Below are 72,089 nucleotides of genomic sequence, written 5' to 3' on the forward strand. Positions count from 1 at the left end.
ACAAATCCAGGTGTCCAATTCCAAGGTCTTGGCCCTGGTAGACCAAGGTCTGCTCTTTTAGGATTGGTGGCTCGCTACCCCAACCTATTAGGGAACGCGCATAAAATGGTACTATGCCTGGGCCCAAGAGAAGTTGATTACTATTTTGAAGTATTATAAATATAAGTTTTTGAACAAGTAAAATAAGTTTCACATAAGTATTAAAGAATAAGTCTTTAAGCAAGTGAAATAAGATACAGAAGGTGTTTAGAATTCAGTAAGTTAAGTTCTTTATGCAAGCATGATAGTATAGACTTGCCTTACATGTTTAGCCTTTCAGTATGTTTCTTTACTGATAGAAGAGCATGAGTTAGCTTACTGTTATTTGTTATTTATGAGCATGATTAGCTATACATGTTTAGTATTTAGTTAGTATGATTCCTTTATTGGTTTATGAGCATGATTAGCTATACATGTTTAGTATTTCAGTTAGTATGATTCCTTTGCTATGTATGAGCATGAGTAGCTTTACATGTTAGCATTCAGTTTTAGCATGTTTTTATTTATATACATGCATATCGAGTTTTTGTGAGTTAGATAACGCTCACTAAGCTTTATGCTTATAGTTTGCATTTCCTCCTACTGCAGATAAAGGAAAAGCCAAAACGATATGAAGGAGGCGACAAGGGGAGGCTTGATGGGTGTGTGATGTTTGGACTATGGAGTGATCTAAGAAGTTGTCAAGAATTTATTAAGAGTGTTTTGGTTTAATTGTTTAAAGTAATTAGAACTTGTACATGTTACTTTTTGGATTGTTTTGTCGTGTTTTTGTTAGAGTTGGTTTCCTTTGGTATTTTGCTTCTTTTTGTTATATATAAACTGCGTGGTTGTTTGAAATATGTTCCAGCCGCCTGTGGCTGTGTATATAGTGTTTGTATATCAGTATAAGGTCACCGATACAAAGGAGACTCTGTCAAAAATTTTCGGTAGAGTTTTCATGTGGTTTTTAATCATATCGGTTAAGTAGAGATAGTAGTTAAGTAGCATCCACCTTTAGAGTAGTAGTAGTGGTGTAGAAGGTGGGTCGCTACACATGAGTGGCCGAGCGTGTGGCCTTGGCCAACGACCCTCTCAATCACAAGGGAGAAATGGTCACTGCCATGCATGCAATGGCATGATGCGTAAAATGTAGCATTCGTCATATATATATAAACAGAAATCGAGTATGCTATATGAAGCCAGCATGCTTAGTAATGTGTGTAAATAAACAACATTCAAGCAAGTAAGCACGGTATCTAGTATCTGCTAAATATCATAGATGACAAGAGAGACTGTATAGATATAAAAATGAGTAGCTCAATGATCGGGTGGATAAGCACCATGCAAAAGAAAAATACGAGTGGAGTCAGGATAAACACTGTAACTATCTGAATATTTAGCTCATGCACTAAAATTAATGTACTAAAGAGATAAAGCGAGAAGTACCTGCCTTTATATGTCGATCATGGTAAAAAATCTCACGTCGATACACTTATCTCGAATCAACGTCCTGCGAATAATATGATATATGGTTTAGCTAATCACATATACAACAATTAGCTAAACACCAAAACTCAATCCTAATTCGATTAGGTAACTATGTTTCCATTCCATTTGGTAATCCAATACTTTTTCGTAGATAAAATCTTGGTGAATTAATTCAACTAGAGAAATCAACTTATAAATGAAGCTCTAATTTCATAACTAAATAGATTAAGCAACTCTAACCATTTAACCTCCAATTAGAGTATACTAGAAGCATAATCAATCTAAAACTCAGTTGCTTCATTATCAATCGATCAACCCATCCACAAAGAATCACAACTACACTGGATTAAGCTAACTTGAGTCAACTATTAAGCATCATAAACCCAACCTACATAGTCCATCCACATGATTAGTTTAGGTTTAATCATATCATCCAACAAATCCAATAATACTCAATCAACACAATCATTTTCTCCTCCATTTCACATTCATATTTAGTAATCCATATACAACCAAACTTAACAACATCATCAATTAACAAATCAAATCAAAGCAGAATTGAAATTCAACTCTAAAACTCACGCAAATTGGATTTCTCCACTGTCAACTCATGGCTGGAGGAGTTTCGTGTTAGTAATTAGCCCTAAGAGTCAATCATGAGATTATTAGGCCTTTTGGTTACTAATTGAGTTAGACTCAAATGAACCCACTCATTGGATTGAGTCCAATCCGAATTCGACACATTGGATTAATGGATTAGACTCAATGGGTTAGACTTATTGGGTTATTGGATTAATGGTTAATCCAATATAATAAATCCAACCCATCAAGAGGAATACAATGAGACAAAAAACTCTTGGTATTCATTAGATGAATATAAATAGGTTTTTGGATTTTATTTTTCATTAGATGAAAAAAATGTGACTCTTGAGATTCCATCTTCTTCCTCCTCCTTCCATGGCCGATTCTTGATGTTTGGCCGAACCATGCTTCTTGTTATCACAAGAAGATGGTTCTTCTCCGAAGGCTTCGTTCGTGCGACGAACGTGGGATATGTTTGTGTGGATACCATAGAGGCGTGGACGTTTGAACGCGCTGAGATCTGGATCCAAAGAAAAGGTTGTTGTCGGGATTGCGAAGGGCACGCAACAAATGTATAATCCTATCATGTAGCTTAGCATAGATTATTGCCATGAAAATTGTTTCTTCCCTTTGCATGGTTCCGCTGAATAAGAGGATCTAGTATTTTTCCGTTCATGATAGAAATGGATCACTAATATGGTTATGATAATTTTTAAAAAAATTAAATGATAATGTTAAATTTTCTTACATGTTTTTTTGTTGGTATAATAATTTTCAAGACCATTTAGGTAACTTAAAAATATTATAATTATCAATTTATCTTTTTCAAAAATAAACATTTCTTTACATACTTTAAATAACTTCCTACGTTGAAAGTATAAAATCTTAAGTTATCCTTATCACAAAAAAGTAACATATGTTTCTAACCATATAAATAGTAGATCTAAATGGACATATTATTCAATTAAATTTAAAAGCTAATCAAGTTTGTGTTTCACATTCATCCTAATATTAGAGACATGATAATGGACACAAAGAAAATTAGCTTAGCTATCCTCTTTATGTTATCCATTTTTATTATTCCGACAACATCTAGAGAGCTTGCTCCTACACCATCTTCGACGAAATATTTTTGAATTACTATGTAAGTTATTAATATTATTTTCATACATTGTTTGAAAGCATAAATCTCAAGGCATCGGAGTGAAATATGCTATGAAACTAAGTGACATTACATATTTAGATAATCACCTTATCTTTATTGTTCCTAAATTTAAATCTCAAAGTTTTTATACAAAATATTTATTTTTGTGTGTATGATTATCAAATTACAAATACTAAGAGTACTCATTTCTATTTACTAATATGCAGTTAACCAACTTGTCGAAATTGCGGAAAAAGGACAAAGCATATTTTTCCCAAGGAATCAATTAATTGGAAATCGTAACATGCAATGTTGGCTATGCTTGGATCCCCCTAGACAGTATGATTAGTCATATCTATAAGAAATAAATATATTTTAAATAAACTACTTTTAAAAATATCTAATTGAGGTATGTGCATGAATCATATTTAAGTGATCTAAGATAATATACTTCAAATTTTTTTTTAAAAAAATTAATAGAAATATTGAGCCTATTAAAAATGAATATACATTCTATAAAAGAATTTAAATTAAAAATAAATTTATCATTTGAAAAAATTATTGAAATTTTTATTAATAATCTTAAGAATATACTAAACTATATTATAGTTTATATTAATATTAACTAAAATAAAGCTATAATATAAGATGCAATGAACAAGTAAATATGAAACTATTCAATTAACAAATTATAGAAATGCTTATAAGTGTCAAGATTTGGTAACTATAGTCCCCACGAGGTTCCCATTTGGCTAAAGGGGGGCAGATTATGTACGGGGCAAAGGACCAATTCTCCGAGGGTGCATATCCTTTTAAAAAAAAAAACCCCTTCAACCCCCTAACTACTTGGCAGTAGGCTATAAATTAACCCCGTGATTTACCTCCCAGTATATAACTTAGGGGTCGGTTGTAAGGGCCTCATAGGGTGAGCGTAATCACCTTTTATAATAAAAATATTTGTTACATATAATTTAGTGTAAAAATAGCATCTCTTTTTTTTTACTAAAATTATTAATTTCAATATAAAATATGATTTAAATTGTCATTATTCAACTTTTTAACTAAAAAATTAATCTAAAATTTAGTTGATAATTTAAATAATTAGATATAATGAAAAAAAATATATTGATGATAATATATAAAAAAAAAATATCAATACTATGAAATATTTAACTGAAAACATAAGTTTTTTTACAAAATTACAATTGATCAAAAAAATGTTTTTATTATTATCCATATATATTTAAATGAAAACATAAGTTTAACCCTATGTTGCTTGAAAAAAAATATGCAAATCACTAAAAATTTTAAAGTTTCAAAGAAAGTTTTTCTTGAAAAATCACAAAGTTATATGAACATAATCAAAATTTTCAAAAATGATACAAAGTTGAAAGATGACTATAAGTTTCATTAAATTCAACATTAAATGCCTTAGTTTTGAATCTATACAAGAAAAAACTTTACATTTAAATACAAACTAAAAGAAAATTTTAATTTTTGATATTTGATATAAATATAACATATCAATACATTAAACTTCTCCTGAGCTAATCAATGATTACTATTTTGATACTTTTGATTCAATAAAAAAATTATAAATTCTAGTTTATTAGATTTCCATCTCACTTGAAACTTAAGAGTCTCAATATAAATATTAAGTTTAGCCCTGTATTTTGAGTGAGACATAAATAATGTATCAAAACTTTGTTATGTGACGATGCAAATCTAACCTTGCAAAGCAAAGCAACAACCATAATATAAAGATATTGGTTGAAATTCAACATAGTCTGCTTTTCCAAAATACTATATGGAAGAGTTAATTATTTGGGGAAAAAAATTTAAATTTGACCTGAATAGATTCACCATTTACTCCATACGAACTCATATCCAAAAAATAAACTTTTATTTCATAGCTTCTATTTAATACTCCGAGATAGGTATTTTGTTTCTTAGATTCCTTGTAAACAATCCATTTTTTATTGAAATTAACCCTTTATCTCTCAAGATCATGTCCCACATGGATTTCTAGTCCTTGATCCCGATTTTTGATTGCTTGATACTAGTTTCAGAGCCACAGATTTACGAGGTCTATTACACATGTTTCTGATTTTATGGTTTATGTTTTTCAATGTGACTTTTGAGATCTAGGACTAGGAAACTGTAGGACATCTCCAAGATATAGGAAATGAAGTTATATTTCTAGTGATTATCTTATCTTTTGTGTTGACTACCTTTTATACGTGATGGATAGACACTCTCCAATTTAGTTGGATTGTATATCTATTTCTATACCTGTCTAGTAGGTATTCATTAACTTGGTGTAGCATGATGATACTCAGTCAATCAGCTCTATTTTCAATTGTGGTCATTGTTGACTATGGAAGTGACTAGTTGACACGTGGAAGACTCTACCTTGATGAAGAGAATGTTGATTCTCTAGTAGCACCGACTGATATCGAGTTGGAAAGTTAGGGTCGAATCTATCAACAACCTATTGGAAATTAGAGATTATAGTCTCAGAGAATTAATCCTACCCTACCATCGATGGTACCAACTCTTGCTACTACCATCTAGGTGAAAGATAGAGTTGTATACAATTATTGGCTTGGTTAGGAAAGGATCAATTGATTCATGTTGTCTCGATCAATAGAGGACCAATGTAGCCTATTTCATGGAGTTTCTGACCTTTGAGTAGCTTGTGACTAGTTAGATAACCTAGAAGGAACACTTGAGTAGATAACTTGTACAGACGTAGAAAGGATTGAATTATATATATACCATTGTTAACTTGACTAGTCAATAGAGGATCGAGGTATCTTATTCCATGAGGACTTTTACGATGGACAGTATATACATGGTTTGGATAACTGTAACGACCCGCCTCCTACTGACTAGGCTGCAAGGCCGGACCGTCACATTATGCTGTTGCTATACTATCCTTTGAGGTGCGGAAACTGATCTAATTTAAATCTTTGCTAACTAATACAATTTCTTCTGCTAATTGCTATTAAATCTGAAATTCATGTTTAAACTACATCTTGAATGCTGTTTCTATACTAAAGGAGGTAATCTAGTCTTCCCTTATGATCAAAAACTGAGGTGAGGGGTTCCTGCTGTTATCAGGCCTCCCAATCGATCGGTGGATCGATTGGTATGGCCTGATCGGTCCTTGGATCAATTCAGCGCGCTACTGTGCACGAGGTAATATTTTGGATCAATCAGCTAATCGATCCAGACATGCCAATCGATTCAGTGATCGATTCCGAAGCTCTCTGTTCGCGAGAGTTAATTCCTCGATCAATCGGTTGATCGATCCCTTAACCTTCTGTTCGCGACAGAATGCAACTGGATCGATCGGCTGATCGATCCAGAAGCTTACTGTTCGCGGAATCAAGCTCACCAATCGATCGGCTGATCGATTGAGGACCCCCAATCGATCGGCCGATCGATCGGGGTTTCTGATTTCGTATCAGGAGTCTGATTTCAGCACTGTTTCGTGCCCAATTCACATATACAAGTTCTAAAATGGCTGAAAACATACTAACGACAATTAACCAGCATCCTAAGTATGATCACTAACGTTAAAATAACTAGAAGTGCGAAAAATTAATGACATAAGAAAATGTTAAAAGTTTCTAATTTCTCCAAAGATCTTCATTCCAGATTCCATCCACACACATCTTCATCGCATTGACCTCCAGCCTCCTCTAATCCATCTTTCCTTTACCTTTATCTACAGTATAAGGAAAAAAAGTATCTGTAAGCTTACGCTTAGTAAGAAACCATCTACCTCATAAAACATGCATACGATGCAATTTATGCTTTTAAAACATGCTATTTGAAATATATGCTGAACATTGCTACACATAGATTCCAAAACATGGCATAATCACATACGATACATGGCAATCATAGCTAAGCATAAAACTATCATGTGGATCCATAAGAAATAAATTGAAATAAAAGCTAAGCTACACTACCGCCAATTGATGCTAAGCTGCTCTGTAATCACATAAACTATGTTGTGAAGTTTTGGAAGCTATTTATCATAATAGATGAAAATACATAATCATGCTGCTGAGGGGCCCGACAACTGTACTTGCTATGCGCGCATCCCTAACTAAACCCGGGGTTGCAAATTCCGAATCTAGTAGGGTTTACTAGGTTGTCTAAACCTAGGGACAACTATGGGAGCCCAGCCCAAGGACAACTGAAGTCCAGTACAGCGCCACTGAAAAGTAAAATACTGATTTGTAGCTAATATACCTTATCTTGCTCTTGTTAGGTTATCTGAACTTAGAACTAGGTTGTCTGAACCTAGAGGTGACTGTGGGAGCCCACCCATTGGACCGTAGTCCCATAAAAGCTGTAGCAAGACTAAATGTGCTATAAAATGCTTCTACTGCATTTATCTAAACTATTAAAATGCCTAGGGTGACATTTTACTGAGTAAGCATTAAAGCAAACACTTAGTGTGCGCTAATTCACACCCTATATACTGAAAATTTTGCATATGACTAAACTAATGCATAAGAACATACGATGAGCTACTTATACTGCAGGTGACAGGTTTCTTACATCCTGCGCTAGTTTTCCTTACGATCTGATCGTTAGGTTTTCTGGAAAGACGATCTTCTCGACGATCCTCTTGCTTCCACGGGCTCTTCTCGCGGAGAGGAGTGCCCTCGTGCCGGTGTCGTCGCCGGAAGGTGTTCTTGGAGCCTTTGGGACGGAACCCTAGCCCTTGGGGCTTGGTGCGCCGAGAGAAGAAGAGAAGGAAGAGAGGGGGCGGCGTGTAAGGGTTTGAGGGAGAGGAATTGTCGTTAAAACAATTCTCCACTTAATAATTTTCCTATTTATATTAAGTGGTTAATTCGGCCAACTTAAACTTAAATATAAATGTTTCCCTTTCCTTTCAGCACGGCCCTGCTGGATTTACTTGGTTACTAAGGCTATCTAAAGGTCGTAGAGTCTATTAGGTCTCGGGTTCGATTCCCGCCAAGGCTATTTTACGTTTCTATTTATTTTTGCTACTTCTGCTACTCTAAAAATTCCATAAAAATATCCTAAAATTCTAGAAAAATAATAGAATATTTCTAAAAGTCTTTTTGAGAATTTCCTGGTGTTACAATCTCCCATACCTTATAAAAAGTTCATCCTCGAACTTAGAATAACTCTGGGTACTTCTGTCTCATACTGGCTTCTGTCTCCCAAGTTGCCTCTTTTGATGTGTGACTTTGCCATATTACTTTTACTAATGGTACTTCCTTGTTCTGCAGTTTCTTAACTGCCCGGTCTATTATCTGAATAGGCCGACTGTCATAGCTGAGGTCTTCGCGGACTTGTACCGACTGTGGCTCAATCACCTGGGTGGCATCTGGGATATGCTTTCTCAGCATAGAGACATGAAATACATTATGGATGGCTGACATCTCTTGGGGTAGCTCTAGCTCATATGCTACTTTGCCAACTCTTCTAGTGATAAGGTATGGTCCCACATATCTGGGACTTAATTTTCCCTTCTTCCCAAAACGCATTACTCCCTTCATGGGAGCCACTCTGAGAAATACCGTATCCCCAACTGAAAACTCTAAGGGTCTGCGCCGTGTATCCGCATATCTTTTCTGTCGGCTCTGAGCTATCTCTATCCTCTGGCGGATCTGCTGTATAGCTGCTGTGGTATCTGCTACTAGATCGGTCTGAAGCTCTAGTTCTTTCTGTTCACCACTCTCATACCAACAAATTGGAGATCTACACCTCCGCCCATAGAGAGCCTCGTAGGGTGTCATACCGATAGTGGCCTGATAGCTGTTGTTGTATGCAAATTCTGCTAAACTCAGATATTTGCACCAACTTCCCTTGAAGTCTAGGGCACATGCTTGGAGCATATCTTCGAGTACCTGATTTACTCGCTCCGTCTGACCATCTGTCTGAGGATGGAAAGCTGTGCTAAATTTTAACTTAGTGCCCAATGCTGACTGTACACATTCCCAGAAGTGTGACGTGAATCTACTATCTCTGTCTGAAATGATGGTCCGTGGGACTCCATGTAGTCTGACAATCTCCTTGAGATACAATTGAGCTAGGTGCTCCATGGAGTAGGATATCCTGATAGCCAAGAAGTGGGTTGATTTAGTCAACCTGTCGACTATTACCCAGATGGCATCAAATCCATTCGTGGTTCTGGGTAGTCCCACTATGAAATCCATGAAAATATCCTCCCACTTCCACTCTGGAATCTGGATAGGCTGCATAACTCCTCCTGGTCTCTGGTGTTCTGCCTTGACCCTCTGACAGGTTAGACAGGTGTTGACATATCTAGCAATGTCTCTTTTCATTCCCGACCACTAAAAACGTTTCTTTAAGTCTTGGTACATCTTGGTGGAACCAGGATACATCGCATAAGGAGTTCCGTGAGCCTCGTCTAAGATCTTCCTCCGTAGTTCCTCCTGATCTGGAACACAAAGTCTGTCACCAAAATATAATGCCCCACTATCCGATACTCTGAACTCTCGACTTTCTGATCCTGCTAACCCTTGCTTGATTTTCTGAACTTCAGGATCCTGTCCCTGAGCTGTCTAGATGTCACCAAGCAAGGTGGATTCTAACGTCATAGTAGAGAGCTGTCCCACTACAAGTTCGAGAGTGAAACCTGTGATCTCCTTCTGTAGGGGCGGTGACATGGCTGCTAGGGATAGTAAGGTGGCGCTGGACTTCATGCTAAGTGCGTCTGCCACCTTATTGGCTTTTCCTGGGTGGTAGAGGATGTCTATGTCGTAGTCTTTGACCAGCTCGAGCCATCTGCGCTTTCGCATATTCAGATCCTTCTGAGTGAAGAAGTACTTCAGACTCTGATGATCTGTATACACTCTACACTGAGCTCCATACAGGCAATGTCTCCAAATTTTGAGGGCGAACACAACTGCTGCAAGCTCAAGATCATGAGTAGGATAGTTCCTCTCATAGTCTTTAAGTTGTCTGGAGGCGTAGGTGATCACCTTGCCATTTTACATCAGTACTGCTCCTAGTCCCAACTTAGAGACATCACTATAAATATCAAAGCTGTCTGTGTCTTCTGGTAGAGCTAGAATGGGAGCATTGGTCAATCTCCTTTTTAGCTCGCTGAAGCTGTTCTCACAGTCCTCTGTCCACTGAAATTTTCTGTTCTTTCTGGTAAGAGCTGTCAGTGGGGAGGCTATCCTGGAGAAATCCTCTACAAATTTCCTGTAATAGTCTGCTAGTCCAAGAAAGCTTCAGATTTCGCTGACGTTCTTAGGTCTTTTCCAGTTACTCACAGCTTCTATTTTACTGGGGTCTACCATGATACCATCCCTTGAGATGATGTGACCCAGGAAGGCTACTTGATCTAGCCAGAATTCACATTTCCTGAACTTGGCATATAGCTGGTTCTGCTGAAGGGTCTGCAATACTATTTTCAGGTGCGCTGCATGTTCTTCCTGAGTTCTGGAGTAGATAAGAATGTCATCGATGAATACTACAACGAACTTATCTAAATATTCTCTGAATACCCTGTTCATGAGATCCATGAAAGTAGCTGGAGCATTTGTCACACCAAAGGACATGACTACGAACTCATAATGTCCTTATCTAGTCCTGAAAGCGGTCTTGGGTATATCACCTTCTTTGACTTTAACCTGGTGGTATCCCGATCTGAGGTCTATCTTAGAGAACACTGCTGCTCCCTTTAGCTGATCAAACAGGTCATCTATTCTGGGAAGAGGATACCTGTTCTTAATCGTGACTTGGTTCAGTGCTCTGTAATCTATGCACAGGCGCATGCTCCTGTCCTTCTTCTTCACGAACAATACAGGCGCTCCTCATGGTGAGTGACTAGGACGTATGAAGCCCTTGTCAAGCAGCTCCTATAGTTGCTCATGAAGTTCCTTCAGTTCTGCTGGAGCCATTCGGTAGGGTGCTTTAGAGATGGGATTTGTACCGGGAATGAGCTCTATCTCAAATTCTATCTCCCTGTCTGGTGCTAGGCCTGGTAACTCCTCAGGGAAGACTGCGGGGTAGTCACATACAACTCGGACCTCTTCTAGCTTTTGGTCCTTGTCCTGACTGGTATTGACTACACGCGCTAAAAATCCCGTACATCCTGAATCTAGTAATTTCTGTACCTTCAGAGTCGAGAGAAATTTCTTGGCTTTTCTCTTTGGTTCTCCGCTGTACTCAAATTGTACTCTTGCTTCGGGTCGGAATATGACTTTCTGTTTACGGCACTCGATAGAGGCACCGTATCTGATCAGGAAGTCCATTCCAAAAATAGCGTCGTAGTCGGTCATCTCTAATACTATTAGGTCACCAAAAAGTTCTCTGTCTGGTATAATGATTGGCACTGCTCGGAGCCAGTGCGTGGACGTCATAATCTCTCCCGAAGGTAGCATCGTCAAAAACTGGCTACTGAGTACCTCTGGGGGTATTGCCAACTTTTCGGCGAATGCCCTGGATATATAAGAATGGGTTGCCCCAGTATCGAATAAGACAGTTGCACTTTGCTGTAAAATACTAATCTGACCTGTTACAACTGTCGAGGCATTCGCTACGTCCTCTCTGGTGAGTGAGTAGATCCTCGCGTTCGTCATGGCTGAGGGGGCTTCTAGTCTGCCTTGGCTGATGTGTGGACCATCTAAAGCAGCCTGCATCTGGTGCAACTGCGTTGGCTTGACTTCGTACTGGATCGGCTGTGGTGGAGGCAAACTGGTCTTGTTCGGGCATTGTTTAGCCATATGCCCTTCCTGGCCACATTTAAAACATCCTCGAGTGCCCTTGCGACAAACTCCTGGGTGAAACTTTCCACAAGTGGAACACTTAGGATAGCTGGCCTGTTTACTAGCTGGTCCTCCTTTTGGGTAACTCCCTGGTTTGCGTTTGTTGCTGGAGTTCCCTTTCCAGTTAGAGCCGTGGGAGCTGTGGCCCTGGTGTTTCTGAGTACCTGAGCCTCCTTGGCCCTTCGACTCTGAGAGGACTTGCTTCTGCTGCTTGATACTGTTCTGATAATGCTCAGTGGTCAGAGCACTGCTCACTAGTTCTTCTGTAGTTTGCGGCCTACGGACGCCGCTGGCCACATTCATTGCTATTTCCGGACTTAACATCTTGAGCATCAACCAAACTCGTTCTCTTTCAGTGCTGACTAGTTCTGGGCATAGTCGAGCCAGTCTGTTGAATTTCCTCACGGCCTCCTTAACTGAAAGGTTGCCCTGACGAAATTTAGTGAACTCGTCGTAGTGGCGGTTTGTGACTCGTATGTGGAAGAACTCCTCGAAGAACTCCCTTTCGAAGTCGGCCCATGTCATCTGATTCACTCGGCGCTTCGCTTTAATTTTCTCCCACCACATACGTGCGTCTCCTGTTAGGCAGAAAGAGGCGCATTTCACCTTCTCATGTTCTGGCCAGTCCAGAAGCTCCATCGTACTCTCCAGTGCTTTGAACCAGGCTTGAGCATCCCATGGTTCACTGGTGCCTGAGAAATTCTCTGGCTTGATCTTCTGCCACTGGATCAGATAGACTTCCCTCATTGCCCCTGCTGCTGGGGCTACTGACGCTGCAGGTGGGGCTGGTGGAACCTCTATCACTACTAGAGTTGCTAAATTAGGTTCTGGAGTGACAGTGGGAGTGTTCTGCTGGTTAGCCCTTAAAGTGGCTATCTCCTGTTGCTGTTCAGCTAGTTGCTTCTGTAACTGAGCCACCACCTCTGCAAGGTCTGGAGGAGGCACTGAGCTGCCTACCTCATGCTGGGGCTCAGTAGCTGGTGTCTTTCTAGCTGGGCGTCCTTGTACCATTTTCTAAAGAAATAGAGGACATACATAACTAATTGGATCATGTGACATAACTATTGTTATCATGTGAAGTACTAGCATACATGAACATGCTTTAGTTCTATAACATGAAAGAAAAACATAAATGAAGTGAGAGATGTTCTTACTTGGAAGCTACAGGTTCAATGCTGATGCGTGTGTAGGAAGTATAGAACTTTGCTCTGATACCACTCTGTCCTCCTACTGACTAGGCTGCAAGGCCGGACCGTCACATTATGTTGTTGCTATACTATCCTTTGAGATGCAAAAACTGATCTAATTTAAATCTTTGCTAACTAATACAATTTCTTCTGCTAATTGCTATTAAATCTGAAATTCATGTTTAAACTACATCTTGAATGTTGTTTCTATACTAAAGGAGGTAATCTAGACTTCCCTTATGATAAAAAACTGAGGTGAGGGGTTCCTGCTGTTATCAGGCCTCCCAATCGATCGGTGGATCGATTAGTATGGCCTGATTGATCCTTGGATTGATTCAGCGCGCTACTGTGCACGGGGTAATTGTTACGCTCCGCAAGTGTACGGAAATGTCGCAAGTAATATAAAAGATTATCGTATCCACAGGGACTAGAATAAGCACTAGAAATGTCTCAATGCGAATTAGCTAAACAACTATCCAATTGTTTCAAATGCAAAGTGAAGGTAAACAAATCTAATATTAAAGATCAACAAACAAGAGTTTAGTGTTTTGGGTTATGATAAGGGGAGATTCTAAGAGTTTCGGTTTCTTTGTAAGATTTCTTGAATGTAAATGGTTCACCAATTCTTATCCCTCAATTGCCAAACACTTGTAGAAAGTTGTCGGTTCTCTCTTGCAATAGATAACCGGCTAAGGACTGAGAAATGTATCTAAATATGATCAATTAGACGTGAACCTACGTTGTCCTTACACAGAAGCGCACCTATTACTATGCCTTCCTCGGATATCAACATAGAAGCCCACAACTTATTAATCTATCAAGATACAAGAAACTAATCTCAAGATCCATCCTACTCTCTTGAATATTCCTATTTCCTCTTCAAGATTATCTCTCAAACGTCCTTACACGGGCTTGCACCTGTCACGTGGATCCCTCAGATGATCGAGTGAGAGTTTATCTTTACAAAGTCCACAAGAAATCCAAACAATCAATCAAGAATGAGAATTAAGCACAAATCACCATTAATCATTCAAGATCTAATTGATACAAGCAAGACAATGTCATTGAAACAAGAAAATGGCAAATCCATAAGAGATTACATCAATCCATCCTACAAATACTCCCTTAATCCTAGAATACAAGATCTACTCCATGAATCGAGGAAGAATACCCGAAGAAATAAAGATTACAAGCATTTCTTAAATCCCCAATCTAAGAAACCAAGAAAAGGGGGAAAGAGAAAACTTATCTACGAAGAAGCCTCGTCTTCGGATCCAATCCTCGCTCCGGAGTCGAAATCGTCAAGAACTCCCCTCGAATCGCCCAGAAATCCTCCCAAGAATGGGAGGATACCACCAAATCTTGCCTTCTCCCAAAGGGGGGAGAGATCCCTCTTCAATTCATGAAGGAGAGTTTAAATAGAGCAGGAAATCGGGCGCCACACGGCCCATGACACGGCCGTGTGAGACAGTTCCTTCTCTTCCAAAGCTGCACGGCCGTGTGACTCACACGGCCAGGACCCTTCTGTTCTCTGGAAATGCTACATGGCCGTGTGGTGCACACGGCCACCACCTGCTTGGCCTCTGGAAATCTCACACGGTCGTGTAGATCTACACGGCCATGTAAGGCATCTGCTCTAATTTCTTCAAATCAAGACACGGCCGTGTGAGGTTCACACGGCCATGTCCTCTTCCCTTCCTGTTAAAACTACACGGCCGTGTGTGGTACACGGCCTGATGCTCTCTCCCTTCAATTCCCTCCAAGCTTGTCCGAGGACGCATAATCTTCACGAATTTCGACTCTTGTGTACAGAAAATACACAAAAAGCAGATCTCCAAACCAAAAGAGTAAATATGCTAAAAGGAAAGCTGGAAATATAAAAATGCATAGATCAAGCATGCTCAAAGTATGTAAATGTGTGTAAAAACATGCATAAAAGTGTATATGATCTACGCACATCAGTAATATTCTGGATCGATCGGCTAATCGATCCAGACTTGCCAATCGATCCAGTGATTGATTCCGAAGCTCTCTGTTCGCGAGAGCTAATTCCTCGATCGATCGGTTGATCGATCCCTTAACCTTCTGTTCGTAACAGAATGCAACTGGATCAATCGGCTGATCGATCTAGAAGCTTACTGTTCGCCGAATCAAGCTCACCAATCGATCGGCTGATCGATTGAGGACCCCCAATCGATCGGCCGATCGATCGGGGTTTCTGATTTCGTATCAGGAGTCTGATTTCAGCACTGTTTCATGCCCAATTCACATATACAAGTTCTAAAATGGCTGAAAACATACTAACGACAATTAACCAGCATCCTAAGTATGATCACTAACGTTAAAATAACTAGAAGTGCGAAAAATTAATGACATAAGAAAATGTTAAAAGTTTCTAATTTCTCCAAAGATCTTCATTCCAGATTCCATCCACACACATCTTCATCACATTGACCTCCAGCCTCCTCTAATCCATCTTTCCTTTACCTTTATCTGCAGTATAAGGAAAAGAAGTATCTGTAAGCTTACGCTTAGTAAGAAACCATCTACCTCACAAAACATGCATACGATACAATTTATGCTTTTAAAACATGCTATTTGAAATATATGCTGAACATTGCTACACATGGATTCCAAAACATGGCATAATCACATACGATACATGGCAATCATAGCTAAGCATAAAACTATCATGTGGATCCATAAGAACTAAATTGAAATAAAAGCTAAGCTACACTACCGCCAATTGATGCTAAGCTGCTCTGTAATCACATAAACTATGTTGTGAAGTTTTGGAAGCTATTTATCATAATAGATGAACATACATAATCATGCTACTGAGGGGCCCGGCAACTGTACTTGCTATGCGCGCATCCCTAACTAAACTCGGGGTTGCAAATTCCGAATCTAGTAGGGTTTACTAGGTTGTCTAAATCTAGGGACGACTATGGGAGCCCAGCCCAAGGACAACTGAAGTCCAGTACAGCGCCACTAAAAAGTAAAATACTGATTTGTAGCTAATATACCTTATCTTGCTCTTGCTAGGTTATCTGAACCTAGAACTAGGTTGTCTGAACCTAGAGGCTGTAGGATCGAAAAGAATTTAGATATCTTCACAGTGACATGATATTGTCCACTTTGGGCCTAAGCCCTCATGGTTTTGCTCTTGGGCTCTACCCAAAAGGCCTCATGCCAATGGAGATATCTTTTCTCTTATAAACCCATGATCTTTCCCATGTGTTTCCAATATGGGACTATGTTTGCAACCTTGCAACCCCAACAATCCCCCCCTCAAACAAAGGACCATAGGCTTCCCACGTCCGATCCTCGACCCACCAGGTCTTCCTGCCCCTCGGTCTACCCGACCTACTAGGACTTCCTTGCCTAGCCGCAACTAGGACTTCCTGCCCCTCGGTCCACCCGACCTACTAGGACTTTCCTTGCCCCTCGGTCCACCCGACCTACTAGGACTTTCCTTGCCTAGCCGCAACTAGGACTTCCTGCCTGGTGTCTGGTCCTCTTGATCCGAACATAGGAGCCCCCACTTTCTTTGTTCGAGGTCAATATTGTACTCACATGGTTCAATCAGACCATAGCTCTTGTGCACAGTCGGTGGTTAAACCTTCTGGCAGTCCGGGCTCTGATACCACTTGTAGGATCGAAAAGAATTTAGATATCTCCACAATGACATGATATTGTCCACTTTGGGCCTAAGCCCTCATGGTTTTGCTCTTGGGCTCTACCCAAAAGGCCTCATGCCAATGGAGATATCTTTTCTCTTATAAACCCATGATCTTTCCCATGTGTTTCCAATATGGGACTATGTTTGCAACCTTGCAACCCCAACAGAGGCGACTGTGGGAGCCCACCCATTGGACCGTAGTCCCATAAAAGCTGTAGCAAGACTAAATGTGCTATAAAATGCTTCTACTGCATTTATCTAAACTATTGTAATGCCTAGGGTGGCATTTTACTGAGTAAGCATTAAAGCAAACACTTAGTGTGCGCTAATTCACACCCTATATACTGAAAATTATGCATATGACTAAACTAATGCATAAGAACATACGAAGAGCTACTTATACTGCAGGCGAGGGGTTTCTTACATCCTGCGCTTGTTTTCCTTACGATCTGATCGTTAGGTTTTCCGGAAAGACGATCTTCTCGACGATCCTCTTGCTTCCACGGGCTCTTCTCGCGGAGAGGAGTGCCCTCGTACCGGTGTCGTCGCCGGAAGGTGTTCTTGGAGCCTTTGGGACGGAACCTTAGCCCTTGGGGCTTGGTGCGCCGAGAGAAGAAGAGAAGGAAGAGAGGGGGCGACGTGTAAGGGTTTGAGGGAGAGGAATTGTCGTTAAAACAATTCTCCACTTAATAATTTTCCTATTTATATTAAGTGGTTAATTCGGCCAACTTAAACTTAAATATAAATGTTTCCCTTTCCTTTCAGCACGGCCCTGCTGGGTTCACTTGGTTACTAAGGCTATCAAAAGGTCGTAGAGTCTATTAGGTCTCGGATTTGATTCCCGCCCAGGCTATTTTACGCTTCTATTTATTTTTGCTACTTCTGCTACTCTAAAAATTCCATAAAAATATCCTAAAATTCTAGAAAAATAATATAATATTTCTAAAAGACTTTTTGAGAATTTCTAGGCGTTACAATAACTTAGTAGATATATTCAGGTAGATGACCCCCATTGATATGGAAAAGTGTAGAGGTAGTTGCTTAATACTTATGTGATACAACTGTCATGCCTCGAGAGTAAGGTAGTCTGATGAAAATCGGGCAGCACATCCCCTGTAACAATGACAACCTGAAGTATATATGCATACATCCACAAGCATACTCATTAGCTAAAACTTTAGCCCACACGGCTGGATATAAACACACCAGCAGTTTATAAGTAGCCCACACAGCTTGAAATAATCACAACCAATGCAGTTAATAGTCAGCCAACATGGGTGAAACATAGCACAGCAAAAATCACAAAATAAAGAACATGAAACGAACAAAACAACTAACTGCGAGCCGGCTCGGCTGGACACATCATCACCAAACCAAATACAAGATTCCACAAAACAAAACTCCATATAAAAGAATACACAAATACAAGAACAAGTGCAAAACCAATAATGTGAATGGAAGCACTAACGGTAGGGGAAGCTCGATGTGACATAGGACTGGCGATCAGGATATCCAAGCGACTGCATAAATCCTTTATCTGCTACCTGGCGAAATAAACCAGTTTATGGGGTAGTGAGTGCTGGGACTCAGCAGGTAATAAACAGATAGTGCATGAACATAATAAAGAACTAGAGATACAAGGTATACAGTCTCGTAGGGAAAATAGCAGATACTACAGTGATATCATAATATGCGTCCATAATTGGAACCATATCCTAGGCTAGTAATAGAAAGTCAGGAGTAGCAAAGACCTGCTACAGTACTGCTCATGACTACATGGGTAACATGTGAGATATATACATATTAACAATAAGTAAGCCAGTGCATAAACACATACCATAGGTGTATGAACCCACGTGTGAAATTTAAGAAATTTATTTACGAAAATGTCTAAGGTCACTCAAGTGCTAATTAAAGAATTAATTTATAAAATATTCTATGAATTATAGGAATTTTTCAGAATTTTAATTGAAGTTATACGATATATTTTAAGGGGATTGAACTAGTAAATTTGGGGAAAACATAGGATACTTAGGTTAAGAGTTGATTAACTTAATAAAAACCTAGGTATTTATTTCTACCTCTCGGCCCGATCCCTGATATTTGTAACCGAAATCACTGACTTCCCTTTCCCCTCTCCTCTCGGTCTTTGCCGCTCTTCCCACTAGCTCTTCACGCAGTCGTCGACCCAACCTCGACGGACCACAAATCTTGGCCGGGCGTCACTCCACACAGACCAATCCCCTGAGAGCACCGCGATCGGACAAGGAATCGAGCGATTACTCGCGTCGGCAGCACGGATCTAGTGAGCTAGGACATCCGGCAGTGGAACAAGAAGAAAGAAGGCAAGTGTATCTACCTGTAATAATTTGAGATCTGTAAGGTATAGAGGCGTGGAAACCTAGAGGAAGGTGAGGTGTATTGGTATGGATCTCCGACTGGTTTCTTCTTGTAGGTGATTCTATTTGGTTTCTTTTCTGGAAGATGCTTCGATTGGTTTTTTGCTTGTAGAGATTTCCGAATGGTTTTCTTCTTGTTGAGGTTTTCGATTGGCTTCCTTTGTAGCTGTTGCCGATTTACTCCTCTTATTGTGAGTTGTGTTTCGGTGTGAGGTCACGGTTGAAGATATGGCTTGGTTAGCGAATGTTTTCGGAAACTTATGAGCAGTGGTTTCGATTTGTTTTATGGAAATCTGAATTTCCTCAGTATGCTCTCCTGGTGGAATTGTTTGATTGCGGATTCTCGCGGTGTTTGTTTGCCTGCGATCGGATTTAGGATGTTGAGATCCACCATGTCCTAGATGTTGTGAGTTTATGAACACTACCTGTTTGTTAATATGCCTAGCCGAGAGGAATTTGGTGGATCGAGCTGTGTTTTGAGAGGTCTGTGGAGTCTTGGTTTTGGTTTATGGTTCTTGTGAAATATTGTTTTCTATGAAGTCTTTCAATGGGTTTTATGCTATAGTTCATGATAGATTCGGATAGACTATGGATGATTCACACTTTGATGGTTTACACTTTTGGTTTAATTTTCCTGCAGTTCTGGTGGTGTTGACCTACCCACTAGTTGAGGTTTTGGATTGTTTTTTTCGTGGCTTAGTCATGCTTCGCCGGAATGTGCTCTTATTCTTGAATTAGTTTTGAAATTGATACGAGATTAAATTGATGTGTGTTGTTTGAATTGTCATGATCAATTAATTGACTATAGCTAATGGCCAAAAACGGTTTATTGCTTTGGGAAGAATGGTTCTATTTATTTAATTGTGCAGAATGTTATGTGCAGCTTATGTTCTCATATGTGGATAGTATTGCAAGACTTGGTTCACACGTTAGAATGGACTTAAATGCTTTCATAAAATTGTCCTTTCTGTTTCATCTTTTGTGATTTTTCCCCTTGTTCTCACTATGCATGATATTGGATACAGAATAAGGTAAAATGATATGTTGACAGTAATTGGATAAATTGAGATATTGTTATATTTATATTATGGGTAGAATAAGTTTTATGTGGCTAATTGGTTGAATATGTGCATATGTGGTAGCAGTACGGGATGGGTGACCCGGGATGAGCTCCGGGGAGGGTCCATCCAAACTTGACTGATACTGGAATTTATGTTAGCTTCGGCTATATGACTGCATGTTCTCTAGGAGGTACCTCTAGGATCATGGGACTGGATTGACTGGCTCTAATTGTGGTTACCGGATATGCGATATATTCACCTTTATTAGCTGTGTAGGAACTTTATTTACCGCATTTTCTTTCTCTGTTATACAGCATTTTGTATATGTGTTTACTATCTAGCTCCTATCTCTATTACTTTATGGATGTCATGTTTCATCACATGAGATTATATACTTGCTGGGTTGTAGGCTCATGATGACAACATTACAGGTGAGGATGTGTCTCTGGACACGACGGAGGGCTTATGGACGGAGTAGGCGAGGAGGCGGGATGGACGCATGGCATTGTCCGAGAATTAGGAGTGCTGAGCTTATGTTCTCCATGGGAAGGGTTTTTGCTTTGGTTTTGTCGAGAGTTCTTGGTGGGGTTTTCTCTTTGTTAAACTCTGGTGTGGGTTGATGGCTTTTACTTCCGATAAAGTAAATGTTTGATTTAGTATCATGTTATAAGGATATGCTTAGTTTGTGTTTGGTGGGTTGATGCAATGAAAAAAAAAACTGAGGGTTGGTTACGGGATGTTTCAATAGGTATATATCTAAACCTATGTAAGCATATCAGCATAAGTAAGCAACAGCATTAGAAGGTATAATAATAACAGCGTATGCACACATGGACACTTCCGCCCACGCCTCTGCACCGTGACCCCTGTATGGTCGAGGGGTCAGGTCAGTGACAGACTATACACCACTCCAGCTACCACTACTCTCGATTGGCCGAGGGGATAGTTACATAGTAACTAACTAGCTACGTCTGCGACATGGGTCCCTGCTGCTTGCAACTCCAGCTATCACTACCCTAGACTAAGCGAGTGGGAGCACGACAGGACAAGCGGCACGCTCCAGCTACCACTACCCATGAGTAGCCGAGTGTGTGGCCTTGGCCAACGACCCTCTCAACCACAAGGGAGAAATGGTCACTGCCATGCACGTAATGGCATGATGCGTTAAATGTAGCATTCGTCATATACATATAAACAGAAATCAGGTATGCTATATGAAGCCAGCATGCTTAGTAATGTGTGTAAATAAACAACATTCAAGCAAGTAAGCACGGTATCTAGTATCTGCTAAATATCATAGATGACAAGAGAGACTGTATAGATATAGAAATGAGTAGCTCAAAGATCGGGTGGATAAGCATCAAGCACAAGAAAAATACGAGTGGAGTCAGGATAAACACTGTAACTATCTGAATATTTAGCTCATGCACTAAGATTAATGTACTAAAGAGATAAAGCGAGAAGTACCTTCCTTTATATGTCGATCATGGTAAAAAATCTCACGTCGATACACTTATCTCGAATCAACGTCCTGCGAATAATATGATATATGGTTTAGCTAATCACATATACAACAACTAGCTAAACACCAAAACTCAATCCTAATTCGATTAGGTAACTATGTTTCCATTCCATTTGGTAATCCAATACTTCTTCGTAGATAAAATCTTGGTGAATTAATTCAACTAGAGAAATCAACTTATAAATGAAGCTCTAATTTCATAACTAAATAGATTAAGCAACCCTAACCATTTAACCTCCAATTAGAGTATACTAGAAGCATAATCAATCTAAAACTCAGTTGCTTCATTATCAATCGATCAATCCATCCACAAAGAATCACAACTACACTGGATTAAGCTAACTTGAGTCAACTATTAAGCATCATAAACCAAACCTACATAGTCCATCCACATGATTAGTTTAGGTTTAATTATATCATCCAACAAATCCAATAATACTCAATCAACACAATCATTTTCTCCTCCATTTCGCATTCATATTTAGTAATCCATATATAACCAAACTTAACAACATCATCAATTAACAAATCAAATCAGAGCAGAATTGAAATTCAACTCTAAAACTCACGCAAATTGGATTTCTCCTTTGTCAACTCATGGCTGGAGGAGTTTCGTGTTAGTAATTAGCCCTAAGAGCCAATCATGATATGATTAGGCCTTTTGGTTACTAATTGAGTTAGACTCAAATGAACTCACTCATAGGATTGAGTCCAATCCTAATTAGACACATTGGATTAATGGGTTAGACTTATTGGGTTATTGGATTATTGGTTAATCCAATATAATAAATCCAACCCATTAAGAGGAATACAAAGAGACAAAAAACCCTTGGTATTCATTAGATGAATATAAATAGGTTTTTGGATTTTATTTTTCATTAGATGAAAAAAATGTGACTCTAGAGATTCCATCTTCTTCCTCCTCCTTCCATGGCCGATTCTTGATGTTTGGCCGAACCATGCTTCTTGCTATCACAAGAAGATGGTCCTTCTCCGAAGGCTTCGTTCGTGCGACGAACGAAGGATATGTTCATGTGGATACCGTAGAGGCGCGGATGCTTGAACGCGCTGAGATCTGGATCCAAAGAAAAGGTTGTTGTCGGGATTATGAAGGGCACGCAACAAAGGTATAATCCTATCATGTAGCTTAGCATACAATATTACCATGAAAATTGTTTCTTCCCTTCGCATGGATCCGCTGGATAAGAGGATCTAGTATTTTTCCGCTCATGATAGAAATGGATCACTAATATGGTTATGATAATTTTTAAAAAATTAAATGATAATTTGAAATTTTCTTACATGTTTTTTTGTTGGTATAATAATTTTCAAGACCATTTAGGTAACTTAAAAATATTATAATTATCAATTTATCCTTATACAAAATAAACATTTCTTTACATACTTTAAATAACTTCCTATGTTGAAAGTATAAAATCTTAAGTTATCCTTATCACATAAAAGTAACATATGTTTCTAACCATATAAATAGTAGATCAAAATGGACATATTATTCAATTAAATTTAAAAGCTAATCAAGTTTGTGTTTCACATCCATCTTAATATTAGAGACATGATAATGGACACAAAGAAAATTAGCTTAGCTATCCTCTTTATGTTATCCATTTTTATTATTCCGACAACATCTAGAGAGCTTGCTCCTACACCATCATTGAAAGGAATTGATTTTTTTGAATTACTATGTAAGTTATTAATATTATTTTCATACATTGTTTGAAAGCATAAATCTCAAGGCATCGGAGTGAAATATGCTATGAAACTAAGTGACATTACATATTTAGATAATCACCTTATCTTTATTGTTCCTAAATTTAAATCTCAAAGTTTTTATACAAAATATTTATTTTTGTGTGTATGATTATCAAATTACAAATACTAAGAGTACTCATTTCTATTTACTAATATGCAGTTAACCAACTTGCTGAAATTACGGAAAAAGGACAAGGCATATTTTTCGCAAGGAATCAATTAATTGGAAATCGTAACATGCAATGTTGGCTATGCTTGGATCCCCCTAGACAGTATGATTAGTCATATCTATAAGAAATAAATATATGTTAAATAAACTACTTTTAAAAATATCTAATTGAGGTATGTGCATGAATCATATTTAAGTGATCTAAGATAATATACTTCAAATTATTTTTTAAAAAATTAATAGAAATATTGAGCCTATCAAAAATGAATATACATTCTATAAAAGTATTTAAATTAAAAATAAATTTATCATTTGGAAAAATTATTGAAATTTTTATTAGTAATCTTAAGAATATACTAAACTATATTATAGTTTATATTAATATTAACTAAAATAAAGTTATAATAAAAGATGCAATGAACAAGTAAATATGAAACTATTCAATTAACAAATTATAGCAATGCTTATAAATGTCAAGATTTGGTAACCATAGTCCCCACGAGGTTCCCATTTGGCTAAAGGGGGGCAGACTAGGTACGGGGCAAAGGACCAATTCTCCGAGGGTGCATATCCTTTTGAAAAAAAAAACCCCTTTCACCCCCTATCCACTTGGCGGTAGGCTATAAATTAACCCCGTGATTTACCTCCAATATATAACTTAGAGACCGGTTGTAAGGGCCTCATAGGGTGAGCGTAATCACCTTTTATAATAAAAAATATTTGTTACATATAATTTAGTGTAAAAATAGCATCACTTTTTTTACTAAAATTATTAATTTTAATATAAAATATGCTTTAAATTGTAATTATTCAACTTTTTAACTATAAAAATCCTAAAATTTAGTTGATAATTTAAATAATTAGATATAATGAAAAAAATATATTGATGATAATAAATAAAAAAATTATCAATACTATGAAATATTTAAATGATAACATAAGTTTTTTTACAAAATTACAATTGATCAAAAAAATGTTTTTATTATTATCCATATAAATTTAAATGAAAACATAAGTTTAACCCTATGTTGCTTGAAAAAAATATGCAAATCACTAAAAATTTTAATGTTTCAAAGAAAGGTTTTCTTGAAAAATCACAAAGTTACATGAACATCATCAAAATTTTCAAAAATGATACAAAATTGAAAGATGACTATAAGTTTCATTAAACTCAACATTAAATGCCTTAGTTTTGAATCAATACAAGAAAAAACTTTACTTTTAAACACAAACTAAAAGAAAATTGTAAATTTTGGTATTTGATATAAATATAACATATCAATACATTGAACTTCTCCTGAGCTAATCAATGATTACTATTTTGATACTTTTGATTTAATAAAAAAATTATAAATTCTAGTTTATTAGCTTTCCATCTCACGTGAAATTTAAGAGTCTCAATACAAATATTAAGTTCAACCCTGTATTTTGAGTGAGACATAAATAATGTATCAAAACTTTGTTATGTGATGATGCAAATCTAACCTTGCAAAACAAAGCAACAACCATAATATAAAGATATTGGTTGAAATTCAACATGGTCTGCTTTTCTAAAATACTATATGGAAGAGTTAATTATTTGGGAAAAAAAATAAATTTGACCTGAATAGATTCACCATTTACTCCATATGAACTCATATCCTAAAAATAAACTTTTATTTCATAGCTTCTATTATCTACTCCAAGATAGGAATTTTGTTTCTTAGATTCCTTGTAAACAATCCATTTTTTATAGAAATTAACCCTTTATCTCTCAAGATCATGTCCCACATGGATTTCTAGTCCTTGATCCCAATTTTTGATTTCTTGATACTAGTTTCAAAGCCACAGATTTACGAGGTCTATTACACATGTTTCTGATTTTATGGTTTGTTTTTTTCGATGCAACTTTTGAGTTCTAGGACTAGGCAACTGTAGGACATCTCCAAGATATAGGAAATGAAGTTATATTTCTGGTGATTATCTTTTCTTTTGTGATGACTATGTTAGATATCAGAAAATTTAATTTATAGGGTCATTTGAGAAATAGCCTTATAGAATTTATTTTGGAATTTTTAGAAATTTTCTGGCAATTTTTCGGAGCTCTTACGACGAGTTTTGAGGGGATGAATCGACGGGTGCAGATAAAGCCTGTTTGAGATACCCGTCTAAGTGTGGAAATGTTTATTATATAAATTCCTTTTTCTTTTATTTGTTGGATCGAGATCGCGCTAGAGGGGGGGTGAATAGCGCTCGCGGCTATTTTTGTCGTATCGGAAACGTAAAACTACCAAAGTAAATATACGCAGCGGAAGTAAAGAATGCAATCACAGAAGGACACAGATAGTTTTACTTCGTTCGGAGCCTAGGTCGACTCCTACTCGAAGGCCCGCGATCCTTGATCGCTTTCGGTGGGCAACACTTATAAGTACGAAAAAGAGTACAAGATTTACAATCAGTACAATAATTAAAAACAAGTTTACCGACGACAGAATCGTAATCTCAAGCTCCCGGTCGTCGTGGACTTGTAACAGCACTTGAATAGCACGCAGCACAAGGATTGCTTGGAAGTTCTATGTTGAAGCTCTGGTCGAGACCCCTTATAAAGGGGTTCAAGGCGCCTTACACTGTTCACCAAGGCGCCTTGAGCAGCCCGTGGATCAGCACGGACCTGGTCGAACTCTATCTGGTTTAAGGCGCCTTCAGCCTATCCCGCCTTCAACGGTTCAAGGCGCCTTGAACCCCATTCAAGGTGCCTCCGATCTGCTGCGCTGGCTCACCCGAGGCGCCTCAAGCTCCATGGAGGGACGCTGTTCATCCGAGTCCTTCTTTGTGTTTTGGTACCTGCAAGTATGTTAATCCAAAGATACCTGCAACACAAAGTTAACACAACATAATAGTAAGAATATGAAAGTCTCCGGACTGTCCGAGTCTGACTTCGGGTTTCCAACCGGAAACCCTAGGTCGACCCGACGCCTACTGTTCCCTCTACGGGGAACGCGTCCTCACCTACTCCTCTCAGGAGATTTTACCTGTTGCCAGTGCGATCCTCCAGATCGACTGGACTTTTGCTCGGCACTCGATGCTCCCGGACTTTCTGCTGAACATCCGCTTCACCGGCCAGTTCAGACTTTCACCTGGTTCGCGACACCAGGACTTTCCACCTAGGGTTACCACCCCCTAGGACTTTTGCCTGAAGCCATCGACCTGCCAAGACTTTCCGCATAGGGTTACCACCCCCTATGACCTAGGGTTACCACCCCCTAGGGTTTTACCTTGCCTAACCGCAGTTAGGACTTTCCTGAAACACTCAGCAAAAGCTGTCAGATAACAAAGCACCTTAACTTTGAATCCTTTGCCATTATCAAAACTTAGGTTCGATCGTCGGATGCTTCCCGCACCAACAATCTCCCCCTTTTTGATTATGGCAACACGTAATTCAAAGTTAAGAAAAACAACATATGTAATAACTGCATAAAGTTAACCAAGCTTAAGTAAATAAACTTCAAATGCAATAGAGGTTAAGCTGGAAACTTTGAACTTTGACATATTAGACTCCCCCTTAATAAAAGCCCTCCTTTTATCAAATACTTTGAATTTAACTTTAATTTACCTACTCTCTGCTTTTATTAAATACTTTGATTTTTCCATTAACTTTAAATCTACTCTCCCCCTTTGCCATATATCAAAAAATAAACTAGTTTGAAAGTAGGTTTGTATTTTTCTGAAGGAAAATTTTTCAAAAGAGGGAAAAAGAACAAAAAACGACTTAGCTTTTTGAGTTTTGGGATTTTCTAAATTTGAAAATACTTAGCTATATATTCAGCTTCAAAATGATTTGTATTGAGAAAATATTTTGCCAAATAGCTAAGTTTAGAGTACAATCTAACTAAGTGTAGTAAACTTATTCTTAAAATTAACTAAGTTTGAAGATATGAGTATTTGAATTTTCAATAAAAAAGTTTTGCTTAGAAGTTATAAAATTTGAGGTCACTTTAAAATGTTATAATTAGTTTACTAGATTTGAAAAATAGTTGAATATTCAATTTCATGGTCAAGTTTTTGAAAAAACTGTAAATGAGTTTTGAATACTCATTGTGAAGAAAATTAACAAAATATTTATTTTTAGGGCAGAGGGAGTAGTAGGAGTTTGTTTTCAGTCCAAGCATGAGTCAAATTAAATTATTAAGTTTAATTTGATTAAGTATCAGAGCCCTAAAATAATCAGGTAAAGAAATTTGATTAGAACCGTAAAGTATAATCATGCTTAAATTGAAACACACTTTTCCCAACTGTCTAACCTTTAGCTACTTGCTGATTGCCTAGAGGGCAGTAGCTTTCACATGGTTAGTCAAATTAAGTCCATTTGGTCCAGTTAGATTTGTCTAGAGCTGGAAGACTTGACTTGATTAATATTTATGATGTGTTTAACGCCCAGACTCATATTGATGCACAAATATAAGCATTCCTGAGTCCAGGCTGTACCCTATGCATCTCACGCCATTCTAAGTTTTTCAAACACAAGCAAGGTAGACCTAGGTGTTTGTGAGATGCTCTGGCTTTAATCTAGGGGAACATGATTTCTAGGGGAAAACTTAGGCTAGTTCCAAATGTTGAAAATTCTAAGAAATTGGAATTTTGAAATAAGTATTTTCCTAGAAATTTAAAAGCAAATGATAACCAAACATTGTCTATTCTACCCAGCACATTCCTATTTGTCTTCTAAGTGCACTGAACTCAAGTTCAGGTAAGGGTTTTGTGAAGATGTCAGCTAGATTTGATTTTGACTCAACATAGTTGAGTGTAATGTCACCCTTAGCTACATGATCCCTTACAAAATGGTGCTTTACTTTTATATGTTTAGTCCTTGAGTGATGAATTGGGTTTTTTGTTAAATTTATGGAACTTATATTATCAATTGAGATTTTTGTGTTATGATAGTTCAGTTGATAGTCTTTAAGAGTGTGCATCATCCAAAGCAATTGAGATGTGCATTCACCTAAGGCTATATATTCAGCTTCAGTGGTAGACAAAGCCACACAATGTTGCTTTCTACTTGACCAACTTACTAGGCATTGTCCTAGAAATTGACAACTACCACTTGTGCTTTTTCTGTCTAACTTGCATCCGGCGTAATCCGAGTCAGAATAGCCAAGAAGGTCAAAGGTGCAAGTTCTAGGGTACCAGAGTCCTATATTTAGAGTACCTTTAATGTACCTAAGTATTCTTTTAACATAGGTTAAATGTGACTCTTTTGCACAAGATTGGTATCTTGCGCACATACCAACTGCAAATAATATGTCGGGTCGGCTTGCAGTTAGGTAAAGCAGGCTTCCTATGGCACTCCTATAGTACTTTGGGTCTACTGGTTTGCCTTCAGGGTCAGAGTCTATGTTAATGTTGGTTGCCATGGGTGTATTTATTATTTTTGAATTTTCCATGCAGAATTTTTTAATTAATTCCTTTGCATATTTAGTTTGATAAATATATATTCCATCTTTAGTTTGTTTTATTTGTAAGCCTAAGAAAAAATTAAGTTCACCAACCATGCTCATTTCGAATTCATTTTCCATTAATTTAGTGAATTCTTTTAAAAATTTAGAGTTATTTGATCCAAAAATTATATCATCAACATAGATTTGAGCTATGAAGATGTCTTTGTCTACAGTTTTTACAAATAGAGTTGGATCTATTTGACCTTGGTTGAAACCTTTGGATATTAAGTGATTTGACAATCGTTCATACCATGCCCTAGGGGCTTGTTTAAGTCCGTACAAGGCCTTTTTTAACCTAAATACATGATTAGGATATCCTAAGTCCTCAAATCCTGGGGGTTGGCTTACATATACTTCCTCCTTAATAAATCCATTTAAGAATGCTGACTTGACATCCATTTGGTATAGTTTAAATCCTTTGTTTGCTGCATAGGCTAACAACATTCTAATGGATTCTAGTCTAGCTACTGGGGCATAGGTTTCATCATAGTCCAAACCTTCAACTTGGCTGAATCCTTTAGCTACAAGCCTAGCCTTATTTCTAATTATTTCGCCTTGATCATCTAGCTTGTTTCTAAATACCCATTTTGTATCGATTATTGATTTATTTGAGGGTTTAGATACAAGTTCCCAGACTTGATTTCTCTCAAATTGGGTTAACTCTTCCTGCATAGCTATGATCCAGTCCGGGTCAGGTAGTGCTTCTTCTATTGTTTTTGGTTCGATTTTAGAAATTAGGGCAATTTGACTGTGAATTCTGTAGGAGGATCTAGTTCTTACCCCTAGATTTGGATCACCCAAAATTTGATCAGATGGGTGAGAGGTACTGACCCTAGTTTGTCTGATAAGTGGGTCAGGGGCTGGTTCCTCTGGTTTATGAAGATTTGGTTGAATTTCATCATCTTCTATATTTCTTGGATCAATATCAACATTCTCATTCATATTTGGTAGATTATTTTCTTCATCAAATATTATATTAGTTGTTTCTTCAACTTTTAGGGTGTTTTGATTGTAGACTCTATAGGCTCGACTGTTTGAGGAGTATCCTAAAAATATTCCTTTGTTAGATTTGGGTGTGAATTTTCTTAAATAATCTTTAGTGTTTAAAATGTGAACTTTACATCCAAATACTTTTAAATAATTTAAGTTAGGAATTTTATGATAATATAGTTCATAAGGGGTTTTCTTGTGAAATTTGTTGATCAAAATTCGGTTTTGAATATGATTTGCAGTATTTATTGCTTCTGCCCAGAATTGGTGATTTAAGTTATATTCATTTAACATGGTTCTAGCGGCTTCTTGTAGGGTTCTATTTTTACGTTCCACAGACCATTTTGTTGGGGGTTCTAGGACATGAAAATTCATGTTGATATCCATTTATTTTACAAAATTGGGTAAATTTATGATTTTCAAATTCCCCTCCGTGATCACTTCTTATTCTTTTAATTTTAGTATCTTTTTCATTTTCTATTAATTTACAAAAGTTGCTAAATATTTCATAGGTTTCATCTTTAGTTTTTAGGAATTTTACCCATGAAAATCTAGAGTAGTCATCAATTATTACTAAGCAATACTGGTTCTTGCTTAGTGACTTAGCTCCATGTGAATCAAATAAGTCAAGGTGAAGGAGCTCAAGTAAGGAGCTGGTTCTTTCAAGATTTGTTGATTTGTGTGTTGACTTAGTTTGTTTTCCTTGTTGACAAGCATTACAGATTGAATTTTCAATGAATTTTAGGTTTGGTAAACCTTTAACTAGACCATTTTGACTCATTTTTGAAATGAGTCTAGTGTGAGTGTGACACAATCTTCTGTGCCACAAAGCAGTTTCCTCTTCTTGTGTTAGAAAACACTTTGTTGAGGATGTTGGTAGATTAATTGAATACATATTATTTATCCTAAGTCCCTTAAGTAAGATTTCAGGATTTTCAATGTTTTTAACTAAGCACCTGGTTTTGTCAAAAGTTACTAAGTATCCGCTATCACACAATTGACTTATACTTAGTAAATTAAACTTGAAATTTTCAACTAAAAGGACTTTTCGAATAATAAAATCGGAGTTGAGTTCGATATTACCTCTTCCGATTACCTTAAGTTGACCTTCGTTACCGAATGCAACTGATCCTAAGTTTTTGTATGTGAGTTTAGTAAACTTCAATTTATCTCCAGTCATGTGTCTGGAGCAGCCACTATCCAACATCCATTGATCCAATTCCTACATAGGAAGTGGTTGAATTGTTTTAATGGATTTCACGATAGTTAAATTGAAGTAAACTTGTTAGAGATAAATTTTGAAGGAGTTTTGAGATTGAAAATAATTTTGAAATTGAGTTTTAAAATTAAGTTTTAAAATAATTTTGAAAATAATTTTGAAATTGAGTTTTAGAATCAAGTTTTAAAATAATTTTGAAAATAATTGTGAAATTGAGTTTTAGAATTAAGTTTTAAAATAATTTTGAAAATAATTGTGAAATTGAGTTTTAGAATTAAGTTTTAAAATAATTTTGAAAATAATTTTGAAATTGAGTTTTAAAATTAAGTTTTAAAATAATTTTGAAAATAATTTTGAAATTGAGTTTTAAAATTAAGTTTTAAAATAATTTTGAAAATAATTTTGAAATTGAGTTTTAGAATTAAGTTTTAAGCTAATTTTGAAAATAATTTTGAAATTGAGTTTTAAAATTAAGTTTTAAAATAATTTTGAATTTAAGTTTTTCAAATAATTTTGAAAATAATTTTGAAATTGAGTTTTAAAATTAAGTTTTAAAATAATTTTGAAATTAAGTTTTTAAAATTAAGTTTTAAAATAATTTTGAAAATAATTTTGAAATTGAGTTTTAGAATTAAGTTTTAAAATAATTTTGAATTTAAGTTTTTCAAATAATTTTGAAATTGAGTTTTAAAATTAAGTTTTAAAATAATTTTGAAATTAAGTTTTTAAAATTAAGTTTTAAAATAATTTTGAAAATAATTTTGAAATTGAGTTTTAGAATTAAGTTTTAAAATAATTTTGAATTTAAGTTTTTCAAAATAATTTTGAAATTGAGTTTTAAAATTAAGTTTTAAAATTAAGTTTTAAAATAATTTTGAAAATAATTTTGAACTTGAGTTTTAAAATTAAGTTTTAAAATAATTTTGAAAATAATTTTTTAAAATTAAGTTTTAAAATAATTTTGAAAATAATTTTGAAATTGAGTTTTAGAATTAAGTTTTAAAATAATTTTGAATTTAAGTTTTTCAAAATAATTTTGAAATTGAGTTTTAAAATTAATTTTTAAAATAATTTTGAAAATAATTTTGAACTTGAGTTTTAAAATTAAGTTTGAAAATAATTGTGAAATTGAGTTTTAGAATTAAGTTTTAAAATAATTTTGAATTTAAGTTTTTCAAATAATTTTGAAATTGAGTTTTAAAATTAAGTTTTAAAATTGTTTTGAAAAGATTTTTCAAATTGTTTCAGATTTGAAAATAATTCAAGTTAAAATAATTTAATTGTTAATTAACTTGATTTAAGTTAAGTCAATTTAAATAATTTAAATTCCTAATCATCTCACCCGATCTAAAATTGTCAATCAGAGAACCCTATAATTGTTGTGAGATGAATTATAATTCAATTTTAAGGTTTGGGTTAACTTTGTGTTAGATTCAGGTTTAGCTTTGGGTTCAACAAGTAAGCATTCTTTGGATAAACTTCTGGGCTATGGTGAGTCACAAGGAACTCATTAGAGTAACCATGCCTTCGAGGTTTTCCAAATAGTCCTACCCATTGAGCTTAGTACTAAGCCTTGGTTTAACTAGTTAGGATCCATTTAAGGGTAGCTTCGGTCAGTTCTACTTGGCCAAATGCACCAGGTCGAAGCCATATCTTCCTAGACATGCGATGCCCAAGCTTCCCTAACGTACTATCATCCAAAAATTTCACCAGTACTGTGGTTCAAGTTAACCTTAGTCCGTTTTAATCTAACCTTAATTACCCTGCCGGATAATCTACTCTTGTTTTACCCATTTCGGGTAGATTAGGTTCAGTTACCCTGCCGGGTAGTTTAGTTGGGGGTGCCAGCGAGTCTGGATCCCTCTTTATTTTGAGTTTTACTTTCGAATTTTGAATTTAATTTTAATTTCGAATTTTGAATTTAATTCAATTTTAGTTTTGAATTTAATTTTAATTTCGAATTTTGAATTTAATTTTAATTTCGAATTTTGAATTTAATTCAATTTTAGTTTTGAATTTAATTTAAATTTCAAATTTTGAATTTAATTTAATTTTAATTTTAATTTTGAATTTAAATTTTAAATTCTTAGGATTGTTTTTCTTTTTGCTCCCCCTGGATCATGGCCTCGATATGGTCTATCGAGGTAGTATATTTGATCCTTTGGAACCCAGTATTGTCCAAGTCCAACTTGATTAACCAAGTTAGACTTGGAGACCCATGCTTGGACTGTTTTATTACTTTGTTTGTTTATTAATGATATATAAGATTTATATTTACTTTTGTAACCCAGCCCAGTTCTGTTGTAGATGGCTCTTTGTGTCCCAAGAATCAAGTTCAAATTCTTGGAGCCCAAAGTAAACCGTTCTAAGGTATTTTCTAAATCTTTAACCCGATTTGTTAGACTTGAATTTTCTTCCTCAAGTTTTTGAACTTGAGTTGGAAATTCAGTCTGACTCTGGTCAGGTAAGAGTTTGGTGTTAGCCACTTCTTTAAGGACACTTACTTCCTTTAGAAGTGACTTAACCTTCAGGTTTGACTTAGCTAATTTGCGCAATAAATAGCTAACTAAAGTGTTCAACCGGGAGATACTTACAGCGGGGTCTGGTCCTTCGGAAACGGATATGGATCCGTGGCTTTGCTCGGACTCTGCCTCAGACTCGCTCTCGCATCCGGATTCGACGACTTGGTCCCGGGCCATTAATGCAAGTAGACTCGTTTGTTCGAGCTCGTCGTCGTCGTCCTCCGATGAAGATTCGTCCCATGTTGCCTTAAGGACCTTTTTCCTTCTTTGCTTTTTGACCTCCTTCAGGTTAGGGCAGTTGGTTTTGATGTGCCCTTTTGGTTACACCCGTAGCATGTAACTTCAAACTTCATCTTTGTATTTTGTGGGCCTTCCTTTGATTTCACTGCCTTCTTTAGATCTCTTTTGTCGAATCCTTTCGTCTTGTAGAGCTTCTTCACGAGATTTACCAGCTCGGTTGTAATGTCACCTTCTTCATCATCAGAGTCTGGTTCAGCTTCCGATGCTGGTTCGGTTCTCCGTCGAGGTCTCGGTTCCCGGGTTCGGCTTGTACCTGCAACCAACGCAATACCTTTCTCGGTAGGTTGTGCATTAGTCTGCTCATGAAGTTCAAATTCACTAAAAAGTTCATCTAGTTTTAAAGAAGATAAATCCTTGGAAACTTTGTAGGCATCTACCATTGATGCCCACAATGTATTCCTTGGAAACGAGTTTAGGGCATACCTTATTACGTCCCGATTTTCTATCTTCTGGCCAATTCCGTGAAGAGAGTTAAGGATGTCTTGTATTCTTGCGTGAAGAGAACTCGCCGTTTCGCCTTCCTGCATTTTTAGATTGTATAATTTATTAAGTAAAAGATCTCTTTTACTTACCTTGGTGTCGTCAGTGCCTTCGTGGAGTTCGATGAGCTTTTCCCAGAGTTCTTTTGCGGAGGAGAATGGACCGACTCTGTTGAGCTCTTCTTTGGTAAGACCACATTGGATGGTGCAGGTGGCTTTTGCGTCAGCTTCCACCTTTTTGATAAATGCTGGCTCCCAATTTTCGCAGGGTGTAGGCTTACCGTCGGTACCAGTTGGCAGTTCCAATCCTGTTTTGATGATCATCCAGGTATCGAACTGGATCTTCAGATATATCTCCATTCGCCCCTTCCAATACCCGAAGTCTTCTCCGGAAAATAGTGGGGGACGAACGGTGCTATATCCTTCTTGTTGGGCCATTTTAGATCTAAAAGAACAAAAACAACAAAATCTATTCCAAGACTGAGTCTTGGATTAGTAGTGCGAGAGTAAAGGATAATAAAAACGAACTCGAGTGGTGTTGCACCTACTTTGAGCAAAAATCGATTCGAGGGAAAAAATTAGAATATAGCTATAAGGCTAAATTCTAATTCGACTCCGAAAACGAAAAAAAACTGCGAAAAATTTGTTTTGAAAGGTGGTTGCACCAATTCAAAACGACCCCGCTCTGATACCAATTGTTGGATCGAGATCGCGCTAGAGGGGGGGTGAATAGCGCTCGCGGCTATTTTTGTCGTATCGGAAACGTAAAACTACCAAAGTAAATATACGCAGCGGAAGTAAAGAATGCAATCACAAAAGGACACAGATAGTTTTACTTCGTTCGGAGCCTAGGTCGACTCCTACTCGAAGGCCCGCGATCCTTGATCGCTTTCGGTGGGCAACACTTATAAGTACGAAAAAGAGTACAAGATTTACAATCAGTACAATAATTAAAAACAAGTTTACCGACGACAGAATCGTAATCTCGAAGCTCCTGGTCGTCGTGGACTTGTAACAGCACTTCAGGGTCGTTGAATGAGCAGCACGCAGCACAAGGATTGCTTGGAAGTTCTATGTTGAAGCTGCTGGTCGAGACCCCTTATAAAGGGGGTTCAAGGCGCCTTACACTGTTCACCAAGGCGCCTTGAACGAGCCGAGTCACCCGCGTGGATCAGCACTGACCTGGTCGAACTCTATCTGGTTTAAGGCGCCTTCAGCCTATCCAAGGCGCCTTCAACCTCCGGTTCAAGGCGCCTTGAACCCCATTCAAGGTGCCTCCAGTCTGCTGCGCTGGCCTCTTCCTGGCTCGCACCCGAGGCGCCTCCAAGCTCCATGGAGGCGCCTCGGACACTGTTCATCCGAGTCCTTCTTTGTGTTTTTGGTACCTGCAAGTATGTTAATCCAAAGATACCTGCAACACAAAGTTAACACAACATAATAGTATGAATATGAAATTATGACAGTCTCCGGACTGTCCGGGTCTGACTTCGGGTTTCCAACCGGAAACCCTAGGTCGACCCGACGCCTACTGTTCCCTCTACGGGGAACGCGTCCTCACCTACTCCTCTCAGGAGATTTTACCTGTTGCCAGTACGATCCTCCAGATCGACTGGACTTTTGCTCGGCACTCGATGCTCCCGGACTTTCTGCTGAACATCCGCTTCACCGGCCAGTTCAGACTTTCACCTGGTTCGCGACACCAGGACTTTCCACCTAGGGTTACCACCCCCTAGGACTTTTGCCTGAAGCCATCGACCTGCCAAGACTTTCCGCATAGGGTTACCACCCCCTATGACCTAGGGTTACCACCCCCTAGGGTTTTACCTTGCCTAACCGCAGTTAGGACTTTCCTGAAACACTCAGCAAAAGCTGTCAGATAACAAAGCACCTTAACTTTGAATCCTTTGCCATTATCAAAACTTAGGTTCGATCGTCGGATGCTTCCCGCACCAACATTATTCATTTCCTCAAAAACCGCTGATCCCGAACTCATTTTTCCTCGATCTCCCCTCTGCTCGAGGTCGACCTCCCTTCTTCCCCTCTCTTACTTCTCTGTTCTTTCTCGTGGACAAGCGACGCCGATGTGAGTGATGCTCCAGCTCCGACGATTTTTCTCTGCCGGCATCGTCTCCGATTGAGCTTAGATCCGGCTAGCGTTTCCCTCTCCGGGTTCACAACATTGTGTCTTCTCATGCCTACCTATCGAGCCCTAGTTCTTGTTCCGGCGCCGCTGGATTGAGCTCAAATCTGGCCGACACCTTTCGTCTCCGGGTTGTAGACACTTGCGTCTCCTTGCGCCGATCACTGATGCCTATGGATCGATCGAGATCCACTCGATCGCCGGCGTGAAGGGGCGATTAGGGCTTCAAAGGTAAGCAATCTGAACCTTATTCCTTCTATTTCTGTGATTTGTGCCCTGTTTTCTTCCTCGATTCTTGCTCTCTTCCTCTCTGATTGTCGGCGATCCTAGGTCAAGTCTTGGATTCCCTTCTTCGTTGTTATTGATTTGAGGGTCAGAGGAATCCCTAGTATGCTGCTTCACGGATCAGATCGGACGACCCTTCTGGAAACGATCAATTGAGGTAACATTGAGTATTATGTAGATTCAAGGACTTCGATGAATTCTTCATCCTTGGGATGATCTTCTTGCTTGATTCATTGCGTGATCCGATTGATTCCAGTGAGGATCTGTTTTGTGGATTTCAATTTGTGTGCTGTGGATTGCTCTTTGATCCAGCAGCTCACCTTAGCTTCGGTAGAACCTCCATCCAGCAACATCTTGGTTCAACAGCAACTCGTTTAGAGCAGTGAGGTTCTGTTGCTGTGGTGCTAGAAGTCTGATCGTGAGGTGATTTCTAGCAGCATCCCTTAATCCTACAATCAATAGGGGTTGTGAATCAAGGTATGTGTAGAGATTTTGGTTCATGATGTAAATGCATTGAATTAGGTTTATGTGTAGGTTTGATTGGAGGTTGTAGTTAGTTGTTGATTGTGATTAGATTTATTTGCTTAGATTTAATTTAATGGAATGATTAGGGTTAAGACAATTAACCCTAGTCAACTATTGGATTTAATTTAAGTTTAGATTTCTAATCTAATTTGTGATTAGGGATTAGGTAACTAACCCTAATTGACCGTTAAGTTTATTAGGTAGGTGGAGATTGTGTTGATTAGGGTTTTGCCCTAATTTAGTTCTAGGGATTTTATTTAGCTATTTAATTTGTCATGCCCCAGGTAATCCTTACCAGAAGAAATTTCGGCAGCATCTCCCCTGTACGGGTGACACTATGAATCCACCATACAACTAATCCAGTATAGAGGGAAGCACAATAAATATCTCTATCTCTATGAACACAGATAAACATAGCCAGAAAGAAAAGCATGTCAGACTAATGTATAGCAGCTAACAGTAGAAGCATGTATCATGTATCAACTAAACTAAACCCAAGGAAAGTGCTAAACTACCAATCACTAGTAATTATATAAAAACTATACATATCATAAGACAATATCGAAAAGATAAGTCAAAGGGTACCCGCCTCAAATAGAAGGTACTCTCAAGCAATCCCAAGTCGAGACACCCGTCTCGAATTAGAGTCCTGCGCCAAACAATATATATATATATATATATTGTTTGGCGCAGGACTCTAATTCGAGACGGGTGTCTCGACTTGGGATTGCTTGAGAGTACCTTCTATTTGAGGCGGGTACCCTTTGACTTATCTTTTCGATATTGTCTTATGATATGTATAGTTTTTATATAATTACTAGTGATTGGTAGTTTAGCACTTTCCTTGGGTTTAGTTTAGTTGATACATGATACATGCTTCTACTGTTAGCTGCTATACATTAGTCTGACATGCTTTTCTTTCTGGCTATGTTTATCTGTGTTCATAGAGATAGAGATATTTATTATGGTGGATTCATAGTGTCACCCGTACAGGGGAGATGCTGCCGAAATTTCTTCTGGTAAGGATTACCTGGGGCATGACAATTTATTTGGTATCAGAGAAAGTTACGATACTTGCTAGGCATTCTGGATTTTGAAGATTTTATCTGATATCAATTTATTTGGTATTAGAGTAGGTTTGTGATACCTGTTCCGGATTTTTGAGTTTATCTGATACCAATTTATTTGGTATCAGAGCAGGTTACGATACTTGATAGCCATTCAGGATTTTTGGGATTTTATCTGAAATCAATTTATTTGGTATCAGAGCAGGTTTACGATGTCTGTTTGAGGTGTTATGGATTTCCGAGGTTCTGATTTCAGATTTTTTTTGTTCTGGAGTTTATTAGTGTATCTGGGCATTTTCGGATTATACAGATTCCATCAATTTTTCGATTCAGAATTCTGAGGTATTTTGACGAGGTTTTATTTGGGGGACTAAGAAACGACAGGACATCTCCAGATGATAAATAAGTAAATTAGGTAATTTTATAGTTTTTATACCTGTAGTAATATCTGGGTAATATTTTGTTACAGATATGACACATACATGTGTTTCGGTATCGAGACGTGGGCGACCACGTAAGAGGGTCAATAGATTCTCCTGAGATAGAGTCTCCAAAGAGATCTGCTAGGGTCGAGCCTGTCCGTCAGGGACAAACTCGTCAGGATATTATAGGCACGTCAGATTATAAGACCCCGACGGTTCCGACTTCAGAGGTACATACCTCGAATGTACCACTAGTGGTATCACCTTCAATATACCCAGCACCCCCTCCAGTCGTACCTACTATTGCATACTTGAGGTACGAGATGAGGCAGAGATCTGGTGGGACACTCAGCGCTCGATTATAGGCGAGCAGCACATTACTTGGGTGAGATTTAGGGAGGCATTCAAGAGTCAGTATTTTCCTCGGGCGTATTAGATGACATGTCGGCAGGATTTTCTGAGTCTTCTACAAAATAATCGCTCAGTTATGGAATATAATGGCGAATTTAATTGGTTGGCCAGATTCTATCCTAAGTTGGTTGCTGAGGACAGATCTCGTATGCTTCAGTTTGTCCAGGGACTAGACGAGCATCTTCAGGTGAAGATTGCCTGTTTTGGTAGTTCATCATACACAGAGGCACTGGGAAGAGCTCTTATGATTGAGTCTGCTCATCAGAGAGTGAATGCAAACAAGAAGAGGAAGCAGACTGATCAGACTTCCAGATAGATTCAGCAGCTACAGACTACGGGACAGCAGTAGAGCAGTCACACTTAGACGGGTTAGAGTACTTCTGGGTCATCTGGCCGACCCTAGAAGTCAGGACGATCTTCATCAAGACGTTTCCGGTCTTCTCAACAGAACCAGAAACTATCCACCGGTGACTCTCACTGCACCCGATGTGGATCCTGAGATCACATCACTTCTGCATGTATCCTGGAACAGTCAGTTTGCTATTATTGCAAACTGCTTGGGCGCTTGAGGCGAGACTGTTCGCTGAAGGCTCAGCATGTAGCTTCCGGGATTTCTGTTCTGGAAGGACAGTTTGGTCAGTCCGGGACTCAGCGAGGCGGGCCGAAAGCCTAATCTTCGCATCATCAGCAGAGGACAGCTCGCCGTGCAACAGCTACATATGGCATGCATGGGCAGGAGCATTCCGGTGTCCTTATGGAAAATCCCACGGTATTCCGCCTTAGTGTTCTCCTGAACTACTCGTCAAGAAGAAGGATGGTACTCTGAGGTTGTGCATCGATTATAGGCAGCTGAATGCAGTGACTATCAGAAATAAGTACCCCTTGCCATGAATTGAGGATTTATTTAATCAGCTCAGAGATACATCAGTGTATTCTAAGATTGATCTGCGGTTTGGATATCATCAGCTGAGAGTCAAAGATTCGGATATTCAGAAGATAGCTTTTCGCACCAGATATGGACATTACGAGTTTTTGGTGATGCTGTTTGGGCTTACCAATGCTCTTGCAGTATTTATGGATCTGATGAACCATATCTTTCTGGAGTATTTAGATCAGTTCGTTATTATTTTTATTGATGACATATTGATCTATTCCAAGGAGGAACATGCGCAGCATTATCGCATAGTCTTGGAGACTCTTCGATGACATCAACTGTATGCGAAGTTCAGCAAGTGTGCATTTTGGCTATCCTCAGTTGGTTTTTTGGGACATGTGGTGTCTACTCGAGGTATTTCAGTAGATCCTCAGAAGATCGAGGCTATTACCAGTTGGGAGCAGCCTAAGTCAGTTCAGGAGATCCGTAGTTTCTTGGGATTGGCTGGATATTACAGATGATTTGTTGAGAGTTTCTCCAGTATTGCTATGTCGTTGACACGTCTGACCAGAAAAGCCGTGAAGTTCACTTAGTCAGAGGCGCGTGAGACCAGCTTTCAGGAGCTGAAGCGGAGATTAGTATCAGCACCAGTTTTAGTATTACCTTCCAGAGAGGACGGATTCGTACTTTACACAGACGCATCTCTACAGGGCTTGGGCGTTGTTCTGATGCAGCACGGCAGGGTAGTCTCCTATGCTTCTCGTCAGTTGAAGGATCATGAGAAGAATTACCCAATACATGAGTTAGAGCTAGCCACTATTATTTTTGCTTTGAAGATTTGGCGACATCATCTTTATGGTATTACTTTTGAGATTCTTACTGATCATGAGAGTCTCAAATATATTTTCACATAGAAGGAACTTAATCTCCGACAGAGGAGATGGATGGAGTTCCTGAAGGATTATGATTGTACTATTAGCTAGTTCCTGGAGTTCCTGGATCGATTAGCTGAGTTGTACTGTCAAGAGATTGTCAGATTGCATGGTGTTCCTTTGAGTATTATATCTAATAGAGGCCCACGCTTCACGTCCCGATTCTGGCAGAGTCTGTAGCAGACCTTGGGCACACAGCTTCGTTTCAGTACAACATTCCATCTGCAGACAGATGGGTAGTCAGAGCGGACTATTCAGACTTTGGAGGATGTGCTGAGGTCTTTTGTTATGGACTTCGAAGGCAGCTGGGAGGACCACTTGTCATTAGTGGAGTTCGCCTACAACAACAGCTATCATTCAGCTATCCAGATGGCACCGTTTAAGGCATTGTATGGTAGACCTTGTCGAACACCCATCCTCTAGGAGGAGGTTGGGGAGGTCCAGCTGTTAGGACCTCAGAGAACTCAGCAGGAGGCAGAGTTGGTTCGTACTATCAGACGGAGGATGTCAGAGGCTCAGGACCGTCAGAATAGTTATGATGATCGGCGACAGAGACCTCTGGAGTTCTCTATTGGTGATCATGTATTTTTGAGAGTTTCACCCACGAAAGGGGTGAAGAGATTTGGTCTTCGAGGTAAGTTAGCTCCACGATATATTGGGTCATTCCAGATCTTGAAGAGGATTGGAGCACTAGCTTACCGTTTGGCGCTACCACCATCTCTAGCAGGCATTCACGATGTATTCCATGTATCTATGCTGAGGAGATACGTATCCGACCTAGCACATGTTCTATCAGATATATCAGTTCCTATTCAGCCTGACGTCACTTACGAGAAGGTTCCGGTATGGATTCTGGACCACAGAGAGCGTCAACTGCGGAACAAGATCATCCGACTGGTTAAAGTCAGATGGCAGTATCATTCTGACGACGAGGCTACTTGGGAGCTGGAGGATACGATCCGGGCTCGATACCCTCATCTGTTTACTTGAGATATGTGGGTTAGAGTCCTTTATGCATGTAAAATATCGAAAAATAACGAATAATGATAAGGGAATTTTCCAGAATTTTTAGAAATTTTTCTAGAATTTTTCGGAAACCGTATGGGCGAGTTTACGTGGATGAAAATTGGGCCCGGGAAAGCCTGTTTAGGCTACCCATTTAAGCGAGGAAAAGTTGAAATTGTTTATTCATTTTTCTTCTTCCCCGTTTTCTTTGCGTGCCCTAAGCCCATCGCCGAACTCGTTGATTCTTCTCCTCATCTTCCCAAACCGTTGGCAGTTCCTTCTCCTCCCACGCATACAAAGCCGAAGCCCTAATGTTGATTCCTCTTCTTCCTCTCTTCTTCTCCACTTCGTCTTACCCCAACCCGACGCACGCAGACGCCACCTCTCCTCTCCCCTGGCCGACTCCTAGTTTCTAGCCTAGCGCCGGCCATTGCCTTGAGCCCTTGATCTATCTCGGCCGTGGAGATTAGGACACGCCGCAGCCCTCTCGCGTCACCCCGGTCGCTACAGTCGGGGCCGACTCCTGCCGCCCACCCGAGCCCCTTCCTCTCCTCATCTCGAGCACTCTTCTGCGATTTGCCTCTCGCACTGCTGCCTCCTCCACACCACCGACGGTGCCGACACCACAATCGCTCTGCCCTAGTGCCGGTAGACGGTCGCCCCTCTGTTGCGATTTGGCAGCATTCCAGCCGAGCCCTAGTTCCCGATCTGTGGTTTCCAAGGGTGTTTGGTTGCTCTAGCTGCACTTGGGGTCTCCTTCGGGCATATGTGAATCTGGATTAGGGGTGAAGCTTGCAAGGTATTGAATTTACAGAATTTGACTTCATGATTTATACTGGAATTGTAAACTATATGATGGATATTTGACCTATACAGCAGGATTTAGGAATTTTAGTGTTGGATTTGGAGGTTAGCGGCTCCACCTAGCTCCGGGCATCATTCTGGCAGCAACTTCTCCGGCTGTGATTCAACAGAGGAGGGCAAATTAGGTAAGTTTTAGAAGTGATTTCGATTGTACATTGGAGTTGGTTTGTTAATTGATGATGGTGTTATGTTTGGTGGTGGAAAATAATTTCTAAATATGAGTGTGGATTGGAGGAAATGGTTGTGTTGATTTGAGGTGCTAGATTTACTGAGAAAGAGATTTAATAGAGGGATAAGTCAAATTTAATTGATGATTAATTGTGTTTGTTTATAGGAGGAATTTATCCTTGTTGTAGTTACACATAAAATGAAAATTTTGAATAGTTAGGGTTTCTGGTAAATAAGGATTTTGGGTTTAGCTATTTTATTTACAAATAAAACTTGGCTAAACCGTACAATTTATTACAGGACATTGATTCGGGACAAGCACTTCGACATAAAGGTTGATTTGCTCGATCTACATTGGAGGCGGGTACCTCTTGACTTATCTTTTATGATATTGTCAATTGGATATGCATAGTATTTTATAGCTACAGGCAATGATCATGTTTGCCTTTGGTATGTCACGGTTTGATACCCATAGCATGTTCTGTTTTGTCATTTGTTATGTATCCAGGTTTATACCTCGTGAATATTGCCATGAGTACCTTAATTTCCTAGAGTAAGTGGCATACCATGCTTTACTGAGTTTAGGACTAGATTCTGAATTTTTATTATCTGGCATGTGTACCTATATTTTTATATCATATCTGATCTGTGTACCTAGACCCTTTTGCTTTGATCCATGTATATTGTTGGTACATATTTTATGGAGATAGATATGTTCAGGACCTAGGTTGTTATACCATAGAGGATCTGTATACCCTAGATCTGTGGATTTGACTTACTGGTACTAGGGTACACATCTTTATATATATATGGATTTGGTTCAGGATATTGTCATGCTTAGTGTCATGCACCATTTGCATGATTGCATGCTGCGTGATAAACTGCTCCATTATTATAGAGCATATCGCCAGTTTCATCACTGTTCGGTGCTCCGTTGGTCCGCTCATGGGTGGTAGCACGTCAGTTTTGCTCTGTTCGGTGCTCCGTTGGTCCGCTCATGGGTAGTGTGACGCAGCGTGGTAGAACGTCAGGGATCCCTCCCCGTCATGGTGTACCGGGAGATGAGAGCATTGCGCTCCCCCATTTATGATTTGGGGTACGAGTATGTGTGTACTCCGACAGCATCCCATCCATTCGGTCACTCATCAGGAGCAGTGACGTCAGAGTGCACGGTTGTCACAGTCCTACCCACTCATTCTCACCATTGTGTGTGAGATGGCTGACTGGCGTCAGGGATGACCATGTCATTGGCATCATACGCATTGATGCATTTATTGCTTATGCTTGCTGCATTTATTTGATGCATTTGGTTGGATGCATATATTTGACATGCATACAGGATTTATGACACTCTCAGTTTGACGACCCTTTTTGTTCTGGATAGGAGTTCCTGGTGAATACAGCTTCCACAGTTACCTTTCAGTTTTGCATATTTCCTATATATGAGTAGGAAGTTGTATTTCATGTTTATTGCTGTTAAATATATCTTACTAGGCATGTCTATTGGTATTCGCTGAGTTGTTGAACTCACCCCCGTTGACACTATATTTTTTAGGTACCAGATTGTTATGGTCGCATGGGAGTATCCTGGCTGCTGGTTCCCACATTCACATTAAAAGACTATAGTTTCCGTTAAGTTTTATTTATTTTATGTATCAGTGTGTTTAGCTCTGTACTCCGGTTTTGCTTCTGGAGCGTTGATGTTGTTATGTGGTATTTTGTATTGGTTGTTGGTTGTGTAAGCCTAGCCGGCTAGCAGTTTTGTGTTTTGGTTTGTATTTGGTTTCTGTTATTTTCCGTTGTGTTTTAGTTTTGGTACAGCCGAGTGGGCTGCTTACATATAACTGTGTGGTTATGTGTATATTCCATCCGCCTGTGGCTGATGTATATTATGTCTGTAGAAATGCTTCAGATTGTCACCCGTACAGGGGAGGTCCTGCCGAAATTTCTTCGGACAGAGACTCCCCCGGGGCGTAACAATGCATTTATACTGTTTGGTTATATTCTAGTGTTTGATGTTGGTTATAGTGAAATTTGGGGACCAAATTTTTATTAGCAGGGGAGAATGTAAGATATCGGAAATTTTAATTAATATGGTTATTTGAGAAATAGCCTTATAGAATTTTTTTTTGAATTTTTAGAAATTTTCTGGAAATTTTTCGGAGCTCTTACGACGTGTTTTGGGGGGATGAATCGACGGATGCAGATAAAGCCTGTTTGGGATACCCGTTTAAGTGAGGAAATGTTTATTATATAAATTCCTTTTTCTTTTATTCATTTCCTCAAAAACCGCTGATCCCGAACTCATTTTTCCCCGATCTCCCCTCTGCTCGAAGCCGACCTCCCTTCTTTCCCTCTCTTCCTTCTCTGTTTTTTCTCGCGGACGAGCGACGCCGATGTGAGTGATACTCCAGCTCTGGCGATCTTTCTCCGCTGGCATCATCTCTGATTGAGCTTAGATCCAGCTGGCGTTTCCCTCTCTGGGTTCACAACATCGTGTCTTCTCACACCTGCCTGCCGATCCCTAGTTCTTGTTCTGGTGTCGCTGGATTGAGCTCAGATCTGGCTGACGCCTTTCATCTCTGGGTTGTAGACACTCGCGTCTCCTTGCGCCAATCACAGATGCCACTAGATCAAGCGAGATCCACTCGATCGTCGTCGTGAAGGGGCGATTATGGCTTCAAAGGTAAGCAATCCGAACCTTATTCCTTCTATTTCTGTGATTTGTGCCCTAGCTTCATTTTCTTCCTCGATTCTTGCTCTCTTCCTCTCTGATTGTCGGTGATCCTAGGTCAGGTCTTAGATTCCCTTCTTCGTTGTTGTTGATTTGAGGGTCAGAGGAATCCCTGGTATGCTGCTTCACGGATCGGATCGAACGACCCTTCTGGAAATGATCAATTGAGGTAACATTGGGTATTATGTAGATTCCAGGACTTCGATGAATTCTTCATCCTTGGGATGATCTTCTTGCTTGATTCATTGCTTGATCCGATTGATTCCAGTGAGGATCTGTTCTGTGGATTTCAATTTGTGTGTTGTGGATTACTCTTTGATCCAACAGCTCACCTTAGCTTCAGCAGAACCTCCATCCAGCAACATCTTGGTTCAACAGCAACTCGTTTAGAGCAGTGAGGTTCAGTTGCTGTGGTGCTGGATGTCTGATCGTGAGGTGATTTCTAGCAGCATCCCTTAATCCTACAATCAATAGGGCCTGTGAATCGAGGTATGTGTAGAGATTTTGGTTCATGATGTAAATGCATTGAATTAGGTTTATGTATAGGTTTGATTGGAGGTTGTAGTTAGTTGTTGATTGTGATTAGATTTATTTGCTTAGATTTAATCTAATGGAATGATTAGGGTTAAGACAATTAACCCTAGTCAACTATTGGATTTAATTTAGATTTAGATTTCGAATCTAATTCGTGATTAGGGATTAGGTAACTAACCCTAATTGACCGTTAGATTTATTAGGTAGGTTGAGATTGTGTTGATTAGGTTTTGCCCTAATTTAGTTCTAGGGATTTTATTTAGCTATTTAATTAGATTTAGCTAAATAATATATATATATATATATATATATATATATATATATATATTATTTGACGCAGGACTCTGATTCAAGACGGGAGTCTCGACTTGGGATTGCTTGAGAGTACCTTCTATTTGAGGCGGGTACCCTTTGACTTATCTTTTCGATATTGTCTTATGATATATATAGTTTATATATAATTACTAGTGATTGGTAGTTTAGAACTTTCCCTGGGTTTAGTTTAGTTGATACCTGATACATGCTTCTACTGTTAGCTACTATACATTAGTCTGGCATGCTTTTCTTTCTGGCTATGTTTATCTGTGTTCATAGAGATAGAGGTATTTATTGTGCTTCCCTCAATACTGGATTAGTTGATAGATATGTATGGATGTATGTATTCTGGATTCATATTGTCACCCATACAGGGGAGATGCTGCCGATATTTCTTCTGGCAGGAACTACCTAGGGTGTGACAGACTACCTTTTATACGTGATGGATAGACACTCTCCAATTTAGTTGGATTGTGTATCTATTTCTATACATGTCTAGTAGGTATTCATTAACTTGGTGTAGCATGATGATACTCAGTCAATCAGCTCTATTTTCAATGTTGATTCTCTAGTAGCACCGACTGATATCGAGTTGGAAAGTGAGGGTCGAATCTATCAACAACCTAGTGGAGATTAGAGATTATAGTCTCAGAGAATTAATCCTACCCTACCACCGGTGGTACCAACTCTTACTACTACCATCTAGGTGAAAGATAGAGTTGTATACAATTATTGGCTTGGTTAGTAAAGGATCAATTGATTCATGTTGTCTTGATTAATAGAGGACCAATTTAGCCTATTTCATGGAGTTTCTGACCTTTGAGTAGCTTATGACTAGTTAGATAACCTAGAAGGAACACTTGAGTACATAACTTGTACAGACATAGAAAGGATTGAATTATATATATACTATTGTTAGCTTGACTAGTCAATAGAGGATCGAGGTATCTTATTCCATGAGGACTTTTACGATGGACTGTATATACATGGTTTGGATAACTTAGTAGATATATTCAGGTAGATGACCCCCAATGATATGGAAAAGTTTAGAGATAGTTGCTTAATACTTATGTGATATAACTGTCACGCCTCAAGAGTAAGGTAGTCCAACGAAAATCAGACAGAACATCCCCTGTAACAATGACAATCTGAAGTATATATACATACATCCACAAGCATACTCATCAGCTATGTACTTTAGCCCACACGACTGGATATAAACACACCAACTGTTTATAAGTAGCCCACACGGCTTGAAATAATTACAACCAATGTAGTTAATAGTCAGCCCACATGGCTGAAACATAGCACAGCGGAAATCACAAAATAACGAACATGAAACGAACAAAACAACTAACTGTGAGCCAGCTCGACTGGACACATCATCACCAAACCAAATACAAGATTCCACAAAACAAAACTCCATATAAAAGAATACACAAATACAAGAACAAGTGCAAAACCAATAATGCGAATGGAAGCACTAACGGTAGGAGAAGCTCGATGTGACATAGGACTAGCGGATATGATCTCTAGGCGACTCCATAAATCCATTATCTGCTACCTGGTGAAATAAACCAGTTTAAGGGGTAGTGAGAGCTGGGACTCAGCGGGTAATAAACAGATAGTGCATGAACATAATAAAGAACTAGAGATACAAGGTATACAGTCTCGTAGGGAAAATAGTAGATACTGCAGTGATATCATAATATGTGCCCATAATTGAAACCATATCCTATGCTAGTAATAAAAAGTCAGGAGTAGCAAAGACCTGCTACAGTACTGCTCATAACTACATGGGTAACATGTGAGGTATATACATATTAACAATAAGTATGCCAGTGCATAAACACATACCATAGGTATATATCTAAACCTATGTAAGCATATCAGCATAAGTAAGCAACAACATTAGAAGGTATAATAATAACAACGTACACACGGATGGTCACTCCCGCCCACCACTCTACACCATGACCCCTGTATGGATGAGAGGTCAGGTCAGTGACAGACTATACACCACTCCAGCTATCACTACTCTTGATTGGCCGAGGGGACAGTTGCATAGTAGCTAACTAGCTACGTCTGTGACGGGGGACCCTGCTGCTCACAACTCCAGCTATCACTACCCATGAGTAAGCGAGTGGGAGCACGACAGGACAAGCGGCACGCTCCAGCTACCACTACTCATGAGTGGTCGAGCGTGTGGACCTGGCCAACGACCCTCTCAACCACATGGGAGAAATGGTCGCCACCATGCATGCAATGGCATGATGCGTAAAATGTAGCAGTCGTCATATTTATATAAATAGAAATCAGGTATGCTATATGAAGCCAGCATGCTTAGTAAGGTGTGTAAATAAACAACATTCAAGCAAGTAAGCACGGTATCTAGTATCTGCTAAATATCATAGATGACAAGAGAGACTGTATAGATATAGAAACGAGTAGCTCAAAGATCGGGTGGATAAGCATCAAGCACAAGAAAAATACAAGTGGAGTCTGGATAAACATAGTAACTATCTGAATATTTAGCTCATGCACTAAGATCAATGTACTAAAGAGATAAAGCGAGAAGTACTTACCTTTATATATCGATCATGGTAAAAAATCTCACGTCGATACACTTATCTCGAATCAACGTCCTGCAAATAATATGATATATGGTTTAGCCAATCACATATACAACAACTAGCTAAACCCCAAAACTCAATCCTAATTTGATTAGGTAACTATGTTTCCATTCCATTTGGTAATCCAATACTTCTTCGTAGATAAAATCTTGGTGAATTAATTCAACTAGAGAAATCAACTTATAAATGAAGCTCTAATTTCATAACTAAATAGATTAAGCAACCCTAACCATTTAACCTCTAATTAGAGTATACTAGAAGCATAATCAATCTAAAACTCAGTTACTTCATTATCAATCGATCAACCCATCCACAAAGAATCACAACTACACTGGATTAAGCTAACTTGAGTCAACTATTAAGCATCATAAACCCAACCTATATAGTCCATCCACATGATTAGTTTAGGTTTAATCATATTATCCAACAAATCCAATAATCCTCAATCAACACAATCATTTTCTCCTTCAATTCACATTCATATTTAGTAATCCATATACAACCAAACTTAAAAACATCAGCAATTAACAAATCAAATCAAAGCAGAATTGAAATTCAACTCTAAAACTCATCCAAATTGGATTTCTCCTCTGTCAACTCATGGCTGGAGGAGTTTCGTGTTAGTAATTAGCCCTAAGAGCCAATCATGAGATGATTAGACCTTTTGGTTACTAATTGAGTTAGACTCAAATGAACTCATTCATTGGATTGAGTCCAATCCGAATTAGACACATTGGATTAATGGGTTAGACTCGATGGGTTAGACTTATTGGGTTATTGGATTAATGGTTAATCCAATATAATAAATCCAACCCATTAAGAGGAATACAAAGAGACAAAAAAATCCTTGGCATTCATTAGATGAATATAAATAGGTTTTTGGATTTTATTTTTCATTAGATGAAAAAAATGTGACTCTTAAGATTCCATCTTCTTCCTCCTCCTTCCATGGTCGATTCTTAATGTTTGACCGAACCATGCTTCTTGCTATCACAAGAAGATGGTTCTTCTCCGAAGGCTTCATTCGTACGACGAATGAAGGATATGTTCGAGTGGATACCATAGAGGCGCAGACGCTTGAACGCACTAAGATCTGGATCCAAAGAAAAGGTTGCTGTCGGGATTGCGAAGGGCACGCAACAAAGGTATAATCTTATCATGTAGCTTAGCATAGATTATTGCCATGAAAATTGTTTCTTCCCTTCACATGGATCCGCTGGATAAGAGGATCTAATATTTTTCCGCTCATGATAGAAATGGATCACTAATATGGTTATGATAATTTTTAAATAAATTAAATGATAATGTGAAATTTTCTTACATGTTTTTTTGTTGGCATAATAATTTTCAAGACCATTTAGGTAACTTAAAAATATTAAAATTATCAATTTATCTTTATACAAAATAAACATTTCTTTACATACTTTAAATAACTTCCTATGTTGAAAGTATAAAATCTTAAGTTATCCTTATCACATAAAAGTAACATATGTTTCTAACCATATAAATAGTAGATCCAAATGGACATATTATTCAATTAAATTTAAAAGCTAATCAAGTTTGTGTTTCACATCCATCTTAATATTAGAGACAGGATAATGGACACAAGAAAAATTAGCTTAGCTATCCTCTTTATGTTATCCATTTTTATTATTCCGACAACATCTAGAGAGCTTGCTCCTACACCATCCTCGACAGGAATTGATTTTTTTGAATTACTATGTAAGTTATTAATATTATTTTCATACATTATTTGAAAGCATAAATCTCAAGGCATCGGAGTGAAATATGCTATGAAACTAAGTGACATTACATATTTAGATAATCACCTTATCTTTACTGTTCCTAAATTTAAATCTCAAAGTTTTTATACAAAATATTTATTTTTGTGTGTATGATTATCAAATTACAAATACTAAGAGTACTCATTTCTATTTACTAATATGCAGTTAACCAACTTGCTGAAATTGCAAAAAAAGGACAAGGCATATTTTTCCCAAGGAATCAATTAATTGGAAATCGTAACATGCAATGTTGGCTTTGCTTGGATCCCCCTAGACAGTATGATTAGTCATATCTATAAGAAATAAATATATCTTAAATAATTTTCTTTTAAAAATATCTAATTGAGGTATGTGCATGAATCATATTTAAGTGATCTAAGATAATATACTTCAAATTATTTTTTTAAAAATTAATAGAAATATTGAGCCTATCAAAAATGAATATACATTCTATAAAAGAATTTAAATTAAAAATAAATTTATCATTTGAAAAAATTATTGAAATTTTTATTAGTATTCTTAAAAATATACTAAACTATATTATAGTTTGTATTAATATTAACTAAAATAAAGCTATAATAAAAGATGCAATGAACAAGTAAATATGAAACTATTCAATTAACAAATTATAGCAATGCTTATAAGTGTCAAGATTTGGTAACTATAGTCCCCACGAGGTTCCCATTTGGCTAAAGGGGGCAGACTAGGTATGGGACAAAGGACCAATTCACCGAGGGTGCATATCCTTTTGAAAAAAAAAACCCTTCCACCCCCTAACCATTTGGCGGTAGGCTATAAATTAACCCCGTGATTTACCTCCCAGTATATAACTTAGGGACCGTTTATAAGGGCCTCATAGGGTGAGCGTAATCTCCTTTTATAATAAAAATATTTGTTACATATAATTTAGAGTAAAAATAGTATCACTTTTTTTTTTTACTAAAATCATTAATTTTAATATAAAATATGCTTTAAATTGTAATTATTCAACTTTTTAACTATAAAAATCCTGAAATTTAGTTGACAATTTAAATAATTAGATATAATGAAAAAATATATTGATGATAATAAATAAAAAAAATTATCAATATTATGAAATATTTAAATGAAAACATAAGTTTTTTTTACAAAATTACAATTAATCAAAAAAATGTTTTTATTATTATCCATATATATTTAAATGAAAACATAAGTTTAACCCTATGTTGCTTGAAAAAAATATACAAATCACTAAAAATTTTAAAGTTTCAAAGAAAGGTTTTCTTGAAAAATCACAAAGTTACATGAACATCATCAAAATTTTCAAAAATGATGCAAAGTTGAAAGATGACTATAAGTTTCATTAAATTCAACATTAAATGCCTTAGTTTTGAATCAATACAAGAAAAAACTTTACTTTTAAATACAAACTAAAAGAAAATTTTAAATTTTGATATTTGATATAAATATAACCTATCAATACATTTAACTTCTCCTGAGCTAATCAATGATTACTATTTTGATACTTTTGATTCAATAAAAAAATTATAAATTCTAGTTTATTAGCTTTCCATCTCACTTGAAATTTATGAGTCTCAATACAAATATTAAGTTCAGCCCTGTATTTTGAGTGAGACATAAATAATGTATCAAAACTTTGTTATGTGATGATGCAAATCTAACCTTGCAAAGCAAAGCAACAACCATAATATAAAGATATTGGTTGAAATTCAACATGGTCTGCTTTTCTAAAATACTATAAGGAAGAGTTAATTATTTGGGAAAAAAAATTTAAATTTGACCTGAATAGATTCACCATTTACTCCATACGAACCCATATCCTAAAAATAAACTTTTATTTCATAGCTTCTATTAAATACTCCAAGATAGGAATTTTGTTTCATAGATTCCTTGTAAACAATCCATTTTTTATAGAAATTAACCCTTTATCTTTCAAGATCATGTCCCACATGGATTTCTAGTCCTTGATCCCAATTTTTGATTGCTTGATACTAGTTTCAGAGCCACAGATTTATGAGGTCTATAACATATGTTTCTGATTTTATAGTTTATTTTTTCGATGCGACTTTTGAGTTCTAGGACTAGGCAACTGTAGGACATCTCCAAGATATAGGAAATGAAGTTATATTTCTGGTGATTATCTTATCTTTTGTGTTAACTATGTAAAATATCAAAAAAATTTAATTAATAGGGTTATTTGAGAAATAGTCTTATAGAATTTTTTTGAAATTTTTAGAAATTTTCTAAGAATTTTTTGGAGCTCTTACGACAGGTTTTGAGGGGATGAATCGACGGGTGCAGATAAAGTCTGTTTGGGATACCCGTTGAAGTGAGGAAATGTTTATTATATTAATTCCTTTTTCTTTTATTCATTTCCTCAAAAATCGCTGATCCCGAACTCATTTTTCCCTGATCTCCCCTCTGCTCGAAGCCAACTTCCCTTCTTCCCCTCTCTTCCTTCTCTGTTCTTTCTCGCGGACGAGCGACGTCGATGTGAGTGATGCTCCAGCTCCGGTGATCTTTCTCCACCGGCATCGTCTCTGATTGATCTTAGATTCGACTGGCATTTCCCTCTCTAGTTTCACAGCATCGTGTCTCCTCACGCCTGCCTACCGAGCCTTAGTTCTTATTCCGGCACCGCTGGATTGAGCTCAGATCTGGCCGACGCCTTTCGTCTCCGGGTTGTAGACACTCAAGTCTCCTTGCACAGATCACTGATGCCACTGGATCGAGCGAGATCCACTCTATCGCCGGCGTGAAGGGGGTGATTAGGGCTTCAAAGGTAAGCAATCCGAACTTTATTCCTTCTATTTCTGTGATTTGTGCCCTAGCTTCGTTTTCTTCCTGAATTCTTGCTCTCTTCCTCTCTGATTGTCGGCGATCCTAGGTCAGGTCTTGGATTCCCTTCTTCGTTGTTGTTGATTTGAGGGTCAGAGGAATCCCTAGTATGCTGCTTCACGGATCAGATCAGATGACCCTTCTGGAAACGATCAATTGAGGTAACATTGGGTATTATGTAGATTCAAGGACTTCAATGAATTCTTCATCCTTGGGATGATCTTCTTGCTTGATTCATTGCTTGATCCGATTGATTCCAGTGAGGATCTGTTCTGTGGATTTCAATTTGTGTGTTGTTGATTGCTCTTTGATCCAGCAGCTCACCTTAGCTTCGACAGAACCTCCATCCAGCAACATCTTGGTTCAACAGCAACTTGTTTAGAGCAGTGAGGTTCTGTTGCTGTGGTGTTGGAAGTATGATCGTGAGGTGATTTCTAGCAACATCCCTTAATCCTACAATCAATAGGGGCGGTGAATCGAGGTATATGTAGAGAATTTGGTTCATGATGTAAATGCATTGAATTAGGTTTATGTGTGGGTTTGATTGGAGGTTGTAGTTAGTTGTTGATTGTGATTAGATTTATTTGCTTAGATTTAATCTAATGGAATGATTAGGGTTAAGACAATTAACCCTAGTCAACTATTGGATTTAATTTAAGTTTAGATTTCTAATCTAATTGGTGATTAGGGATTAGATAACTAACCCTAATTGACCGTTAGATTTATTAGGTAGGTTGAGATTGTGTCGATTAGGGTTTTGCCCTAATTTAGTTCTAGGGATATATATATATATATATATATATATATATATATATTTATTTATTTATTTATTTATTTATTTATTGTTTGACGCAGGACTCTGATTCGAGACGGGTGTCTCGACTTGGGATTGCTTGAGAGTACCTTCTATTTGAGGCAGGTACCCTTTGTAACGCCCGCCCTCCCCTCCTGCCTAGTGAGGGCGGGGTTACTTTCTTCTATACATAACGTACGTGCAAAATAGTTTTCTTTATGATTTTTATTTTCAAAACAAAGGAACTAATTGTTCATTTAAATCATAACTAATCATACCAATATGCTCAACATGGTTATAAACTTAAGGAATCATAATCATCCATTCCTAACATAAGCGTAAGTAAAAATGGTCATGCAAGTCATCAACATAAAATAAACATAAGCAGGTCATTTATTTTCTTTAGCCAAGCCACCACCACACACATCTCTTGCACCTCCTACTGCTCCTTTAGTTTATCCATCCTTTACCTTTATCTGTGGTACAAGGAAAGTAAGCTATGAGCACACAAGGCTCAGTAAGATCCTTTCCTACTCACAAAAACCGTACATATCATATATCATAGCATGAATGAAACTCATATCATGGCATAAATGGAAATCATACCATGACATAAATAACAATCATATCATAGCATAAAGTGAGCATCATATCTTGGCATAAACTTATCATATCATAGCATAAACTAAACATCATATCATGACATAAACTTATCATGGCATATATGGCATTCATATCATAATGTAAAGTAAGCATCATAACATATCATGTCATATCGTAAAAATAAGCATCATGACATATCATATCATAGTATAAAGAACATCCTACCATAGCATGTGAGTAAGAATCATATCATATCATTCCATATCATAAACATATATGCAAGATGTCCTTTAAATCATGGATGATGTCATGTGCAAGATGCTTTTCAAAACATGCTTCATGTCATGTGCAAAATGTCTTAAAAACAATATCATATAGTACTTAAAAATAATCTCAACATGAGGGGACCCAGCTTAGTATCACATACATACATAAATACGCGCATCCTAAGTAGACCCAAGGTAGCTAGTCTTGAACCTACTAGGAAACTAGGCTCGTAGCTCGACCTAGGGGCACGTAAGGAGCCCACCCTTTACTAAGCCCGTTTCTTAGTCCATCGACCTAGGGGCGCATAAGGAGCCCACCCTTTTGGTATAAGCCATACAAAGTAAAATATTATGTCATATACATATCATATACATGTCATTCATAGTATATCATATTCATGTCATTCATAGCATATCATGTACATGTCATTCATAGCATATCATATTCATGTCATTCATAGCATATCATGTACATGTCATTCATAACTTTTCATAACATAGAGAGTGCTCTTAGTCCCACTTGATAGGGAAACAACTCTTAGGCCTTTCACTTAGCTTGTCATAAAGAGTGCTCTTAGTCCCAACAATAGGGAAGCATCTCTTAGGCCTTTTCTTTTCATTTCATAAAGCATACATACTTGAGCATTTTACATATCATAGGAGACATTTTCATGCATGATTCATAAGCATACATAAATGAGCATTTAACATATCATGGAAAACATAAGAATGCATGGAACATAAGTTAGCATCGCCTAATTCATATCATGGCAAAGTGAAGCACATAGAGAGTCATAATTGGGTCTCAACATCAACCTACTAAGGGTGGCCGAAACATGCAAGGGTCCACCTAGGTTGCAAGCAATCATAATAGCATATAAACCCTAAATTAATTTCATAACATTTATCCTAAGGAACATCATAAGCATATTAAATTTTGGTTCTAAGCTTCCTAGGTCTAAACTTCATAATGTGGCCGAAACATACAAGGCCTAGATCTAGGTTACAAATATCATATAAACATGTGAACCCTAAACAATTTTCATAACATTTATTCTAAGCAACAACATGAGCATATTGAGTTTAGGTTTCAAGCTTCCTAGGTCTACAAACTATAAGTGGCCGAATGTCCTAAATGTGAAGCTAGGTTCTAAACCAAATACAAGCATGAGAATATCATGTTAATTTCATATCATATCATGGGGAAAAACATGAGCATGTTAGAGTTGAGTTTAAGCTTGTCTGAGCCTTAAATTTCATCTTGGCCGAAAGTTTAAAATGTGAAGACCTAGTTCTAAACAACATGAAATCTTAAGTACATCAAGTTATCTTCATATCATATCATGAGGAAGATCATAAGCAAGTTAGATTTGAGTTTGAGCCTCACTAGGGTTTTAATTCTTTTCATGGCCGAAACCCTAAGGTAAGGTTCACCTAGTTCCAAGCAACATACAAGCATGAAACATCAAGGAAACATTCATAACATATCATGAAAGAGATCCTAAGCATGCTAGTTTTGAGTTTGAGATTCTCTAGGGTTTTTAATCTCTTCATGGCCGAACCCTAAGGTGAGGATTCACCTAGTTCCAAGCAACATACAAGCATCAAACAACAAGAAAATATTCGTATCATATCATAAGAAAGATCATAAGCATGTTAGTTTTGAGTTTGAGCTTTCCTAGGGTTTTTAATCTCTTCATGGACGAACCCTAAGGTGAGGATTCACCTAGTTCTAAGCAACAAACAAGCATGAAATATCAAGGAAATATTCATTTCATATCATGAGAGAAACCCTAAGCATGTTGGTTTTGGGTTTAAGCTTTCATAGGTCTTACAACTCATCATGGCCAAAAGTTTCAAGGGAAACCCTAGGTTTTTAAGCCATCTAAACTTGAAGAAAACCACATAACCACTTGTACCACAGGTGAGGGGATACTTACATCCTCTTGCTTGGTCTTTTCTTAAGATAAAGATACCCTTGAGAAGAAGAAGAAGAGAGCTCCTCCTTCTAGTATTTCCTTCGCTTCTCTTGCTTGTAAGAAGTAGGTCTTGAGGAGGTTTAGTTTTCTTAGGGAGAAAACTTAGTTGAATCTCAGAAACTTGGGAGAGGGATGGCTCAAGGTCTCGGCAATGGTGAGGAAAGGGAGGAGGAAAATGAAACTCTTTTTTTCTATTTTCCTTCTTATGCCAAGTGGGAGGAAGAAGAAAAGATGAATTTTGCCTTCCCTTTCTCATTAACTCCTTCCTAATTATCCTTAATGAGGCAAAGTGTCCCCATTCATCCCCTTAATTCCTCTCATCTCATTCCCTCATGCATCTCCATGAAAATGGAAGAGAAGGAAGAAGGAAAAGACAACTTGTCTTTTGCTAGCTTTCTTCTTAATCATGAGAAGGAGGAAGAAAGCTACTTGATGTTTTCTTGCTTCCTTCTCTTAATCATACTTTTACCTTTATCTACAATTTCCATTCTCTATTCAACAATAATTTATGATGGCCTAGTGGTCAATCCATAATCCTTAAAGCTTACTATTAGCTTAAAAAAAGTTCAAGGTTCAATCCTTGACCAATTCCTTTTCTTTTATATATATATTTTTGGTTCTATCTTATCTCCCTTTATATTCTACAAGAGAACATTTTCATATACAGCTTAAGAAATTCGTGGGTGTTACACCCTTTGACTTATCTTTTCGATATTGTCTTATGATATGTATAGTTTATATATAATTACTAGTGATTGGTAGTTTAGCACTTTCCCTGGGTTTAGTTTAGTTGATACCTGATACATGATTCTACTGTTAGCTGCTATATATTAGTCTGGCATGCTTTTCTTTCTGGCTATATTTATCTGTGTTCATAGAGATAGAGGTATTTATTGTGCTTCCCTCTATACTGGATTAGTTGATAGATATGTATAGATATATGTATTCTGGATTCATATTCTCACCCATACAGGGGAGATGCTGCCGAAATTTCTTCTGGCAGGGACTACCTGGGGTGTGACAATTTATTTGGTATCAGAGCAGGTTACAATACTTGCTAGGCATTCTAGATTTTTGAGATTTTATCTAATACCAATTTATTTGGTATTAGAGTAGGTTTGCGATACCTGTTCCGGATTTTTGAATTTATCTGATACCAATTTATTTGGTATCAGAGTAGGTTACGTTACTTGATAGCCATTCAGGATTTTTGGGATTTTATCTGTGAATTATGCGTTTTAGCGTGAATTACTGTCAAGTTCATGTTTGTGTTTTCCCCAAACAGTTTGAAAAGCATGTTTCCACTGTTTGTGTTTTCCCCAAGCAATTTTGAAAATGAATGTTTCCCTTTTGAATGCTTGTTTTGTGAGTAGATGGTACTTACTAAGCATTCGCTTATAGATTTACATTTCCTTATATTGCAGATAAAGGAAAAGGAAAGCTTGAGTAGGAGGAGGCAGCAGGAGCAATATTTTGTGTGTGTATGTGACGGAACAGTGGAAGAAGATTGGAAACTTGTTATTTTATGGAACATGTCAAAACTTGGTGTTTAAGTAATTTCTTATTTTCGCTCTATATGAAATACTATCACTAATTGCCTAGGATGAAGTTGTTAGTTTGATAGTATAAGAGGGGTGAAGAGGGGAGCTCTAGGGTCTCCCCAAAGGGGAGAGCAAACCCTTTTGTAGAGTAGGGTGTGACCTCTACACGGGCCGTGTCATGGCTGTGTGGATTCACATGCCCCCTACTTCCTGCTCTTGGCCAAGGTGACACGGCCGTGCACCTCTTCCTCTCGGCCAAGGGGACACGACCGTATGGATTCACACGGTCGTGCACCTCTTCCTCTTGTCCAAGGGGACACGGCCGTGTGAATTTAAACGACCGTGCACCTCTTCCTCTTGGCCAAGGGGACACGGCCGTGTGGATTCACACGGCTGTGCACCTCCTCCTCTCGACCAAGGGGACACGACCGTGAGAATTCACACGGTCGTGCAACTCTGCTTGGCTCTAAGTCATGTCCTATCAGTTGAAACAAGTTAGAGTAGATCTATGGACTGAGTAGTACATAATGTGTAAGAATGCCAAAATTTAGATATAGAAAGGGTAACATCTGTCCTGATAGGTAAGGGTGTGAAGGGCGGGTGTTACAAAACAACTCATATTTACCTTCATTTGTCACATAACTCGCCTTCTTTTGTCACATAACTTTATTTATGAGCTTCCTTAGTTAACTTATATTTCAACACCACTTGCAACACTTCTAATTGGCCACATAGTGTCCTTTTTTTGGACCGACACACTTTACGCATATCTTAGAAGCCAAACTAGATTTGTGAGCTTCCTTAAATATATATTTGGCATAAAGAATGGTTTTTTCTTTAGGTTAACCATCTTAAGCATGGATATACATCAATCTACACAAATATCCTTAGCCTCTGCAATAGTTCTCACTTTGGCGATAATATTGGCTTGACTAAGTTGCAAGTGCAAAGAAAGATACAGGAAAACTGCTGAAAACATAATGTGCGTAAATTATATATGTTTTAAAGTATTCTTTAACGCACATCTACTTATATTTCATGTATATAATCTATGTTTATTGCACCCTATTTTATTATTATATCATACTTTCATTCTAATTGTTCAAAGATCTACTCTTTACATATTTTTATTGATATGACATATTTCAGAACAAAAATGGAGTAAAAAACCTTAAAACGTGAAGTCGGACGAAGGAGCATGCTCACACAAAATATACATCAAGAAAAAGGCTTTCAAAAGACCTTCAAATTGGAGATTTAATCAAGAAATATGCTCTAGTCATGTTCCATGACACGTGCATGATCCTACAGAAACATTTGACGGAAAAATAAGCTTAAATAGAGTCTAAAGCCTCCAAAAGGTCCGGGTAGTGCCTATGAGACACGACCATGTGACAATCAAGTTTTTCTCAAGCTCTGGTCATGCCTCTTAGGCATTACTATGTTTGAAAACGGGCGCAATCATGTGGAATTTTCTACACTTTAGACTAAAATTAAAAAGGATATAACTTTTTGTTTGGTTGGAGTTGCAACTGTTCCAGATACCAAAATATAGATAACTTCAAGATCTATAACTTTTCTGAAGATTTCAATCAAAGAAAATCATGTCTAGATGGTCTAAAAGATGTTCCCATGAGACACAGTCATGTCAGGGTCATGTTTATTCACAGGGCTATAAGACACGGGTATGTGAAATCACACGGTCGTGCCTCCCATTCAGAGCCTATTCATAGAGAGGTCGTGTGAAATCACATGGTCGTGCCTCCCATTCAGAGCCTATTCATAGAGAGGCCATGTAAAATCACATGACCGTGCTCATTTGGCAAAACCACTTAAAGCCCCGGCCATGCCAAAAGGCACGACCGTGACACAACCCAGGCAGGGGTGGTGCCTAGTGCTATAAAAGGGGATTTTCTCCCCTTTTCACTTATCTTTGGCTTAGAACTCCTCTCCCATTCCTTGGGGAAGAGTTCTCCCCCTTGGGGATGGGTTCTCCCCCTTGGGGGAGCCCTAGATCTTTCGTCTTCACCAATTCGTCCACCTCCAGAGTAAGAAGTCCAACCAAGAAGATTGACAACGCATAGATAAGCATTCCTCTCTTCTCTATCTTGTGTTTTGGATTGTAGGATGCTTAATTTCTCGTCTCTTGTTTTAAATCCTTTGCAATGGAGTATATATCTTGATTTAGGATGTATGAAGTAACTATGATATGATGTGATGTATGAACTATGTATTTAGATATTTTCTTATTCGATGAAATGTTTATGTTATGTTCTATGTGTGTTGTACCTTCTATGTGTTTGATGAAATATGTGAATAGTGTAAACATGTAGATGCGTATTGATTGTTCACCCCATAGAAGGGATACTCTAGATAGTATGACCAGAGAGCCCTGGTGACAATAGGATCCTTTTAATCGGACATCTAGAGTATCGCCTTGAAAGGGAGGACAATTCTCCATACAGAAGCATCTAATTAGGCTTAATGGTTTGCCTCTAATCTTATGTTAATAAGTGTCCTGTGTAATCTAGCGATTGTGTGACCGGGGGTGCCTTAGTGACAATGGTATCCCTTTAACCGGACCTGCTAAGTTACATTTTCTACTTAGTGACATTGGATACCAATAGGGATAGCATTCTGACATGACCATCACGGGGTAGTGTCGGTATTTAGTGAGACTTTCTACATGTGCATAAGAATGGAGGTAAGGAGATGAACAATGCATAGGGACATTAACTAGCATCATAGTGAAATCAAACTCCTAGAATCTTTCCCCCAACCAACTCTCTCTCTTTGTTCACTTGCACTCACACTCTTTCCCTCTCATTTCTCTCTCTTTTATTTTCTCTCTCTTCTCTCAATCTCCCTATTTTAAGCGCTCATGAACAACCCTTCAATTGTCTAGATAACTTACCATATGAAGTTAACTAGTTCTTAATCAACAGTCTTTGTAGGATCGATATTTTATTACTTAATGACAATCGTGCACTTGCAAATTGTACACATCAAAATGCAGCTGAACAAATATTAGTTGACTAATATCTAATATCATTCCACTGATACCATGAATAGTCGACTACATAATGACATTAATCGACTGATACTGTGAATGGTCATTAATTTATATCTATAGTCAACTACTTCAAAGCAGTCGAGTCTTTCAGTCGAATCAGAAAGTTTTTATGCCTAAGTTATTGAGCACCAGTCGACTGATGATAATTAGTTGAGTGCTCTAGTAGAATCAGAAACCTTCTATTAATGATTTTGGGCACATTAGTCGACTAAGACTTGATAGCAGTCGAATTAGTAAAATACTTTCATCAAATTTTTATTAGTGAGGGAGAATGTAAAATACCATAACAAAATAATAATAAAATAATAAGGTTTAATAGAAGAATAACCATAAGAGAATTTTTGAAAATTTTTAGAAATTTTATGGGATTTTTTGGAGCTCGTATGACGAGTTTAAGGGGATGAATTTATAGGCTTAGGAAAAGCCTGTTTGGAATAACCATTTAGTGGGAATTGATTGAGGTATAAACTTAGGTTTTGATTTTTCCTAAACCTAAGTTCAAATTTTATAAAAAAAAAACTAAAACCATTGTCGTGCCCTAGCCTTCCTCTCGCCCGATCCCCTCCTCCTCCTTCTCCCCCCTCGTGATGTCGAGCTACCACCGCCTCTCCCGAGCTATTCGCCTCCCCAACTCGACGACGCCGCCTCGCAACGCCTCGTCTCCCACGAGTACAAAACCCCTCGACCAAGGAAAGCCTCGAGCCTTCTCTTCCTTGTGCAGATCCCCTCTTCTCTCCCGTCTCTGTCCGTGCACCACCGACCTCAACGCTAAAGTCCACGATAAGCCAGCCACTACCAGTGAAGCCTTCTGTTGAAACCCCAAGGTTGTTTTGGTGTGATTAACAAGTTAAGTTAGGTCCTGTGTGTTTTTAACATTGTCTCTAAGTGTGCAGGAACTTAGGAGCACAGGTAGTCAAGCGGAAGACATAGCTAGCGAGAAGTGTTGGAGTGTATACTAAAAGCCTAGCTTTTGTATAAACATTTATAAGAATTACATTGGTCAAGTGTCTACATTTATATACCAAATGTAGATGTTCAATTAATTTATATTGTAGATAACATAGTGTGTGGTGTCACACACAGAAGATCGTGTTATCGGTTCTTTATAAATTATAAACAGTAGCTCACGACCAAGATGGAAAGGAACAAACCATTGGTAGGTTATAGTGTAATTAGAAATTAGTTTATCTTAACTATATAATTACACTAGTACACTTAGAGTGTATTGAGTAGGACCATTAGAGGTCGTTTCTTTTATACTGACTTTATAAAGGAACAAAGACCTCAGTTATTATGGAAGTGTGTGCTCTTAATCCTAATATAATAACAAGCACATATATTTGATATTTATTTCTTTAATTTATCAATGGGTGAGATTTAGTTCGATAAATCAATAAGCCCAATAAGTTGGGAAATTATATTACTTATAGTGTGTGTTGTTCATTATAGAAAGAAAATGTGTCCTAGTGATCTAGGTTAATAATGTCCCCAAGAGGAGCTCATAAGGATTGTCATGTTAAACCCTACAGGTGGACTTAATCCGACATGACGATAAGGTTGAGTGGTACTACTCTTGGACTAAGATATTAATTAAATGAGTTGTCAGTAACTCACTTAATTAGTGGACATTCGACATCTTAAACACAGGGAGACTAACACACTTATAATAAGGAGCCCAAAATGTAATTTGGGATTGGTGCGGTAGTTCAATAATAGTTCTTTAGTGGAATGAATTATTATTGATGAAATTAAGTTATGTGTTCGGGGCGAACACGGGATGCTTAATTTCATCGGGAGATCAAAACCAATTCCTCCTCTCGGTCCCTATCGTAGCCTCTTGTATATATAGATTTAACCTACCACATACCCACCTTCTTACCCATCCTAATGGGGTCGGCCAAGACCAAGTGGATGAGCCAAGTTGGTAGCCGGCCAAAGCTTGGGTCCCAAGCTTAGGTGGCCGGCCACTAGAAAATTTAAAGAAATTTTTATTAAAATTATTTCTTATGTGGATATCATGGTTTTAAAAGAGAGTTTGAAATTTAAATCTTTCCTTTTATAGCTTTCTACAAAAGATTAAGAAAAGATTTGAAATCTTTCCTTATTTCTAGATTGAAAGGTAGATTTTAATTTTGAGAAAACTTTCCCTTTTTAACCATGTTCATGATTTAAAAGAGAGTTTAAAAATTAAATATCTCTTTTATAAGTTTCTACAAAAGATTAAGAAAAGATTTGATCTCTTTCCTTATTTGTAGATTGAAAGGAGATTTTAATTTTAGAGATAACTTTCCTTTTGAAAATTATCCACATGTTTAAAAGAAAGATTTTAATTTATAAAATTTCCTTTTTATAACCCACCATGAAGGGGAAAATTATTGGAGAAATTTTTTATAAATTTCTGGAAACAAATTAGGAAGTTTTAATTCTTGTTCTAATTAAAACTTTCCTTTATTTGGGGCTTGAGGTGGCCGGCCATTGTTATTAAGAAAAGAAAATTATTTTTAATTAAATAATTTGTCTTTTTCATGGCAAAAGAATTAAGGAAGTTTTTTTTTAATTTCCTTATTTGCCAAGATCAAGGATTATAAAAGAGGGGGCAGAGGTGCCTTCATGGCTAACGACTCTATTTTTTTCTTCCTCTCTTTTTCTTTTCTCTTCCTCCTTTGTGGCTGGCGGCATCAACTTAAGGGAAGTCCATGGTGGCCGGTTCTAGCTAGGAGAAGAAGGAGAGAAAGAAGTATTTCGTTTCTAGCATCCCTTGGAGCTTGGTGGTGATGACCGGATCTTTACTTCTCATGGAGAATTAATGGTGGTCGAATCTATCTTGGAGAAGAAGGAGCTTGGTGGTTCTCGTCTCGAAAGATCGTTGCCCACACAACGTCCGAGATAAGAAGAGGAATACGGTAGAAGATCAAGAGGTTATTTTTTCTTACAAAGAAAGGTATAACTAGTAATTGTTTTCTGCATCATACTAGTTTTCTTTGTATAGTTATTTATGGAAATACCAAACACAAGAGGCATATGATTCTAGAGTTTTCGAAATAGTTTTTTCGAGTTTGTGTTTTCTTCTTTTTCGAATTTGTGATTCGATTGTTCTTTTTTGTTAATGTAACGACCCACCTTCTGGGTACTGGCTGTAAGGTCGGTCGCTACAATTATGCTAAACTATACTGTGCGGAAAGCTGGGCTAATTAAAATTTTACCCTACTAATGATGGATACAACTGCTAAGAAAGGTCTAAAGACCTTCTTTGCTGGTGTACATATGCTAAGGAGGGGAAACTAAACATCCCAACTGAGCTAGGGACTAGAAACTAAACTTCCCAACTAACTACAGACCTGCCGATCGATCCGCAGATCGATCGAAGCTATGGGGCATTCTGTTCCCAACTGGATCGGTCGGGCAGACCGATCCATGTGTGGCTGGATCGGTCGGCAGACCGATCCAGGTGTGGCTGGATCGGTCGGCCGACCGATCCAGGCACCCGAAACCCCTGGAACGCTACTGTATCGTGTTGGATCGGTCGGCTGACAGTAGCATACTGTATCTGTCTGGATCGGTCGGCTGACCGATCCAGAAGCCTGGTACACTGCTGGATCGGTCAGCAGACCGATCCAGCGTCTGATTTCCTGATTACGAAATCAGAGATGCTGATTTCGACACTTTGTCGTACCAAAACCACCTGCAACAACTCTAAACCAATGCAAATCATACTAATATAAACTTACTAATATTCTAAACCTGGCATACTACATAGTGCATGGTTTACTATTTCATAACACTTAACAAATCAAAAACTCAATAATAAAACTGAAAACGCTAAGTGCTAATACTGAAGTAAAACTGTTTAGATCCCAAAGATCCTTGTTCCAACTCCTGCCCACACACATCTTGATAGCATTGCCCTCCAGCCTCCGCTACTGGTCCACTTTTCCTTTACCTTTATCTGCAGTATAAGAAAAGTAGTATCTATAAGCTAAAAAGCTTAGTAAGAAACCATCTACCTCACAAAAACATGCATACGATGCAGATATGTTTTAAAAACATGCTGTTGGAAAGTAGGTGCTGATCATGGCATGGCATGGCATTTATTCATATGAACAGAAACTGAGCATGGCAATCATACTTGCAAAAATAGAGCTGAGCATGAAACTGAAACTGAATACAAATCATGGAACTGAACTAAGCTGATCATGATCTGTACTAAACTAACTGAGCTGGTACTGAAACTAAGCTGAATTCACATAACTGATTGTGAATTTGAAAAGCTATACATATAATAAGTGAAAATACTAAACATGCTGCTGAGGGGCCCTGGCAACTGTACTTGCTGTGCGCGCATCCCTATCTAAACCCGGGATTGCAAGTTCCGAATCTAGTAGGGTTTACTAGGTTAGCTAAACCTAGGGACGACTATGGGAGTCCAGCCCAGTGGATATCTAATCCAGTACAGTGCCACTGCTGAAAGTAAAATACTGAATGCTATATACTTATTTTGCTGAATCTAGGTTATCTGAACCTAGAACTAGGTTGTCTGAACCTAGAGGCTACTGTGGGAGCCCACCCATTGGACTGTAGTCCTACATAAGTTGAAATAAAACTAATTTGCTGTTTTAAATGCTTCTAGTGCATTTAATAAGTTAATTAAACTGTCTATTACTGAGCTAGACCTTTAATCGAGCACCTAGGATGCTCTAACTCTTCTCCCTATTAGGGAGACCACCTCTAGGCACCCGACAACGTCTAACCTCCTATCTGAAGAGGGAAAACGTGCCCGGCCCATCTAGAGGTGCTCAACTAAATCCCTAATCTGCGAAGAGAGTTAAATACACCCTAGATATCGATAAAAATCTGCATACATCCTAACTAAAGCATAAAAACTCAAACGGAAGCTATTATACTGCAGGTGAGGGGTTTCTTACCTTGTGTGCTAGATTTCTTACAAATCTAATTGCTAGAAATTCCGGTGGAGACGACTTCTCGACGATTCGCTCGCGTCCACGTGCTCTACTCGCGGAGGGAAACGTCCTTGTGCTGAAATCGTCGCCGGAAGATGTCCTTGGGGCCCTAGGGAGAGAACCCTAGGTCTTCCCTTGTTGTGGCGCCGAGAGAAGGAGAGGGGAGAGGTGGCGTCGGTGAGTTAGGGTGAGGAGAAGAAAGTTGCCGAACCAAGTTTTTAAAATAAACCAAACCCCAACTTAAATTTCCTATTTATACTAAGTAATTAATTCGACCAAACCAATTATAAATATAATTGATTCCCTTTCCTTTCAGCACGGTTCTGCTGGGTTCACCGGTTACTAAGGCTAACTAAAGATTTAGCGGACCCGAGAGGTCCCGGGTTCGATTCCCGCTTAAGCCTTTTTATTCTTCTAATTATTTTTGCTACTTCCGCTACTCGGAAAATTCCGGAAAAATATCTAAAAATTCCAGAAAAATCACAGAATAATTCTAATGCAAGTTTGAGAATTTTCGGGCGTTACAATCCCCCATACCTTATAAAAATTTCGCCTCGAACTTAGAACAATTCTGGGTACTTCTGTCTCATGCTGACTTCTGTCTCCCAAGTTGCCTCTTCTGCTGTGTGACTTTGCCAAATGACTTTGACTAATGGTACTTCCTTGTTCCGCAATTTCTTAACTGCTCGGTCAATTATCTGAATAGGCCGACTATCATAGTTGAGGTCCTCGCAGATCTGTACCGACTGGGACTCAATCACCTGGGTGGCATTTGGGGTATGCTTCTTCAGCATAGAGACATGAAATACGTTGTGGACAGCTAACATTTCCTAGGGTAGCTCTAGCTCATATGCTACCTTGCCCACTCTTCTGCTGATAAGGTATGGTCCCACATATCTGGGACTTAGCTTGCCCTTTTTCCCAAAACGCATTACTCCCTTCATGGGAGCCACTCTGAGGAACACTGAATCCCCAACTGAAAACTCTAAGGGTCTGCGCCGCGTATCAGCATAGCTCTTCTGGCGGCTCTGAGCTGTCTCTATCCTCTGGCGGATCTGCTGTATGGCTACTGTGGTATCTGCTACTAGATCTGTCTGAAGTTCTAGCTCTTTCTGTTCACCACTCTCATACCAGCAGATTGGAGATCTACACCTCCGCCCATAGAGAGCCTCGTAAGGTGTCATGCCGATAGTGGCCTGATAGCTGTTGTTGTATGCAAATTCTGCTAAGCTCAGATATTTGCACCAACTTCCCTTGAAGTCTAGGGCACACGCTCAGAGCATATCTTCGAGTACCTGGTTTACTCGCTCCGTCTGACCATCTGTCTGAGGATGGAATGCTGTGCTGAACTTTAACTTAGTGCCCAACGCTGACTGTACACACTCCCAAAAGTGTGATGTGAATCTACTGTCTCTGTCTGAAATGATGGTTCGTGGGACTCCATGTAGTCTGACGATCTCCTGGAGATACAACTGAGCTAGCTTCTCCATGGAGTAGGATATCTTGATAGCTAAGAAGTGGGCTGATTTAGTCAACCTGTCGACTATTACCAAGATAGCGTCAAAATCATTCGTGGTTCTGGGCAGTCCCACTATGAAATCCATAGAGATATCCTCCCACTTCCACTCTGGAATCTGTATAGGCTGCAAAACTCCTCCTGGTCGCTGATGTTCTGCCTTGACCCTCTGACAGGTGAGGCAGGTGCTAACATATCTGGCGATGTTTCGCTTCATCCCGGGCCACCAAAAATGGTTCTTCAGGTCTTGATACATTTTGGTGGAACCTGGATGCATCGCATAGTGAGTCTTGTGAGCCTCATCTAAAATCTGTCTCCGTAGCTCCTCCTGATCTGGAACACAGAGTCTGTCACCAAAATACAACACCTCGCTATCGGACACTCTGAATTCTCTACTTTCTGATTCTGCTAGCCCTTGCTTGATTTTCTGTATTCCAGGGTCCTGCTCCTGAGCTGACTGAATATCACCAAGTAAGGTAGACTCTAAGGTCATAGTAGAGAGCTGTCCAACGATAAGTTCGAGACCGAAATCTACGATCTCCTTCTGTAGGGGCGGTGACATGGCTGTAAGAGATAATAAGGTAGCACTGGATTTTCTGCTAAGTGCGTCGGCTACCTTATTGGCTTTCCCTGGATGGTAGAGGATGTCTATATCGTAGTCTTTGACCAGCTCAAGCCATCTGCGCTGTCGCATGTTCAGATCCTTCTGAGTGAAGAAGTACTTCAAACTCTGATGATCTGTATACACTCTGCACTGAGCTCCATATAAGTAATGTCTCCAAATTTTGAGAGCGAACACTACTGCTGCGAGCTCAAGGTCATGAGTAGGGTAATTCTTCTCATAATCCTTGAGTTGTCTGGAGGCATAGGCGATCACCTTGCCATTTTGCATCAATACTGCTCCTAGTCCCAACTTAGAGGCATCACTATAGATGTCAAAGCTGCTGGTGTTGTCTGGTAGAGCCAAAATGGGAGCACTGGTCAATCTTCTTTTTAGCTCGCTGAAGCTGTTCTCACAGTCCTCTGTCCACTGAAATTTCCTGTTCTTTCTGGTAAGAGCTGTCAGTGGGGAGGCTATCCTGGAGAAGTCCTCTACAAACTTTCTGTAATATCCTGCTAATCCCAGAAAGCTCCTAATTTCGCTGGCGTTCTTAGGTCTCTTCCAGTTACTTACTGCTTCTATCTTGCTGGGATCTACCATAATACCATCCTTTGAGATGATATGACCCAGGAAGGACACCTGTTCTAACCAAAATTCACATTTCGTGAACTTGGCGTATAGCTGGTTCTGCTGAAGCGTCTGCAACACTAGTTTCAGGTGCTCTGAGTGTTCTTCCTGAGTTCCTGAGTAGATAAGGATGTCATCGATAAACACAATAACAAACTTATCTAAATACTCCCTGAATACTCTGTTCATGAGATCCATGAATGTAGCTGGAGCATTGGTCACGCCAAAGGGCATGACTACGAACTCGTAATGTCCGTATCTGGTCCTAAATGTTGTCTTCGGTATATCACCCTCCTTGACTCTGACTTGGTGATATCCTGATCTGAGGTCAATCTTAGAGAACACTGCTGCTCCCTTTAACTGGTCGAACAGGTCATCTATTCTGGGAAGAGGATACCTGTTCTTGATCGTGACCTGATTCAGTGCTCTGTAGTCTATGCATAGCCGCATGCTTCCATCCTTCTTCTTCACGAACAGTACAGGCGCTCCCCATGGTGAGTGACTAGGGCGTATGAAGCCCTTGTCAACAGCTCCTGTAGTGTTCCTTCATTCTGCGGGAGCCATGCGATATGGCGCTTTGGAAATAGGATTGGTGCGGGAAGAGCTCTATCTCAAATTCAATCTCCTGACGGTGCTAGGCCTGGTAACTCTGGAAGACTGCTGGGTAGTCACACACAACTCGGACCTCTGTTGGTCCTCGTCACAGCTAGTATTGACTACATGTGCTAAGTACCCGTACATCCCGAATCCATCAACTGTGCCTTCATAGCTGAGAGAAATTTTGATTTTCTCTTTGGTTCTCGATGTACTTTAACCTTGAGGTTGGAATACGACTTTACAGGCACTCTATGGAAGCACCGTATCGATCGGAAGTCCATTCCAAGGATGACGTCAGTGTCGATCATTTCCAGCAGGATCGATCACAAAAGAGTTCCATCGCTATAATGATCGACCGCCTGCGAGCTGCATGGATGCCATGATCTCTCCTGAAGGTAGTGTCATCACACCGAGTACCTCTGAGGGTATTTTTAATTTTTCGGAGAACACCCTGGCTATATATGAATGGGTTGCCCCAGTATCAAATAGAACAGTAGAACTATACTGAAAAATGCTAATCTGACCTATGACAACTGTCGAGGCATTGGCTACGTCCTCTCTGGTGAGTGAGTAGATCCTCGCATTCGCCATAGCTGGAGGGGCTTCTAATCTGCCCTGGCTGATAAGTGGACCTTCTAGAGCGGCCTGCATCTGATACAACTGAGCTGGCTGGCCTGCATACTGAATCTGCTGTGGCTGAGGAAGACCGGTCTTGTTCGGGCACTACTTGGCCATGTGCCCTTCTTGTCCACATTTAAAGCATCCTCGTGTGCCCTTGCGACAAACCCCTGGGTGGAATTTCCCACAAGTAGCACACTTTGGATAACTGGGTCGCTTGCTAGATGGTCCTCCCTTTGGGTTGTTAGGACCGATGATCACGGCTAGAGAGGGGGGTGTGAATAGCCGACCCCAAATCTTCGCGTCTCTTCCTACGATTAGGGTTAGCACAGCGGAAATAACTAAATAGAAACGAAACGAAGATGATCAAACCTTAGACGCAGCGATGTAACGAGGTTCAGAGATGATACTCCTACTCCTCGGCGTGTCCGTAAGGTGGACGAAGCCTATCAATCCGTCGGTGGATGAGTCCCCGGAGAACCGGCTAATATATACTCCTTGTGGGTGGAGAAACCTCGCCACAATAACTTGCAACAACAAGAAGGAGTACAAGAAATACAAGTAGAAAGACAAGGAACAATGTACAAA

Source organism: Zingiber officinale, chromosome 11A, assembly GCF_018446385.1.
Source record: "Zingiber officinale cultivar Zhangliang chromosome 11A, Zo_v1.1, whole genome shotgun sequence".
Taxonomy (NCBI): domain Eukaryota; kingdom Viridiplantae; phylum Streptophyta; class Magnoliopsida; order Zingiberales; family Zingiberaceae; genus Zingiber; species Zingiber officinale.